General features: G+C 37.8%; 2 protein-coding genes across 2 annotated transcripts; one reads left to right on the top strand and one right to left on the bottom strand.

The window, feature by feature from the left end:
• The first annotated feature begins 14,059 nt into the window (after positions 1 to 14,059).
• On the top strand, positions 14,060 to 28,940 carry LOC114297177 (uncharacterized). The gene is made up of 9 exons (XM_028241558.2): positions 14,060 to 14,698; positions 15,816 to 15,965; positions 16,092 to 16,229; positions 16,440 to 16,598; positions 23,143 to 23,235; positions 23,825 to 23,941; positions 25,392 to 25,466; positions 25,676 to 25,887; positions 27,459 to 28,940. The coding sequence occupies exons 1-9, from the start codon at positions 14,321 to 14,323 to the stop codon at positions 28,663 to 28,665; spliced, it is 2,529 nt and encodes an 842-aa protein (XP_028097359.2). The 5' UTR covers positions 14,060 to 14,320; the 3' UTR covers positions 28,666 to 28,940.
• A 1,282-nt stretch (positions 28,941 to 30,222) lies between these two features.
• LOC114297159 (homeobox protein) lies at positions 30,223 to 30,696 on the bottom strand. Its single transcript, XM_028241537.2, has one exon. It carries the CDS (start codon positions 30,694 to 30,696, stop codon positions 30,223 to 30,225), a length of 474 nt encoding a protein of 157 aa, XP_028097338.2.
• Between the last annotated feature and the right edge of the window lie 36,056 nt (positions 30,697 to 66,752).

Below are 66,752 nucleotides of genomic sequence, written 5' to 3'. Positions count from 1 at the left end.
AACACAATCTTTAATCAACTTTACCCCTTTTTAGTTTATTAGGTCAAATTATCAAAAGTAGGGCTTTTCCTCTCTTTTCAACAGAAACAAGTTAAACTACCCTCCAATTAACCCAACAACAATCAATTTCACAATTTATACTTGAAATATTTAAACCCTAGATCCCCTTTTATGTTTTTCAAAAGATCCACAATAGATGTGATTTTTATGCAGTAAAATATATCACATGTCTATCTATAGACGAAGTATTGAAAAGGAGCAAAAGAATCCCTAACTCAAGCAATTAAGAGAAGAAAGCCCGAAAATCCAACTTCAACGAAAACATGATCCACTCAGATTAAATGGAAGCCCTCGCTAAACTCTACATTTTGGTATAAGGAATTAGGGATCAAAGATGTATAAAAGTAGATGAAAACCAAGGAGAAAGAGCTTGAAAGCTCAACAATGGCGGAACAAGAGAGAAGGGCGAGAGAAAAGTGACCTAGATATGACCAAAAGTGACTTTTATAGTTGTTAAATTCGGACAGATCGCTCGAGCGCAAGAAATGTCGCTCGAGTGACCAGACACAACAAAGTGTGACCGCTCGACCGCAGAAATCACCGCTCAAGCGAAGAATGCATCCTTCCAGTAATTTTACAGATAATAGACCGTCGCTGCGCTCGAGGAAAGAATACGCACTCCCAGTATTTTTTGTAGACCTGCAAAAGTATTGGAGGTTCACAAAGATTGCTCGAGTGCAACAAGTGTCGCTCAAGCGAAAGAACAAAATTTTGGGCATTAACAAATTTTAAAACGAGTAACCAACCCGCTCCAAATATAACCAACATACCCCAATAACCAAATTCAATGAAGGATGATGGAAACACAAGACATGAATAACCAAATAGGAGAATGAAACCCGGATCTAAAACATCAACGGGGCGGATCTAAACCAAATCCGCCATAACTTACTCACAATCTATAAATGCATGAGACAAAAAATCATCAAATTAACAGAGACATGCATGGGGACTATAATGGAATAAAAAAATACAGGGTTTGGTTTTGGAAGAATAGTTTTTAAAAATTGTTTTGGGGAGAGAGTTTAGAAATTTTTTTGGTTTGTTTGGTTGTGTATTTTGAAAGTAGTTTGGGAGTTTGGAATGATTTGATATTTTGTTATAATTGAGTAGATATGTGTGAGAGAAAAATTGATTGATTGATAGGTAAGAGAGATAAAGTGATTTTAGAAATTGTTTTGGGAAATTTACAAACCAAACAAATTTTTTAGAAATTTTTTCTCAAAATCACTCTACAAATCCAAACCAAACATACCCACAATGTTTTTTTTGTATTTTTTTTAATATAAAACTACAACACTTTTTTGTTAAGTATTTGATAGAAACAAACAAAAAAAAAATTCTTAAAAGCATCACTTTCAAGACTTTGATACAATAGAACACTATTTTATATAAAACATACAACACTTTCTTAATTTTTGTCCCAAAAACAAACAAAAAATAATGTTTAAAAAAATATAGAATGCCTAAATAATAATTTTACTTATAGTTACAGAAACACCGAATATGCAAGCTGAAAAAAAAACAATGCACAATCAACCATACAAACGTAAACTCACAAGAGAGAGAGAGAGAGAGAAGTATACTTACAGGTTTGGAGTTCACCATGTCCGTGTTCATCTTCATCGTATTGATCCATCCGAAATGAAACTCAATAAATACAAACACTGGTGCAAAACCCTTCCAATGTTGTTGATTCACACAAATCCAAACCTAAATCGAGTCGATTTAGGTAAAATTTTGAAACCCTAGATAAATCCCAATTGTTCTCTCATAATTATATCAGATACAAATGACGTATAAGTTTCCTCCTATTGATATATATACATATTTTAATAGAGATATAGGTGAAAAGTCTGTTTTACCCTTTTATTAGTTTTGAATTTCGCGTACAGGTCACGTTTTCACCTTTGCCATTACCAATTTGGATGCCATCTACTATTTAGACTAAACAAAACCAAAATGTGATAGTTTAGGGATCAACCAGACAAAATTAAATTGTTTAAGGATTACATCAACAAAATGGGATAGTTTAGCAGGTAAAAGTGTAATTAACCCTAAGATATTTACTAACAAAACTAGCATGTAGAAATGGCAACAGGGCGGGGCGGGGCCGGGGATCACATTCCCCGTCCCCGTCCCCGATCCCCGATTGTGAAAATCTCCCCGGCCTCGATCTCTGACAGGGAACCTACCACCATCCCCATCCCCGCCTTCCAATGAGGATCGGGTTTTCCCAACCCCGAAAATTTTCCGCCCCCAAAATCTGTTTCAACAGCAACACAATCAACAACAACAACAACATTATCATCATCCTCAACCAACAACATCCCCAATCATCAACATATCATAAAATTAAAAAAAAAAGGACAAATACACAGACATACATGTATACATACAAACAGATCTAAGATTTGTGTCACAGAGAGAGAGAGAGACAGAGAGAGAGGGAAAGAGAGTGGATGATCGGCGGCGATGGACGATGGAGGAGATCGGAGGAGGCGATGGTGGTCGAAGGAGAATGATCGGCGTCGCGGATAGTAGCGATGGACGACGGAGGAGGACGATCGAAGATTCGGAGATGATGGGTGGCTGTGAGTGCGATGATGGAGGCGATGGACGACGGAGGACGATCGGAAGGGGAGGAGGCTGAGGCGGCGATGGCCTGGAGGAGGAGAATGCGGCAGTGGAAGAGGTGGCGAGAGGCGGAGAAGCCACCTGTGGAGATAATAAAGAGACGGAGAGAAACAGATCAGAGAGTCAGGGTGAGAGTAATGAGAGACCCAGATCAGATTAGATTGTATAGAGGGGAGTTATACGTATAAATGGATAGAGGGGTATTTTGGTAATTTTATTTCGGGGAAAAACGGGGCTAGGGGCTTCTATATACACACACCTAATCCCCTCTTTGCACATCCTTCTCACTACACACACCAAAAAAATTAATTCCTCATTAGTTTCCTCAGTACACACACGGTGAGTTCCAAATGTACCCTCATACACACACACACACGCACCCGACCCCAAATACACACACCTATTGAATCTGAAGCACATCTTCAACCTTGAAGCATTCCATCACATACAAGCTGAAGCACCTATTCAAACTGAAGCACATCTTCAACCGTGTGCAAATACATTGAAGCATTCCATCTCATTACCGTGTGCAACCCAGGTGTACAAATACATTGAAGCATTTCATCCACAAAGCTGCATCCCATTGAAGCATTCCATCAGATTTTCAATCCTCATTAGGTGAGTTTACTTTTGAATCATCATTCCTATTCAATCCTCATTTTCATCTGTAATGTAGAGTTTTTCACTTGGAATGTAGAGTTTTTGATTTGGAATCGTCGTTCGAAACTGGTTAACCGAAATATAACAATGTGTTCAGACGTAGGAATCCGAAAATAATCAATAATTTCATCAGTAGATTTCCGAAAATGTTACATTGTTTCGATAGTCAACTTCTGAAAAAATTGAATTTGGACAACACTCAACCTCCGAAATTATGTTTTGTTTCGGATTTCAACTTCCGAACAAAATATGTATTTTCTGTTGTGAACTTCCGAACAGGTTTTTTTTTTTTTTTTCCCGTTCTTAATTAAAACACTTAATTATAACACTTAATTAAAACACTTATTATAATTTAAAACACTTATTATAATTTACACACACTTATTATAATTTTACACACACTCTCATTAATTTTACACACACTCTCTTTATTTACACACACACTCATTACACACACTTATTATTTTTTGCAGATAATATGGATTCTGAATATCAACAACGTGTCCCACCTACTGCTTCAAATAGACGACATCGTGAATTGGATGTAGACCATGAACGGGGACGAGGGCGTGGGCGAGGACGAGGTCAAGGTCGTGGTCGAGGTCGTGATCTAGTTTCGGTAGAATATGATATTCCCAGTGCCAGTCAAAGTCGGAGCCGAAGCCAAAGACGAGTTGAAGGTTATGATATGCCTGACATTGCTGTGGAGGATACCTCTTTACCTGATTCTCCTCCTGTCCAGGAAGAGTACCTTACTCATGCTTTTCCAGGTGGACCGACTGATCCATCAATACCACGGAGTTTCAATAGTCATGTGGCTGCAGCTATTTGGCATGGAGAGGTAAACATTCCTCAGTAAAAGTGAAATTCATTTGTATATGAGTTTTTTTTTTTGTGTGTGTGTGTTGTATGGGAGTTTGTAATGACATATCATTTGTGTTGTAGGAACGAGGGCCCCTAAAGTGTCATAATCACTCTTCCAAGATCCTTGCATGGCCATGGTGGTTAGTAGAGAACAACACCAGATTCAAAGCCATTATTGAGCAGTCTGGACTGTCACAGTTAGCTCGTTGCACTTATCGGTTTGTTAACAAGCTTCTAATCTCCAGTTTTGTTGAGAGATGGCAACCTGAGACGAACGCATTTCACACGACAATTGGTGAGATGACCTTGACCCTGGATAATGTTAGCACTATTCTTGGCCTTCCTATTGTAGGCAAATCAGTCAGCATACCAGATGTGACAGATCATCATGGAGTTACATTACTCGTTTATGGCTTGGGGATTACTGAACGTGCAGCACATGAAGAGGTTTTTTTTGCTGGTGGCAATTCAGTCAAGCTTGAATGGTTGCGAAGTCAGTTTGCTAGTGTCACAGATTCAGACCCCGATGAGGCTATATAGTGCGCTGCTAGAGCTTATTTGTTGTTTCTGTTGGGATGTACACTCTTCAGTGACAAGAGTGGCGACAGGGTTCCCGTTGTTTACCTTGGCTTATTGATGGATTTGGGATCCATACATACTTACGCCTGAGGTGTTGCTGCATTAGCATTTTTATACAGACAGTTGAGGTATGCTAGCCGGTCTGGGGTTAAGCAGATTGGTGGCTATATGACTCTTTTGGAGGCGTGGATTTATGAACACTTCCGAGTATTCCGACCTCATCAGAACATGGGCTACAATGAAGACATGCCACACGTGTACCATTGGGCATCTAGGAGAGAGACGGGTTCCTCCATTGAGCATTTGAAATCTTTTCGAGCCGAGCTTGACAGTTTGGTAGCTACTGATGTAAGTTTACTCATCCTATGATAATTTTAACACTTCCATTTATCTTACCCTTTATGTACTTTAATTCAAAAACACTTTACGTTTACAGGTTATTTGGGATCCATACCACAGTTGCAGAGACCGGCATCCATGTAACCCTGTTACGTTCTACCATGGATGCTTAAAGTGCTTAGACGTTGTTGAACCCTATCATCCAGATAGAGTTTTGAGGCAGTTTGGCAGGGTTCAAACCATCCCAGATGACCGCTAGCTCCCAGTCGTGGTGCGCGAGGCAACATATCTGCACGATATATAGTCATGTACAGATACTTGGATAGGATCTGGGAGGCTTGGGATAACCACGTGTTATCTGAGCAACGGAGGAGCACACCAGTTTGTTAGCCTTGGCAATGTGTACCGGGTTACATGGATTGGTATAAGAATATCACGCACCTATATGTCGAGCACATTGATGAACCGCGTGTCCATGACCATCAGGATTTCAGCGAACATGCGAATGTAATATATTATCCTCTCTTATGCATACATATGTAACTTACTTTTTTTTTCCTGATATGTTCCCTAAAATGTGATATTCTTTTCAAATGCAGCGTATTGCACATGCACTGCAGATTTCACATCCTATTATTGACGCTGGTTATTAGGAGGGGATTCAACATCCTTATCGACTTTACCAGGCTATCGAGAGTATGACGCATGTCCTTGAAGGTCAGCACATTGACGAAGCTGGACCTAGTTCTGCTGGAGGTCGCTTTCCATCTTCAACATTGACATACAGTCGTAGGCCTAGGCGTAGGCATACAGCTGATTCGTGACATGTTATTTTGTTAGTTGATGAATTTTTTTTGGTGTTTTTTGTAAGATGACATTGTTGTAATGGTAACAGTGGTTAATATTTTCTTATTGCAATGGAATGGCAACAATGGTATTGTAATGACATTGTAATGACATTTTATTATTAGAATGGAATGGTAACAATGGTCGTTGATTTTGTAAATGATATTTTCTTATTTTAATGGAATGGTAACAATGGTCGACAACATTCAATCCACATTGCAAAAATAACACATCAACATCAAAAACACATCAATTAATTTCTTCCATAATTCTAACATTGTCAAATGCATACATGTGTCATGCGACATCAACAACATCAAAAGTCTCTTGAGTAGCTACATTATCATGAATAATGTCCTTGAAATGTTGAATGCGACGCACATATACATCATCCCAGTCGACAGCGCAAGGGCGACGGTATTTTCTCGAATTAGTGGCAATAGGAGGAACTGGATGGCCTGGCTGCAACAAAACCTGCACCAAATATCAATTGACTTAGTGGTAATACCCCATAACTTCTTGTACATATACAAACCCAATTGATAAGTTTCTGTTATACCTGGACAAAATGATTTCCGTTGACAAACCCAATGGCAATCTCACGTCTATCAAGTTGAGGTACTGGCACTGTTCTAAAAGGTAAAAATGTGAGACATTACTGTAAAGACAAGTGGTATAACACAAGATTGTAGCACGATGCAACAAGATGCCCCATGTCTGGCATAGTCATCCAATGTGAGTATCCAGGACTGTCTTCAAAGTATGACAATATGCTTGTCAATTCTTCAAACCTTTAATAGGACCCATAAAGTGTAATGTATTCCTCTTTGTGCGTGTGCAGCTCACCCAATAGATCACGCCTAACCTGAGCCCAATCATCTTCTGTATGACCAATTGAAGCAGCCCCTGAAACCACAATTCCCATCTGCAGCTACATCATTCACAAACTTAATGTATGGTTTCAACCCAGCAGGGAAAGCATCAACATATGCACCAGGTTTCACTGTTCTAGTAATGTATGCTTTCCCTTTCGGATTCACCTTTTCTTTTCCCTTAACAGGTCACTTCTTTTTGGTTTGCAAAGTAGAAGCTAATGTAGTGATTTGAGTGTCCCTAGGTGAGAATGAATCATGTCCAGATTGCACTAACTCAAATGCACACAGGTCACGAGGGGTAGAAACATTGATCTTCTTATGATCTTGATGACGTGTTTTGGGCTTCACCTCCGGCTCAACAAGAAAAGTGCTTCCCGGATATACAATCTCTTTCAACTTCTTCAAAAGCTCCAACCGCATGGTTCTATCATTTTCATTAAACTTGTTCACAAACAACTCTACTTCTGCATGACAAGTCACCTCCGTTTCCTCTTCTTTCTTGCATATGGAGATATGAAGTTGCCTCCACTGTGAGTGTATGGTAGCAAGTGGTATAGGACGATCTTGTCTGATGTAGTCAACAATCTCATGGGCGCAAGGTAAACCATTAGTGTGGCGAAGGACGCATCCACAAGCTTCAACATCAATACCAATGGAATTGGCTCTCTTACTCTCTACAAGCAAATACTCCAATGTAGAGATAGACACATTACCCCGTAGCTCCCTGAATTGAGAAGGTTTAAATTGATGTTGCACAACAATTAGACTTTTCTCAAATGAAGCCTTGATATCAGTGTGTTGCAACTCAAGCAGACTGTGTATTTTCTCAAATGATGCCTGAAATGAGACTTGACATGAACCCAATTGTCTTTTAAGTTTTGCATGTGCACTATCAGCCCTGTTCAATTCAATGTAAGTCAAGTTAAAATCAAGTACATGGCACTTATTAATAACATATTGAAGAAAAGCAATCTTACCGGTTTGTTGTAACATTGCCACAATGCATACACGTGTCTGACCATGCCGCCACAAATTTGTCCTTGTAAGGAACCAACCAAGTATCCATGACGTATTTGACTGCATTAGGATAACTACTGAATTCCTTAAGTAACGATTTAAGACGCTCATCGTATTGAATTTCAGAAGATGAATACACTATAGAGTTCCACTAATGGTTGAACTTCTCCCATTTCTGTTGTGTCTCAAACATTTTCTTACATTTGGTCAACACATTCTTACTGATATGCCAACGACATAATAAATGTCTGCACTCGGGAATATCTTCTGTATGGCATTCATCAAGGCTAGCTCTCTATCAGTAACAATAATTGTTGGCACAACAAACCCATCCATGACATCACGCAATGTAGCTAACACCCACGCATAGTTATCGACCCTCCCATACTGTAAGTATGCGAAAGTTACAGAGAATGTCATTTTAATTGATGTCACTCCCACAATTTCAAGAAGAGGAAGCCGATATCTGTTGATTTTATATGTGCAATCCATAATTAATATACGTGGGAAAGACCGAAATAAGTCCAAACTGGTAGGATGTGCCCAAAACAAGTCTGTCACAGTCATCGTGGACTCTTCAGACCGATGGCGCTCAATGTAATTATACTTGGCCAATTCACCCAATAAGTGTTGCATCTGTGATCTTCCAGCTCTCTGTACCACCCTGTTTCGATGGCGTACATTGTAAATGGTTTTAAGTGTGCTTACATTGAGGACATCTCGTTGTTTCAAGGTTACTAGGATTTCTTTTGGATGAACCATGCTCTTTGACATATCCATTAACAATGCTTTCTCATCCTTTGATAGCCTCCCCGCATATGAATGTCCCTCGAGGTGCTCCGCAGGTGGATGATTATGCAATCCGCATACTACGGTCAATGTCCATTCATCATGTGTGGTAAACCTGTGAGCCCTCGTATCAAAAAGACAACCATACTTCTTCGTACCAGTTATTCTTGATGTATTGTTGCCATCATGTTTTAACTTCTTTGTTGCTCTATATTGGCCACTCATCTCACAAGCAAGATACATCCTGGGTCTTTTTTTCCCTCCACCATAGTCTGATGTTTTGATTACAATGACCAAACCATTTATCTTTCCAACTTCATGTACCCAGTTAAGCAATTCATCTTTACTTTTGAATACCTACAAAGTTAAATAAATATTATCAAACATTTACATTTGGTGAGCAATTCCAAACATAATCGTTATAATTTCGTAGAGTGAACCTGTTCAGTTGTGAATTGAGTGGTGTAATCTAACACAAAATCCGCGCAAATCTGACTTCCATGAGTTGACACATATTCCTGCATGTTTTGTATAACATTACAAATTTTTAATGGCATTATAAAGATTAATTTGCAATTTGAAACTGTAAATTTGGTATGTGTAGACACCCCATTTTTGATCGTCCTCAAGACTTGGACGTCACCATTGGAACACTTGGTGATTACCCTTGTTTGTGTTCGTTTGGAGTTCCCGGAGGTCTCGGCTCGCGCGCCTTGCCTCAGGATCTCCGAACTCGACTGTTTAGTGTCTGGTTTTGCACCAAACACTTGTGTTTTGCCTTGAAGGGGCAGGGAATGCCTTGTGAGGCATCCCCACACACCACCGGCAGTGGCTAGAGGTCACCGGCTGGTTTTTGCTGCCATCGGCAATATATTTTGCCGGTCGGCATTATTTGTTGCCGGTCGGCACTCCTTTTTGCCAAAATGGCATCTTTGGCCGGCCGACTACTGTGCATCTGCTTTTTCAGATATTTTATCACAGCTGTCTTGCTTTTGGCTCCCCTCCATACACGTGTATGGAGGGATCTCTCTCTTTAGAAGCTTGTCTTGTAAGCTTTACAAGACAAAAGGCTCTATAAGAGAAAGCCTTCTCTCTTGGCTTGGGTTAGACACTTGAGACACTTTAGATACTTTTAGACAGCCATTTTTAGGGTTTTGAGTTCTAGGGTTAGAATCCATACACTTTCTATCTCTATATCTCCCTCTTGTGTGTGTTAAATTGTGTTTGTGTCTTACTATTGCACACAAACACATAGTGTTTCACCTTCACTTAGCTACTGAGGTTCTAAGAGGTTGATTTTGAAGTTTTGGAGTTGTTTTCAACCTAAAAGGGGCTGTTGGAGCATCATTGTTGAAGAAAGTCAACAAGGGTAACAATCTTGCCTTTATATTCCCTATTTTTACATTGTATTTTTACCTATCTTAAAATCGTTTTTGAGCTTGGTGTATAATACAAAAAAGTTCTGTTTTTTAACCCTCTTGATTGTTTATTAAGAGTGTTTTGTGGTTTGGAGGTGTTTGACCTCTCTTAGGCCTTGAAAGGCCCCATTTTGAGCCATTTTGAGTGAGTTTCGAGACTTTGGTGTTTGGACCTCTTCACCACTGAAATCTTGAGGGATTTCAGTGGTGTAGATGGTGCCTTGAAGTCTCCAAAATGGGAGGGCCACCCCCTCTCCTTGTTGTCCTTGAAAGGGATCCTTTTTGGCCTTTTGAGAGAGCATCATGTTAGAGTGTGTATTGATCATGTCTTGGTTGTTTTCCATACTTATTATACCATGATATAACTTTGTTGTGTGTTGGTTTTGGTACACCATGCATGCTTAGCATACCTACCATGTAATGCCATGTTATTGCCTTAATATGCCTTAGGTTGATAGCCTTTGTTCTAGCATGTTTTAGGCTTAGCCTTGTGAAGGTTTTGTGCTCATTTTGCCATGTTTAAGGTCTGTCCTAGGTTGTTTGGGTCGGATTTGGCATGCTTAGTATAGCTCCTTTGCATTCCGGCTTGTTGGCCTTAAGTGTATGAATGTATAGCATGACATTCTTGCATTGATTTAGTGGGTTGGGATCATTTGTTATGTAATTTCAGTCCCTTTAACATGCCTATATGCTTGCCTTGGACACCTCTTTAATGCCTTATAAGCTTGTGTAGCATGCTCCTTGTTTTGGCATTTATGCATGCCTTTGAATTTAGGTCATTTGGATGTCATCTAAGTGATCTTTAGGCCTTGTCTTAATGTGCTAAAACTCTGTTTTTCGTCAATAAGTTCATGCCATGTTTGGTCTTGTTAAGTGTAGTTCAATACTCCATTGGTTTACTTTGAATGCTTGGACCATTTGTTGCATGCATAGCTTGCATTGGTAGGTTAGTTTGGCACCATGTTTTAACATGATTTTCAATGCTTACCTTGCATGCCATATGTCCATGATTACCTTCTTTCAAATGTGTTTGAGAGTTGTCCCATTTGTGCCTAAGTTTTGGCTCCTTTAACATGTGCTTGTGTGTATGTGTTTAGTCGTTTATTTTGGTCACTTTGGCCACTGTTTTAGGCCTATTTAGAGTTGCCTAAATCATGTATAAATCCACATTTCCATCAATTTGCATTGCCTCACGTTTGCTTGTATGCTTGCATAAGTGTCTTGCCATGCCATGTTGCATCCTTAGCTCGCATGCCTAGGTTGCATTGCATCTTGCATGCATGCCTTATTCCTTGACTTGGTGATAGGAATTGGGCCTTGGTTTGTTTGTTTGGTTTGCATTTCATTTGACATGAAAGTTGTACACTTGATTCTTTGGGCCGTCATGCATGGAAATACGTGATTGGCAGTCCGAGAATCGAGACATATGTCCTTTTGAGTCACAAACATGATAGGGGACATGATTGGTGCATACATTGCTTGAATTGTATTGCCATGCAAGTTCTGTCCTCTGCTGCTGTGAGTTGCTGGTTCTGCAGGCATTCTTTGCCGACCGGCATTATAAATTGCCGACCGGCAGTAAATCATCAGCCGATGGATTCATTTTGTGCCAGTGGCCACATACCCCTGCCGGTGGTGATTCTACTCAGCCGGTGGTGATTCCCAGTATCCAGAAAGGCATCCTTGAGACTTTGGCAGTCTTCAGACAGGCAGAGCAGGGAAAACAGAGGCAGACTATGTACGGCCGTGCACTTTCGAGCGAGACCTGAGCGTGCGCTGCATCTGGCTCTCCTCCCAAGGCGGTTTACTGCTTTTTCTAGCTTAGTTAGTTTGTTAGCTGATTAGGCAATTTGTAATATTTAATTAGCTTGCGTAGTTAATTAATTTGTATTATTTATTTGGTCCCTCCGGGCGAGGGCAAATCTGTAATAAGTGTGTGTGAGTGGTGTGTATGTCTTCCAATCCCCACTTCTTTCTTCCCTTTTATTTACCTGCTTATGATGGTAGACTAGGGCATATTTAATTAGCATACCCTATGCAATGCATGCGTGCATTCATTCATTTGTCCTGCATGCACCGGGCTCGGTACATCATGCTAACTGTATTTGTATTTCAATTCCAAATTGAATACGTGCATCAATTGATTGCATTTCACATGTCATCGTAGATTAGCCGAGCCTACTCTAATTGCATCTTGCATGTGTTGCATTAGTCAACTTGACATGAACTAGGATCATGCATGTTTGCTAACTAGTTTATTGTTTTGGCACGGAGTACGATGTAAGTATTTATGTTTTAGCATCTCGCATGCGTGTGAATGTTAACATGACAGTATACTTACCATGTGGCTAGATACTTATGTGATAAACTGTTTGAATGCCTGCGGGTGAAGGTTGGATTGTTTGAGTTGGAAAAACTCGTTGAAATCCGTATTTTAGCCTATTTTCGAATAGCAAATTCCAAAACGTTTTTCAAAACAAACGGATATGCAATGCTTGTTTCCAAATTAGGCAATCTAGTCTGTACTTGTTTGTTGTACGCATAACATAGTAATTCTAGGCTAATAACCGGAATAAGAACACATAACGTTTTCAAAATCGGATATCATGGTTAGTAGAGGCCGATCTTTGGATCGGGCGAGAGGGGGTGCTCATAGCTGACATTCCCCAATCGTACCCTAGCTCCCGAGCCGAGACAACTCCGGTGATGACGGACATGTGGCCTTCGGCACCGAATCAGGGTTTCCTAAATTCCTCCATAAAAAATTTTTAGATGGCGACTCTGTATCTGGCAAAGCAGTCCATGTTTGGCACTTCTTTTCTAAAATCTGTTTTCTCAAAACGATTTGCCAGATTTGGACTCTTTGGTTCAGATTAAGAACCACGACACAAATCGAGTCCGAACTGTAGCAAGGGCCCCACGCAGGCACGTCTACAGTATGCAATTTGCAAATTTGGAATATAAAATGGGAATTTTTTTTTTTTACTTCATTCGGAAGTAGTTGTCCAAATTTATTTTCAAATTTCAAAAGTTGAATGTTGTAAAAGTTAACTTTGTTTGGACAACAACTTCCGAATTTAAATACCTTGTTCGGACAACAACTTTCGAAATTTATTACTTTGTTCGGACAACAACTTTCGAAAATAAATAATTATTTCGGTAGTAGATTTCTGAACCAAATAACACAATTCGGCCCTGGTTATCTAAACAACGCTGGAAAAAAAAAATTAAACTCATATTTCCTTCGCTCTGTTTCACATAAACACTTATTTGCTGATTTTCAAAAGGCAAATCCTCTATAACAATGATGTTTTCCCTACGAATGACGAAGGTTGATGAATGAGTGCATTGAGAAGCTGTAGTGCATGTGTAATACGGAAATGCCAAAGCCTTTTGGTTTCACTTCTAGCTCAATGAACTTGGAAGAAGCTATGAATGACTCCGCTTTCACTTCTAGCTCAATGAAGCTACAAACACGATGCAACAGATGTAAACTCTAGAGGGAGGTATGCATTGAGATATTTTGAATTAACAATGGTGTCTAAAATAATAATTTCACTTAGAAATATAATTATAATAAAATTAAATATCATTAAGTATGTACAAAAAAGATATTTGATGTGTGTAGATAGAAGCTCTTGATGGGACTGGGTCCGGGACTGTGAAAGTAATTCCCGTCCCGATCCGAAACTGATCAGGAATTTAGGCCAAGTTTGGGAAGACTAAAAAAGTGCACTTTTTGTCTTTTTGGACTAAAAATTTGAGGTTGAAAATATGGATATTTGGGTTAACTTTTTGACTTTTTATTGAAAAATGTGTAATAAAAAATTGTAAAAATTGATTTGTAAGGAAAAATTTGAATTGAGAGTTGTGCAGCCGTAATTGTTGACTTTTGGTGAATAGTGTTAACTTTTTAACTTTTTGAATAACTTTTTGACTTTTTTAAAAGTACCCATGCCTTAATTTCAAATACCATCTCCAACGTGTCAGAGGTATTTTTCAAGAAAATATCGCTCTTATCGGGTATGGGGTTGGCTTCCGCCGGTCGGATTCAAATTGCCATCCCCGCTGCCATGACTCTATTCATTAATGTTTTTCAGAGTACCTTCGAAGGTGTTCTTGAGATTCCGATGATTTTATCTTATGAATGATCCAATTGATACTCAAAACCCTAAAAACATTTCAGTTATAGTAGATATATAGATACACTCGCTTGTGTGTATAGGCGATGATATTATGGCGGAGCAAATAGCAGGCGGCGGATCATCGGGATGCGTGCAAGAAGCCCAGCCGCCGTTGGCGGCGGCGGAGAATGTTGCGGCGGGTCGAAAGGAGAGGAGGAAGGCAGCGAAGAGGGAGAAGAGGAAGCAGAAGAGGAAGGAGCTGGCGGCGAAGGAGCGAGAAGAAGAAGAAGCCCTGCTGAACGATTCGGAGGAGCAGCGGAGGATTCAGATGGAGGAGGAGAGAGAAAACGAGAGGCTAGAGAGAGAGAGGAAGGAGTTTGAGGAGCATGAGAGGGTGTTTCTTGAGGCCTTGGCTGCGAAGAAGAAGAAGGCCGAAGAGGAGGAAGAAGAGCGGAGAAAAGCCCTAGAAGAAGAATCCAAACAAAATCAGGTTCAGTCTTTGTTTGTTAATTTACAAATTATGCGTACAGAGCTTTATAGTGTGTAATTGTTAAACAAAATTACCAGCAACACTTTTAGAAAATTATACTATGATTGAGTTGGGCTAAATCCATTGTTTGTGATGGGCATTTCTGTTTAGTGCTTACTGTATTCAACTGGATCAGCTGGTGATGTATGTATATCTATCTCTGCAACTAGTGGTTTATTTTAATCTATTTTGTTATACTTTGGATTTGGGAGAATATTTATGGGTTTCTTGGTGATAGTTGTGTGGGAATTTCAAGTTACTCTGTCTTATTTTTACTTTAGCTTTTGGATATTAGAATTAGGTATTTTGCTGTCAGATGCTTGAAAGTTTAATTTCATGGTTTTTAGAATCTTATCGTTCATGGTTCGATTAATACAATTCAATATGAGTTTCAAGCAAAACGATTCGATTCATGGTGTTGAGTCTTTAATTGAGTGAATCTTATGATTCAATTGTGACTCACATCAATTCATCGTGATTTGTTGCGATTCAATGCAATTCGGTTTTGTTTGCACAATACATGAAATGGTGTCATTTTTGCGAAATTGAAAAGGTGCTCAACTAATTATATTGATATTTACGTGGTTTTATAGTTATAAATATATACAATTTAGTTATGTTGATATTTATTTCATTTTAAACACTATATGTGTATTTTTATATGTATATACATATATAAAATTATGTTTTATTATAAATAAAGTGAATCTTACAATTCACGATTCACAATTTGACGACAATGGTTAACATCACGTGGAACATTAGAACTATATTGTGCCCATAACACCTAGTTTAGTTTCAAATTTCTACCTCCAGTGCATGGCATCAATATGTGGTTTTAAAATCTTTGGAAATATGTGATGATTTTGCGGTTAAATACTTGAAATGTCTCTCATGTTTTCTTGTTTTTGGATATATTTTATGGTTGAGTTCAAAGTAGCTTCTTTTGATTTTGTGACAACTATATTATGCCATGTCTTAGGGTTTTGGTAGTATGTATGGACCTCAAGAGGGCATGTATATTTGTATTTTTGTAATCTGAAAGCTTACCCTTATATAATTGTGAAAATTTTGAAAGGTTGGAAACGAGGATGAAAATGACAATGATGATTGGGAATATGTAGAGGAGGGGCCTCCTGAGATTATTTGGCAAGCAAATGAGATAATTGTCAAGAAGAAAAAGGTCAGGGTGAAGAAGAAAGATGTGGATCAACAGATAAAAAAAGAGGTATGTCTACTACTTGACTTTGCATATGACATTTGGCTACTGTATAGATTACTGTATGGTGTTTTCTCCTCCCGCTGTTGGTTGTGGCAAGGACTTGAACGGTTAAGATATTTATGCAATTTTCAGGATCCTAATAGACCTACATCAAATCCTCTTCCTCCACAATCTGAATCCTTTGCCGATTACAAGAATGGATCTGTGGTTTCTGCACAACAGTTGTTGGAGAATGCTGCTCAACAAATTCCGAACTTTGGAACAGAACAGGTATGCCTTTTGTGTCCTCTTGAATATCTCATTTTCTGTTTGTGTAATCTTGTTACAATATCTTCGTAAATGTGTTGACGGTTGTTGTCTTGTTGCACTTTCTTGTCTTGAACAAGAGCTTTTCATTTGCTCTATGGATGGAGTGCATTTGTACTTGTACAAAAAAACCTCTATGGAGAGCATTTGTAACTTATATTATATGTGTGACAGGATAAAGCTCATTGTCCTTTCCACCTTAAAACCGGTGCTTGTCGATTTGGGTCACGTTGCAGCAGAGTTCATTTTTACCCTGATAAAGCTTGCACGTTGCTTATCAAGAACATGTACAATGGACCTGGCCTTGCTTGGGAGCAGGATGAAGGGCTTGAGGTCTGTAAATGAAGTCTTCATGTGATTCGAGTATCCTGATGATTAATTTGGAAATTTTCTTCCCTTTTTCATTGAATCAATAAAATTATTATTATTGTTTTTGTTGTTGTTTTTGTTGTTATTAACTTTTCTATAATACACAAGGCATTCTTTGTAGATGAAAGAAACTAATATACGGGTTTGTGTTCGATGTACTTTGAAATAGGTGATATTTAACTTCCATGTGGGGTGCTATGTCCGAGTTTTTGTTTTCTTTTTAATTTTTTTTCTTCCTTTTTTCCCTTTCAACCAAGTTAGCATAACAGTTCTACATGTTAATATATATTTATCTGCACCCACCCAGATACTGAAACAGTGAAAACTGCATCTTTACTGCAATTGGTGTTTTATAGAGTAGGATTTATTAACTGAATTAACTATGTTACAAGTATCTCTTTTATATTTATATTTCTAATCAAATGTATATGCACACAATGTAACAAGATGATATTGGCTAAGGATTTTTTTATGCCATCTCAACTCATGCTACCACTCCTATAATTCCAACAATTAGCTAGTCTTAATTACAGATTGTTCTCTTTTTTTTTTTTTTTTTTTCTTTTTGTCTTTATGGGGGATTGTTTGTTTGACATCTGGTTTCGCTTTTAGGGTGCTTCTTTGAGTTGGTATGTTGTAGTATTTTGTGTGTGGAAGATTTATTTAGGTGTTGTTTGGTAACGGTTACAGTTTTTTGTTTTTGTTTACAAAAACATTAAACACATTTATGTTTATTTTTTGTTGACATGAAAACACAAAAACATATTGATACAGTCTTGTTTTAAATTTTGTTTTGAAAACAAGTGAAGGGGGTGGCTAGTGGGAGGTGGTGACCAAAGGTGGTTGTTAATGGTCGTAGATGGTGGCCGGATGTGGTTGTTGGTCATGAGGAGGTGGTGATTGGAGGTTGCCAGCAGCCGGAGGTTGTTGTTTGAAAATTTATAAATTTTTAATTTTTTTTTTGCGTTATTGAGATGTGGCAAATGTCTTCTTTTCAGCTGGGCCCTTGATGGTCCTCGCTTTAGAGGCTTAATTTGAGTTCACTTTGTATGAGTCTTTTTTTGGGTAAGTAACTTTCTATGAGTTGGAACCATATACATTATATATATTTATGGCTTTAATCTCTAGCTCTTTCCTCTGCATATTTCCGTTTTCCCTGTGATTTTCTTGCATACCTTTCTTCTGCATGAGTTTTTTGGCTTGTTAGTTTTTCCTTGATAAGACTTCTACTAATCAAAACAAGATATATATTTTTTGTCAAGTTGTTCATAAAGGTTCTATTTTTATACACCTTTCTATTTATTTCCCTGATATTTAAAAAATAAATAAATTGAAACTAAAGAACAAAGCTTGGAATGGTGAGTTCTCCTTTGTCCACCATGTCTTATTTTTTGTTTTTGTTTTTGTTTTAGTGAATATATTGTTATGTGGAAGTGTTTATTGCACTGTATGCTGCATAGTGCATGCCTCCAAATGATTTTACTTGTACTTGTCTTGCTGATTGATCATAGGATTCTTGAACTGATGCCCATTGCAGAAATATATTATACATCCTTACCTACGACTTATGTGGAGTAAATCCTAAATTTTTACGTTGTGTTTTCCTAATTGCCAATGCAGAAGGGTTGCAATTTATTTATCTGTAAAAGTCTTCACACATTATGTGCATGTTGTTCGTCCTTCTCATTTGCTGTGTGGTTGATTTCCTGTAATGCACACTTATTTGTGAAGTCTAAAATTTGATTTGACAAGCTTATGATAAAATTGTTATTGCTGTTCTTTGACTCAATTTAAATCAGACATTCATCTCAAGATTCACATCAATGGAGATTCATGGTTTTGGCCTTGGTTGGATGTTAGCAATTTTGTATCCTACATGCTTCAACTTCAGAGTGTTTATTGTAGACATTCTTTAGTAATTGTTTATCTAACTCATAAAAGTAACTGTGTTTTTTAAATTTGTAATTATCTTTTTTAAAGTTCTCAATTTTATTTTCTTAAATTGACAGTGCAATCTATAATAAAGTATCACAACTTTACGTAAACCTGCTATGCTTTTTGGTATAAAAGAAAGATGTAAATATTTATTCTGATGATACATCGTTTAGTTATGCATTGCATCACTTCATTTGCAAATGAATTTTAGTTCCTTAACATCTAATAGTTTGTTGGACAATATCTGATCTTGTCGCTGTGGAGATCTCCTCCTGATAACTATTGTTACTCCACAAGGTTTGGGTTTGCAAGCAACAGTGGGTACTTCGTATGTGGATGCAGTAACCAGCCTATTTACTAAGAACATGCACATCGCATTATGGTTGAAAAAGGAATGAAGCTAAATATACTGTGTATGTACTACATAATGATAATGTAATAGAGTTATTGTAACAGTTAGTAGCCATTTTACTAGTCAGCATTGATTATATGGGTTTTAGGCTTGACAAACTTCCCAACTAAAAACATGGTAGTGGTAGTCTGCAAAACATTTCATTTGCCTGTTACCTATATTGCCTTAAAGCGTTGTTGTTGATTTTGGAGTTTCTGGAACAAATGAGTCAACCATTGGGAGTTAAAAATGCTAACAATGCATTGCTACTATGGACATTGAACGTCTCCGTTGGCATTTTTTTTATGAAATATGCCATAAGTATCAAAATGGTCATTGACTCATTAACTTCTACCTCTTTGCTTTTTGATCTTACTATTTATCATGCTAGTTATTTATGCTAACAACAATGCTTAAATAGTAGCCTCCTAGGATGTGATAATTTATGTGGATTGCCGTGTGAAATACTCACCTTCTTCACGTGAGGAGCTTTTTTCTAATATCTTAGTGCAGTTATGTCTTCTACAGACATCAAGCCTAAATAATGCTTGAAAGACTTAGTCGTGCTGTAAAGTGCATCCACCTTGTTGTGCACCTTTAGTTAGTTTAGCTATCTACCACTATATTGTATCCCAGTAATCCTTTTATAGCTTGCTTGCTCCTGGCAATGAATCCTTGACTCTTATCCAAAGAAATGACACTTTTCCTCTCAATACGGCATTATTTATTCCCTGTTTAATCTCAACTCTTCAAGTGACTTATTAGGACTAAGCACAAAACTTTCTCTGATGCTGCCTTAGCAGCCGTGTACTTCTATTACTGGATAAAAACTGTGGTGTAAAGCATAAACTTTCAATCAATATGCTTGCTTCCTAACATGATGAATAAGCTGTGGCAGATCTCCTTACTTTTGCTTGGTGTCAAATGTGTGCTGGTCAGTATGAGAGGGAACCAGTTCTAAGTAATTTGAAGTTTGGGCCCTGACAAGCATTTTTTGTTTACCATCACATAATACTCGTGACTCGATGTTTTTGTGGTTTTGTCAGCTTACCTTCCTGCCACATTATTTTCTCATCGTTGTTTTAATTTTAATGATCTCCATCAGTGCCTCAGCAGACATCAAGTCGTTTTTCAGGGTTTTTGTTTTTAAGTGTGTGGACTGTTTCAAACACGTCCTGAGTGCTGCAACTTCTTTGCTACCATCTGACAATTGACGTGTCCTCATGTCCTCCACATTCAGCTGGACTGGCTTTCTTAATAATCTTGGCTCCTTCTTCAGTGGTGACATGCCTATTAAGTGCCCCTTCGAATGCCCTTCTGGGAAATGCTAATGCTAGGGGAACAATTTCATTACTAGGACCTTGGGGCTGCATTTGGTTCTAATTTGCATAATTAGTAGTACTGTTGTCCTTTAATAAGTTGATAATACTCTTGCTCTTCACTATTTCTATTTTTTCAATTCTTATGAAAGAATGTCATCTTTACATATAGCTGATCTCCCTGAAGATTACATGTAGTTAATACGGATAACATACAGCAAATCATGTATCTAAACCTGTGGAGAGACGGATCGTCCTGCCTGCATCCTCTATTAAAAAGTTTTATGTTTCTGCGTTTTCTGATATTGCTTCCTTCTTCTTGATCACCCATTTCTATTCAGTAGTTTTCTGTCCCTTTAGTTTTCCATGGGTCTTTTTTGGTTTTCTTCAACCATGGCATGGTATCCTGGTAAGGATTACTACTATTGCAAGGGCTAAAATAACCATCTTCTCTTTTTAAGTAGAAATGTGCTCTCTTAGTTTGCTTTTCTCTGCCTCTGGCTAAACTTATGGCCTCCTCATATTGTGTGCCATTGTTTCCTCAGGTTGCACACTTAAACTTGTATTGTTCCAAATGACTACACTTATTCATATCACGACTCTGGATGTTGATTGTCGCGATTTTTGGTTTGGCTTGGGTGCAGCTGGGTTCTTTATGGGTTTTGTTCTTTTTGTATTCTTTGCTACTTCTCATTGTTTGCTTTGGTTAGTGTGGTTGGAGCATAATAGAAGTGTTTTTCAAGGTGTTGCCCATTCAGTTCCGTGGTTAGAGAATCGTCTTCCTGTGGTGCTTCATAGTTGGGTTACGGTTTCGGTGGATCTTGATGTTTTGACATTTGTTGATTTTTTGGAGGCCTTAATTAGTTAGTTTTGTTTTGGGTCCTTTATGGGTTTTGTTCTTTTTGTATTCTTTGCTTCGCCTTGATACTCCTCTAATAAAGTTTCCAAAAAAAAAAAAAAAAAAAACTGCTGCTCTCTTCTCTCCTTCATGGCTACCATGCTTCTGGATTCCCTCTTTGCCATTTATCTCTGCCATATGTTGCTCAAGCAATATGAAAACATCCTTGTTAATGACGACCTAGTGATCATTTGAATCTCAGAATTTTTTTTTCTCTGTATGAGGACTTCTTGTCCTCCTATCTCTCTTTTTATATAAATTTTGTTGTTGATTTTCAAAAATTTGAATCTCAGAATTTATAACCTTTATTCATTTATCATGCTTAGGAAATGCATCTCTTGGGCTCAGGGCATTACATTTTTTTCTTCTTCTCATGTACAGACCATGTTTATCCGTTATTCTTGTTTTCCTTCACCATGTACTTATTAGATGCTACAAAGCTTGCTAATAACAATCTTGTTAAAAAAACATCCGAGTCCTTTTTTTTGCTTGAGAAGTTATATTCCCTCGACATTGATGTGCTTTGCCAATTCTGCACATTTACACAAGGAGTAGATCTAATAAATATAACTTTTTTCCTTTCTAGGCCTCTCTCTTTTGTGACTTAGTTGCATATGCTGTAGAAGTACCACTGTTATGTGTCCACTGGAGTATCAAACACTTGTTCCAGTTGCTGCTATATGCTATATCATACCTTGCAAAAGAGGAAGTCCTGGGATATGGCCTGTTGGTTTGAGGAATGCCTGGGATGTGTCTCTGTTGGGTTTGATGTGTTCTATTTGGAGGGGAAGGGGTGGCAGAACTTCTGAAAGAGTGAAACCATAGGATGAAAAAAGCTATTTTTGCATGTTTTTGGCTTACTGATGATATTCCTTCTCCTTCAATTTTTTTTGGCTCAATTTCGTAGACTAATTCCTTTTTTTTTTTTTTAAGTATATCTTATTCCTTCCTTTTAGATAGCTAGGTGCTAAACATATGTATATATTGCATATCTGGGGTTTTAAGTCCCATTTTCTATGGCGTCCTTTACTGAATACTTTACGTATTCCCAGGAGGACTATAGGGGGCTTGGGCAGTGGGCCCAGGGGCATGTCAGCTGTTTGATGTAGAGATCCATAATGCATCTACTTCAATTTTTAGACCCTCGTCTGCCACACTTCCCTATTCCAAAGTCTTTTCTTAATCCTAACTCCATAAAGCCTTTTCCCAACTAACGAGTTGGTCACTAATTTTTCTGTATTTTGCCCCCTTGTATGGTTATGGCCACACGTCATATTTTGCAAAGGCTAACATTTGTATTTGTTGCATTCTTTCCTTGACTTGATTAGATTCAATTCAATACATCTGGTTTAGGCTTCTTTTTCTTTCTACAAGCCATACAATACCTTTTTGAAAACAAGTTGTTTGTACGAGGTCCGTCATCTAATTTCTCCATTTTCCTCCAAAGTCATGGATATGTTATTCATAGACCATGCATAGGTTAGATAGCTGGGAAGTCAGTGTACTGAGTGTCTCTGAGGTGAATAAACCCCATTTTCTCTGTAATTTTTTTAATCATGCTGGCTAGTTGCTAATTGTGTTACGAAAAGATAGGTGTTTATTTTTGGTTGTGGACTGTTCTTTTCCCTTGGAGATCTAATCAGACATCATGAATAGAAACTGATAGATTTGAATCATAGTTGAGAACTTTAGTTCATCTGAATGATTGTTTGAGAAAGAATTTTTTTTTTTGGTGTTTACATGGGTCCTTGTGTTGAGCAATACTAAATGCATGCATATGCATACAATTGTTTGGGTTGGAGTGCTGTGCATCTGTTTGTTAGCATTAGCCTATCAAGATGAAGGGCTTGTCTATTTTTTTGTTGTAGCAATCTGTGCTACTTATTCTGGTCCCTCAGTTTGCTTGTTATGTGCACATATTTACTTTTATAATTCAAATGATTTTGCCTTGTCTTTTCTTTTCAGCATACGGACGAAGAGGTTGATCGCTGTTATGAAGAGTTCTATGAGGATGTGCATACAGAGTTCTTGAAGTTTGGGGAAATTGTAAATTTTAAGGTGGTTGAGTGTCTCCTAGGCTTCAATAATATCTATTTCTGTTTAAAATATGTCTGTTCACTTCATTTGGAACACAACGCCCATTTAATGACCAAAAACTTCAGCAAACTTTATTTTTTTGATGATGCTACTTTACAATAATTGGAAATTTTGTCTCCCAGACTTCAGTAATATCTATTTCTGTTTGTAACATGCCTTTTCACTTCATTTGCACATAGTTCCATTTAATGACCAAAAAACTTCAACATTTTTTTTCCCCCCTTGATGATGTTCGTTTACAATAATTTGAAATTTCTTGGTCTTGAATTATGAAATAAGTTGCTGTTTCTTCGCTAATAAAATACATGAAATTATTCCCTTTCATGCCTCTCAAGTACTAACAGAAGGAAAGTCTCTGCTTGATATTATGTGCACTTGGTATCGTGGGAAACTCTAATCATTCCCCCATTTTCCAAGTTATGTGATTGAAACCATGAGATTTGAATTTTGGCAAAAGAGAATATATTGAAGTTGTCTGCAATGAAATATTGGAGCTTTCTTTAATCTAGTTGGAATCTTGAAGCATGAAAAATATTATCTTTATTTTCAGGTTTGCAAAAATGGTTCATCTCATTTGCGGGGGAACGTGTACGTACATTATATGTCATTGGATTCAGCTGTGCTTGCTTATCAATCTATAAATGGTCGCTATTTTGCAGGCAAACTGGTATTACATTTTCTTTTCATTCAAGTTAACGCTCTTCCAGATGTTAAGAATGAATTTTGACAAATTTTCTGCATTCTGCTAATTTAGCTAATGAATTTGGCGCATGAGAACTTCACTGCTATACTGTTTTGGATCCTTCCATGTTTTGTTAAATAATTTTTGGTCCTAGAACAGTAGGTATCCCATCAAGTTCATTCCTTCGGCTTGTTACTCATGTTAACTACAAAATTTGGTGACCTGCTATGAAGAGGTTAGCTTGATGTTGTGTGTTAGAATATGATCATGCATTCAAGCGCTAACATGGCCTTAATCTAGTGGCAAGATTATTGCTAGGGTCATTTAGATTGAAGGGCACCAAAAATGCTTGTTTGTAGTGGTATTATGGATAAAAAGGGTGATATATATATATATATATATATATTTGTTGATAAACCTAACTACCTTAATATTGACACATCATTAACTACAAAATTTGGTGACCTGCTATGATGAGGTTAGCTTGATGTTGTGTGTTAGAATATGATCATGCATTCAAGCGCTAACATGGCCTTAATCTAGTGGCAAGATTATTGCTAGGGTCATGTAGATTGAAGGGCACCAAAAATGCTTGTTTGTAGTGGTATTATGGATAAAAAGGGTGATGTATATATGTATTTTTTTTGTTGATAAACTTAACTACCTTATTGACACATCATGCTTACTACTTAAATGTTAACACAAATCATGCAATTATTGCTTTTCGTTCTAGGGGTTCATTCCCATGATGGATTGGAGTTGTCTCCTATGGTTGTTTAAACACAATTTCTTCTGTGCTGACTATTGCTTATGCAGATACTTGGGTCTTATTCACTTCCTCTGCTCTCTTATGTTGTTTTGGTTTGGGAGTGCTGTCTGTTGTGCTACATGTTGAATTATTTACTGGAAATCTTGTGTGCATGCCATACATCCCACAATTGTTACAGCTGCAAGATTGCTATTCTTCTACTTATATTGATGCTGTAAATTAAGGATATGATGATATGTACTATATTTTAGAAGTTACTCAAAAAACCTACCAACAGAAATTGAATTCTTGGACCTCAGCAAAATGTATTTATGTGCATGAAACTATTTATAGATATCCATGTAACAAATACAATATGAATTACAAGCTCTGCTGGCAACTTGGCATTGTAGTTACATGCTTTCACAATTTTTACAGGTTATTGCTTCTTTGTCCAGTCACACCAATAATGCACAGTTGGATTTTAAATTTTTGTTTTCTTGGTTCATTTTCTTGCTGTGTTGACATGTATTTGATTTTAATACATGTCAGATAAGCATAGGGATTGGGGATAGGACACCATTTAATGTTCACATACTGATATTTCCAAATTTGTTTGCATATATGCCTTTGGTTTTCTTACTGTTACTGCTGGATCGTAATGTCATGTTTTGGGCTTCTTGATAGTTAACATGCGAGTTTGTCGGTGTGACCAAATGGAAAGTTGCCATATGCGGAGAGTACATGAAGTCAAGGCTTAAGGTACAGTACATCCCTCAACTGAGCCATATAAATATAAAATCAATCATCTTCTGTTGATTTCAGTTCTGCTTCTCTATTGAATTGAGATATCCCAAAATTTTGTTTGAAGTCATAACAGAACAATCGGTGTGTATTTTCTTTGATGTTGATTTTGGGATTATGGTCCTCTTGCCTGTTGACAATAATACATATTTAATCCTTCTTGTCAGACATGTTCTCGTGGGACAGCATGCAATTTTATCCACTGTTTCCGCAACCCTGGTGGAGACTATGAATGGGCTGATTGGGATAAACAACCTCCAAAGTATTGGGTGAAGAAGATGGCTGCTTTGTTTGGTTATTCAGAGGAATCTGGGTATGACTACCAGATGGAACAAGAAAGGAGGAACTCCAGCAGGATGATGGCAACAGATCCAGACAGGTGTGCCTGTACTTTTAGCAGTAGTTAATACAATTCATTTACTCTAGGAGGCTGGAATTCTTACCTCTCCATGTTATGATAAACTTCTTGGCAATTAGTTTTGGTTTAATTCTAACAATCCCGGTTGGTAGCTCGAAAAAGGGAAGGCTCAAATGGCCCGAGTCCAAACGACGACGTTTGGTTTTTTTTTTTTTCTTTTCTTTCTCGTTTTTCTGATTTTCTGAAGATGAAGAAGATGAAGGTGAAGAAGAAGAAGAAAAAGAAGAAGAAGAAGAAGAAAGAGAGAGAATCAACACATCATCATCTTCAACAACATCAACAGAGAGAGAGAATCAACATCTTCATCAACACATCATCATCATCAACAAAATCTTCATCATCATCATCAACATCAACAACACCTTCATCATCAACACATCATCATCATCAACAATTTTTTTTTTTCCCCCTTCATCCTCAGATCCAGATCTACTGGAAAGGGGGGGGGGGAAGTAGAGAAAACAGAGGGGCGATACTCACTGGCAGAGAGTGACCACCATCACCGTCGATCTTCCTTCTCTTCCGCCTCCGCCATTGCCTCTTCTCTCTTCCACTTCTCTCATCTCTCTCTCTCTCTCCCCTCTGTTTGTATTTGAAGCAAGAGAAAGAAAAGAAAAAAAAAAAAAAAAAACCCAAAACGTCGTTTTGGGTATTCGGGCCAATTTCGAGCCAACAATTCCGAGCAACAAAGCATTATTCTAATTTTAATCTTCCGCCTCGAACAAACCATAAGAGGTCAAAACCCTTTAACCAAATTAAGACAATGTCAGCTCCCTCCGAAGATGCCGCCCATCGTGCGTCTGTTCTGTCTGTTGTACTCTTTGATGACACAGTTCATAGTGTAGAACCAATGCAACAGTCACGGATATATCGGTGTCAAAAGAAATTATTTGAACTGGGATACTGCTATCTCGATTTGGTGTAATTATAACTCGTGTGATAGCCAAAATGCAATTCTTGTTCTAGAGATGTTCCACAATTTGTGTTATTGTGAGAAGGAAAAGAAAATTGGAATAGCAGAATTTGCTGTTTGCCTTTACACTCTTTCAGAAAAGTATAAGTCAAACCGGGTAATAATTATTGTCCTTTATACAAATTTCCAATTTGATATCTTTCTAGTCTTAGAAATTAAATTGCCAAGTTTGTAAATATCCAAGTTTGTCAAGTTTGTGCTATATGGTTGCTGCATTTGCTGTTTGATGAACAAAATCAAACTGAATGATTTTTACTAGGGTTCCCATTTCCCTGGTTTCATTTGGGTGGTTATGTTTGCTCAAGTTGTCCTATACTTCTGTTTTTGGAAGAATTCCTCGTTCTAGTGATCTGCCTTCTGTTTTCGGAAGCAGTTTCTCATTAAGAATATTCTTAGGGCAAGTTTCTCTTGCTAGGACTTTGCCTACAGTCAACACAGCCTCTTCATGTGGGGAATAATTAGTTTATTTTCATTTATATGGTATGGTCTTTTTGAATCTTTTCTTCATTGTTAGGGTTTTTTTTTGCAAACTTGTCATGGTCCTCTTCATTTTCTGCAGGAAACACTACAGAAGATCTCGCTCGAGAGAGAGGGATTCTTCTAGAAGCCGATATGAGGAATATGATGCTCGAAGGAGCAGGCACTGGGAAAGGCACACAAGTGGCAGTAGAAATGCAATAGAAGTTATTGATGAAAAAAATCATGGAGAAGAAATGAATTCTAAAAACAAACTTGAAAGCAAGAACAGAATGCATGACTCTGATTCTGATGGAGATTGGTCGAATAAGGACAGAGGTGGAGGGAAAGCAAGAACAGACCATGTTAGCACAAGGGAAAGCTCCAGTCACCGGAAGAAAGTGTATGGAAACCCAGATGATTATGAGAGCAAGACCAGAACTGATTCTGGTGGACACTTGTCTGATGAGGACAGAGAGAGAGACGCATACCACAGGCAGAGGAGGAAAAGCTCAAGACATCAGAACACTGTGCCAGGGTCTCCTGATAATAGGGACAGAACCCGTGATAGTGATTCCAGGGAAGAGGACAGAGATAGACACCACAGGCACAAGAGAAAACGGTCAAGGCATTCAAATGAAGGATTAGGGTTCATTGATGATCATGGTAACTCAGTGAAGAAGTTGAAAGATAAACATAACCAAAGGGAATCTGACTCGGAGAAACTTGAGACACAAAGAGTAAAGAAATCAAGTCAGTCAAGCAGATGGGATTGTTCAAGCATAGAGCCAAGTGAATCTAATTTTTCTGCCAAGGTTCTAAAATCACATGATATGGATTCAAGATACAACTCCAACGAAAACATTGATAAGATGGGTCATCCAAAATCTAGAGACAAATTTTCCTTAAAGCACCAGAAATCTTTTAGAGACACTTCTAGTGATGAGAGTTATGAGTCCAACAGCGTACGTTGGTATAGTCCGAGAAGTAAGTCACATGATTCTGGGTGTTATTCTGATGAAGACATTGACGAACGAGGTCGGTGGGAATCTGAAAAAATTGGTCCTGAAAAGCACCACACGTCTAGAAGAAAATTCAGTGGTGATGATTTTGACCAAGATGGCAGGACTTCTAATTGTCATGACCTGAATTCTGACGAGTGTTACAGGGAAAGCAGATCGAGAGACGGGAAAAGCTCAGATGGCTTGGAGGAGGGTGGTTCTGCTGAAGAGTGCCAAGAATTTAGGGAGAGAGAGAAGAAGCATAGCAGAAAGTATCGGACTCGTGGTCATAAGAAAAACAGTTCTTAATGCAGGTTCAAAGAATCCAAGTACAGGATTAGTTGAAACTATATATCCATGCTGTTTTTAGTTGGGTAGATTTGGTTGCTGGAAAGGTAAAACGAGTACATCATTGGCGAGTGACATTCTAAGTATGTGGAAGAGAATGCTATATATTTCTGAAAAACTGATCATGAAGTAGCTAGTCATGGTTTCAACCTTTGTACATATAAATTGAGTCAACGAGCATCAGTTTCTACTCACTAATTTGAGCCTTGCTTGCCAATATATATACATTTTTTCAATTGCAGGGAATTTGATGGTTTACTTTTAGAATGACCCAGCAATGATTCAATGAACTCCAATATTGGAATCAAGTGTAATTTAGCACTCTGGAAAAAATTTAACAATCGAATAATTGAAGTAGGACCGTGGTGGGTTCATGGGTCCAAACTGGACTGTCCAGTCTTTTTAGAGGACTGGACAGAAATTAAGTTCTTCAAAAATCAAATAGAAGGGTAACTCATTACACGAGGCTTCTGTTAAAGTTGGGTTTAGGGAACAAGATGTACAGAGTCAGTTGGATGTACTAATGGGGACTGGGAATAAAAGCACAGTAGATGGCTTACTGGCCACAAGTGTGGATGTTGGTATGCAATGCATTAAGCAAAATATGAGGATGATACTGTTTCCAACATCGGTGTGTTTTTTTTTGTAGGACGTTTCCAACATTGTTAAGAGGGATGTTATTATTGTCTCTGCTTATAATTCGGGCAGAAAGAATTTGGAGTACTTACGTGTAGATTAGGTTCTATGAAAAAAAATTGTCATAAAAAAAATCACTAATTGTAAGATTTAGTGACAATTTATAAAAATCATGACAAAAAAAAGTCACTAATTGTCAATTTTTAGTGACATATATAAAAAATTATTACAAAAAAATTATTTTTAGCGACAATTTTAGCAAGATTTATTTTCAATAGGACTTGATGAGAATAAAATTAATTATTAAGACCTATTGATAGTTTATCCAAAGAAATTTTCATTTGCTATATATGACAATCAGGGCAATTCAAAAGATCTGCAAATAGTTGCTTCTGGGAAGAGTTATAAGTGGAGAGAGAGAGAGAGAGAACCCATAGGTAAATGATACACCTCATATAATTGACACAGTTTACCATTAGAAATTCAACATTAAAATCCAAGACTACTTTTGCTAGAAAAACATTTCATATGTAGATATGGGTTTCTCATATGAATTCTATGATTATTGTTGGATTTCTGGATGTCCCCAAAGGACCTAAGAAACCACATTATATTTACAAAATGTACACAATAAAATCAATTTGTGTTTCAGATTAATTTTAAGATAATCTAAACCATTCATTGATATTTTTGTGCACATTTTTGCATTTTTCTACGCACACAGAAAAGTGCAAAGAAATATCCCATGGGCACTGTAAAAAAACACATAAATACCCACAGAAAAATTAATGCGTGGCGCATTTTTTTCTGTGCACATATTTCTGTATGCTTTCCTATGCACGTTGCATTATTGAACATACGATGAAAATGCTCCATCTTGCTCTAATCCACTTCCCGGATGTTGAAACACGGACAAAAGCATCGGATCAAATGTCTACCGATGTTAAAAACACACCCGAAAAATCCGGTGGCTTTCTCTTTCCTAGCAGCAGGCAGAACAGGGACCCCATACACCGGATTCGGAACCATATATTGTTGATAAGATATGTTGCCATTGCCAACAGGCACTACAGTTGAGGTTGAATACATTGAATTCAGCTCAGGAACAATTTCTTGTTGGGTGAATTCAGATTGACTAGAACCAATTGCTGATGCTGAGAAGGTGTTGAGGGTCTGATCGTACTCGAACCATGGTGGCAATGGCGGGGCCGAGGGCTGGACCGGGGCAGGGAGCCATGAGTGGCAGTGGTGGCATGGTGGTGGTAGTGGTGGAGGGGGGTGGTGGTGATTGGTGATGTGCGTGGTGGTTTTCTTCTTTTTCTTGTTCTTTCTTGACCAGAACTTGAGCTTTTTCATGGCTTTTGCAAATTTCATGGCCGAGAGAGAGAGAGAGAAAGAGAGAGAGAGAGAGAGATTGGAGTAAAAGATTGTTGTGGGTTTGAGACATGAATGAGATTGGTTTCTTTCAAATGATTAAAGTGAATGAGATTTGTTGCTTTCTGAATTTAATTAGAGGATGATGTGATGGAAAGTCATAGAGAGAGCGTTGGAATTGGGATCCTAGAAGAGAAAAAGTGAGCTGGTTTGTCCCGTCAAACGGCATTTATTTTATTTGAACATACTGAATTTTCAAATCTCATGACCGTTACCTTTCTATTAGATAGAGTGTTTTTTCTTAAAGTTTTTTAAAGTGGTCTATTGTTTGGTTAAAATTTAATGTTAAAAAATTGATGTGACTTGTTATTAAATCTCAACTACACAATACACCACTCTAGAAAATTTAAAAAAAAAAAAAAAACTCTAGAGGATCCTTGCTCTTCTATTAATCCCATCTGACTCTTCACTAAAGTTGGTGGGAAAATTTCTGACTAATAAAATATATTTATATTTAATTTAATTATATATATATATATATATATATATTTCTAAATTTCTTTTTAAATCTCACAATCAAACACAATGTAAAAGAAAAAAGAAGGAACTGTGTTTGCTTTTAATTTTCTGAATTCAATTTTTTTAAGATTGAATTTTTTATTTTTTTTATTATTTTGTTTTTAGTGAATATTTTTAAAATTTTAATCAATTTTTTTTAATGTTTTTTAGATGCACTTTATTTAAATGTATCTAAAAAGTAAAATATTTGTAAAAAAATATTTTAAAAAATTAATAAATACATAAGAATATAAAAAATGGACAAAATTCTCATTTTTTAAAAATATTTTTTGTATTTAGTGAATTTTCAAAAGATTTTTTTTTTACAAATATTATACTTTTTAAGTGTATTTATGTTAATATATCTAAAAATTAAAAGAAATTGCTTAGAATATTAAAAAAAATTAGTGAAAACAAAAAATTTCAACTTTTTGAAAAATTAATCCCGAAAATAGGAACCAAATAATGGTTTTTTTGTATGAAACTGTGTAGTTTCATATGGAATATGATTCACATGGGGCTTTTTCCATATTAAGCCTATTTTGCATTTTAATTCCCAAACTAGGTCTAGTTTGGACGGAATTCCAAAACTAAGTTAAAACGCTATTACAAATCGCGCTTTTACTGTTTGGAGCTCAAAATGTGATAAATAGTGAAAGCGCTATTTCAAATCGCGCTTTTAATTAAGAAAACGCTATTTAAAATCGCGATTTTAACATAAATTTTTTTTCCTGAAGAAAACGCTATTTGAAATAGCATTTTCACTGTGCATTCGTTTTTGTGAATAAAACGCTATTTGAAATGGCGATTTTCTTAAGAAAATGTTTAAAATATATTAAAATGTGAGCAAAATAAAACTTCAGTCTTTTGTAGCACAAATGGTAATGCAATTGTTTTGCCATCACATTGGCGTGGGTTCAATCCGCGGGAGGTGCACCTTTTAATTAAGTTCAATTCTTTTCTTTTTTTTTTTTTTTTTTTCACTAACACTATACTTTATATATTTATTATGTAATTTTTTTATCAAAAAAAGTAAAATGTTTGTTTGGTTAACTAAATTTTTTTTCTATAAAATACAATTTTTTTCAAAATGTCAACATGATTGTTTAAAAAGTATTAAGTGTATTTGGTTTGAATTTTTTGGATTTGGTTATTTGAAAATTGAGTTTTTTTATATTTTCGTATTTTTTTTTTGTTTTTAGTAAATATTTTTAAAATTTTAAACATTTTTTTTTCTTTTTTAGATGCATCTTAGTTAGATGTATCTAAAAAGTAAAAAAATTGTGAAAAAATATTAAAACAAATTAATAAATACATAAAAATACAAAAAATATACTGAAAAAATATTTTTGTATTTTTAGTATCTTTTCAGCAAATTATCATTTTTTTCAGCAAAATGTACTCAAAAAAATATGCACAGTGAAAGCGTACTCAAAAAATATTTTTTCAGCAAAATGTACGCTTTTAAAATGTACTAAAATATTTTAAAAGCGTACATTTTTTTTATTTTTTCATAAATATATAAAGTATAGAGTGAGTGAAAAAATACAAAAATACAAAAAATATACTTAAAAAATTAATACAAAATATTAATTTTTTCAGCAAAATGTACTCAAAAAATGTACGTAAAATATTTTAAAAGCGTACATTTTTTTATTTTTTCATAAATATATAAAGTATAGAGTGAGTGAAAAAATACAAACATACAAAAAATATACTGAAAAAATTAATACAAAATATTAATTTTAAATATTAATACATTTTTTGAGTACATTTTGCTGAAAAAATTAATATTTTGTATTAATTTTTTCAGTATATTTTTTGTATTTTTGTATTTTTTCACACACTCTATACTTTATATATTTATGAAAAAATAAAAAAATGTACGCTTTTAAAATATTTTAGTACATTTTAAAAGCGTACATTTTGCTGAAAAAATATTTTTTGAGTACGCTTTCACTGTGCATATTTTTTTGAGTACATTTTGCTGAAAAAATTAATATTTTGTATTAATTTTTTAAGTATATTTTTTGTATTTTTGTATTTTTTCACTCACTCTATACTTTATATATTTATGAAAAAATAAAAAAAATGTACGCTTTTAAAATATTTTAGTACATTTTAAAAGCGTACATTTTGCTGAAAAAATATTTTTTGAGTACGCTTTCACTGTGCATATTTTTTTGAGTACATTTTGCTGAAAAAAATGATAATTTGCTGAAAAGATACTAAAAATACAAAAATATTTTTTCAGTATATTTTTTGTATTTTTATGTATTTATTAATTTTTTTTAATATTTTTTCACAATTTTTTTACTTTTTAGATACATCTAACTAAGGTGCATCTAAAAAAGAAAAAAAAAATGTTTAAAATTTTAAAAATATTTACTAAAAACAAAAAAAAAATACGAAAATATAAAAAAACTCAATTTTCAAATAACCAAATCCAAAAAATTCAAACCAAATACACTTAATACTTTTTAAACAATCATGTTGACATTTTGAAAAAAATTGTATTTTATAGAAAAAAAATTTAGTTAACCAAACAAACATTTTACTTTTTTTGATGGCAAAACAATTGCATTACCATTTGTGCTACAAAGCACTTAAGTTTTATTTTGCTCACATTTTAATATATTTTAAACATTTTCTTAAGAAAATCGCCATTTCAAATAGCGTTTTATTCACAAAAACGAATGCACAGTGAAAACGCTATTTCAAATAGCGTTTTCTTCAGGAAAAAAAATTTATGTTAAAATCGCGATTTTAAATAGCGTTTTCTTAATTAAAAGCGCGATTTGAAATAGCGCTTTCACTATTTATCACATTTTGAGCTCCAAACAGTAAAAGCGCGATTTGTAATAGCGTTTTAGCTTAGTTTTGGAATTCCGTCCAAACTAGACCTAGTTTGGGAATTAAAATGCAGAATAGGCTTAATATGGGAAAAGCCCCCTGCATGGTATGGCCCTACACATGAGACCTACCTCATGTGAAATATATGTGTCTCATTCTATATTTGATGGTTTGTATTCCTAGACTTATTAATAAATAAGCTTCTCTAAGAAACATGGAAAAAATTAAAAATAAAAAAATTCTACATTTTTAAATTCATTTTTTTTTTTTAAAAAAATTATAAATATTTTCAAGACACATCTTACGCTCGTAACTGGTTAACCAAACCAATTTTAAATTTGGTTTGTCAATGATCCCAATCATTGATGCATATTTTCAGTGAGGAAAATGTTTGAAGGTCACAATTTTTGTGGCCACAATGATTCAAAACTGTTAAAACGACGTCGTTTTAGGTGCAAAACATGCCAAAACGATATCGTTTTGACAGTTTTGAGCCATTGTGGCCACAAAAATTGTGGCCCTCTAGCATTATTGTTTCAGTGAAGGAATGGAGAGATTAATTGGATGTAATTCGAACGGGATCACAGTGGTTTGAGAGATTGTTCAGGCTTAGTTTAAATTGTATCAAAAGTTATTTAGATTCGTTTAAATCCAAATTTGTAACTCGAGGTGGTTTGTCCAACCCTAATCCGAATTGTACACGAACTTGAGTAGGTTTTTTTTTTTTTTTTTGTGCGCAACTAAATTAATTAATTTATTAAAATTACATTCTATTTACATTTAAAAAAAAAAACCTTAATAAAATCAAAATAAATAATTATTATAATGTGATAGGGATAAGAATTGAATAACTAATGTGCCACTATTAGGGGTGTGCGTGGTGCGGGTCGGTGCGGTTTGAGAGAAAAATAGAAACCGTATGGCGGGTGGCGGATTGATAAAAGTGTCACTAGAATTTGCCATTTTCCTTATAAAAAACCGACGGTTCGGTTGGCAAATAATGACGGATTTGCCTTGGCGGTTCGGACGGATTGGAGGTTTATAAAAAATATTATTCAAATTACAAAACTTAAATCAAAGAGTAAAAAAAAGACGAGAGATACCGTGATGTTAATCATCTTGCGAAGCTTTCTTCTGATGCAGCAAGTGTAGCAACAACATGATAATATCAACGACTATACCATCAGTTCATTACAAGCATCTGTGGAAGCTACAATGATCAAATACAATACATAAAATTAATATCATTCACGGTTTACAATATATTGAAAATGTTTACTGTTGAAAAGTATTTAGATTGAGAAGTGAGTTGATGCAAGTTTGCAACATGGCCAGAAAAAAAAAAAAAGATTGGAAAGTGAATTGGAATCTAACTTTATTTTGGATTACTGACATTTTGAATTCCCCTCAAGCAGTAATGTAATACTATATTCTAAGGTATAGAACAACAAGCAAACTCAAGTAAGAATTTTTAGAATCTTATAAAACATGATTTAATAGCGGTGCGGGTCGGTGCGGTTTGAAAGAAAAATAGAAACCGGCGGATTGATAAAAGTGTCACTAGAATTTGCCATTTTTCTTACCAAAAACCGATAGTTCGATTGTCAAATAATAACGAATTTGCCTTGGCGGTGCAGTTCGGTGCGATTTTGGCGGTATTATGCACACCTCTAGCCGCTACGGTGGTCTTTGCAATTTATGAAAGAGAAAAAAAAAGGGGTAAGGATTTGTATTGTGCTATTTATATATATAATATATATTTAATATGTTTTAACGATCTAAATTAATTTAACATCATCCAATAACTAATAACTTATATGCATATATTTTTATATTTCTATATATAATTTGGGTTTGGAGTTGCTTTGGTTATTTGGTGTTTTTATCCAAATTTGTCCAAATTTGTCCAAATTTAATTAAGATTTTTGAATTTTTACCCAAGCCTGCGCCAAATTCAAAAATATTTTACTCAAACTCTAAAAAATTCTGACAGGGCTTGGGTTGAGTTTGTCCAAGTTGCACCCCTACTTACTAATTGCAATTTACTATGAAAATATTTATATAAAAAAAAATCACCTACATTTTTCTGGATGAGTGATTATGTGGTGGAGATTAAATTTGTATAGTGTAAAGTCCATATGTAGAATAAATCTAAACCACAAGATGATCATTCTGAATAATTTTTAGGTAGTTAAATCTGGATTCGTAGTATTGCTGATTATAAAAACCTAAAGGTCTCGTTTGTTTAGCTCCGTAGGATGGAGGGGATTGGAAGTACGGTACGATTAAGTGAGGAGATTTTTAGTGTGGTGGTATTAGATTAGATAGTGTTTGTTTTTATACCACCAGATTTGTAATACTATAGATAATATTAATATATAAATTTAATATTTTTTATTTTTGAGTATTTTTTTAATATTACAATAATTATTATTTTTATACTTTTTAAGTCCACATAATCTAGACACTTAAAAAAATATAAATTTTGCATAAAAATTATTTAAAAATTCACTAAATATAAAATAAATAAATAAAATCATATTTTTATAGTATTTATTAAAAATTTTAAATATTTCTTTCACAAATAAATTATTTGAAAAAAATAATATTAAAAATATTTTAATCTATTTTAATTAATATTTTAATCCATTAATCATATCACTAGATTTCTAATCCCATGTGTTTTTCTTCCATGCTTGTCCAACTAAGAAAGGGGATTGCTAGTCCATTTGGAGTGTTAATCCCATCACAACCTTCCACAATTAAACACTCTTTATATGACCCTCCCTCACTATTAGTCCAATTCTCTCATTCATGGAACCAAACAAACATGACCAAAAGACTCTCATACATTCCTTGGTCCAAATGAGTTTCCAGTTGCATTCAAAAGTCAATTATTAGTCGTTAGATTAGTTCTTAAGGGAGAGCTTAACCTCTCGTAAGCCACATCCCATAGAGAACGCTCATCATGTATTGTCACTGTACAAACTATTTTGAAAGTTTGTTTGGGAAGTGACTTTTTTGATATTTTTTGAGTTAAATATGATGCAAAAGAGTTGATTAATTGATATTATAGGACTTTTTAACTATTTTGATGACTTCTTAACATTTTAACTAAAATATTGACATGCCAGATGAACCCTGAATGCAGGCATCATTTTCATTAACCTCTTCTCCAATTTTAACATGCCCATTGTCTGATCATTCACCTTCTGTTAACTTTGAAGACAAAAAAAAATTCAAATTGGTGGGGCTATCCAAGTCAATAATACCACCTATGCATAATGCAGCCACCCTTCAAATCATGCTTTTGACCTAAAAAAACTCACTTCTTTGTCTCCCTTGTTATTTGTTGTTCTCATCTCCAAACTCAAATTCATGCTCTCACTCAAAAGATCTATATTTACCCATATGGGACTTCATACAGGACTGCTTAGCAATCTTTCCCCCCCATTCTGTTATTTTCGTGGTGAGCCTAAGAGGGGGGAATTAATCAGGTTATTAAATAAATTGCATAATATTAAAAATAATAATCAAAATATTCGAATTTCAACAAATAAAATAATAGAGCAATAATAATCAATATAAAAGTAAAAGAGATTGGAAAAGAAAATCAAACACAGTGATTTATAGTGGTTCAGCACGCCGGGCCTATGTCCACTCCCCAAGTATCCTCCTCGAGAATTTCTCCACTATTCTTCAAATAGTAATTACACCACTAGCTTCACGGGTGCTAGTGAACCTTTACAACAAGCGATCAATCCCGATCACTCCGACTAGTTTAGAATCTGGTGCCTAGTCACACCTAACCCAAGTGATTTTTTTTCAAAAAAAAAAGCACTCACAAAAACTCTTTTTTTTTACAAGAATAATATAAATAAGAGATAAAAAATCCTTTTACAATTTTGCTCAAACTCTCAACAAATTTTCTCACAAAAAATATAACTCAATGAAGCACAATACAATATTTGAGAATATTTCAATATAACAAATTTTTCTTTTTCTATAATCAAAACATTTCTATATATACCAAAAAATATGCTTGTTTGAGATACACTCGGAGAGGCAGATGCTCCTCATCTGGCTTTGTAGCACAATAATCACGTGGGCATGCGGCGCGGAGCAAGCACAATTTTTTTTTTCTTTTCTGATTCAACAAATGTTGCAAGTTTTGAAAATATAGATCAAAGTTGCTTTCAATAAATAGTAACACCAAAATTTTCAAACTTCTCCCCTAAAAAACAAAAATGTACAGTGACCGTATAGTAATTTTTATATTAAAATATTTGACTACACAGTAATTTTTCTATTAAAATATTTGTATACATAGTAAAATCTCTTTAAAAAACATATATATCAGATATAAAAATATATATTCCTTTTAAAATCTTTGTAGTTATTGTAAAGATTTTAAATACAGTCTAATAAAAATAACTAACCACCCCAGGTGGGTATATTAAATTTTATCAAAAGACAACTCACCAAAATCAAATTTGTCAAAAAAAATAACTCATCAATATCAAATTTATCAAAAGATGAATAGTAATTAGCCAGATTTTTCAAGATTATGAATAGTAAAATCTACTATTTGAGCACAATAATTTATCCAAAATTCAAACCTGAATAGTATTATCTATTTAAATAATATTTATAATAAATATATCATACAACATATATTTTAAACAGATAATATTTTGTGTCAAATAATATGAAATATATATATTAAAAAATTATAATTTATCACATAATATTTTTAAGATATCATCAAAATTAGATGCCATGATTAACAATTTCTCCTCACTAAACATATTTTTTGTGGAGTTCCACATGATTGGTGATATAATTTGACCTATGGCTAAAACAAACATGACCTAAAAAATTGTCAAGTTCAACATTCAAGTTTGAGTCTTGGAATTTTCTACCACTATCTTTGTCACCCCTCTCTAACCAAATAATCTCTAACCAAATAATAAAAAGATATGAATATTTAAAGGGTTATTTTTTGATAAATTCTCTTTCTAAATATTTTATTCCATCTAACTTATATTCTTTTTTAATTTTTCATTAAGTCTTATTTAATATAATAGGACCAAATCATCCTTTCTAATTTTTTGCACATGTTTTTATTTTGAAACTAATACATAACAATAGTTCTTCATTTTATGAAGAAAATCCATCCCTCATTCAAAAGAGAAAATCTTTCTCTTATTCCATGAAGAAAATCTCCTCCTTATTCCATAGAGAAAATCTCTCAATTATTCTAAGGAGAAAATCTCTTCTGCATTCTATGGAGAAAATATCAAATTATGAACTTTGAACCTTTTTATAATTTGAAAATTTTAAAAATAATACAACAAAAAATCTGAATGAAAATCAAAGTACAATTTGAATGTTCATAGTAAACAAAAAACACATAACTAACTTCTGAAAAAATAAAGCACATACTAAAGTACAATGTAAATGTTCACAATAAATAACAAATATACAATTAACCTTTGAAAAAATAAAATTCATATCAAAATACAATGTGAATGTTTACAATTATAATTAACGTATAACTAACCTTAAAAAAATAACTCATACCAATATAAATATTTACACTGTTACGTGAAAACATAAAACAAAATTGAAAAAAGTGAATCGACGATTTCAATTGTTCAATGGTAACTGAGAGGGTAATTTTTGGGAAAAATTGGGCCGAGCTTCGAGTTGGGTTTCGAGGCCCAAAACGTAGAGGACTAGGTAAAAAGGCCGTACTGAATACTCCGGCCTAGAAGGCAAGGTTACTCCGGCCTTGGGGAGACAATGTTACTTCGGCCCAAGGAGGTGAGTGTATTCCGGCACAAGAAAAGATAGTTGCTTCGGCCTAAGGAGGAGTAAAGCTACTCCGGTCCAGAGGCAACTCGGAGTTAGGCCGGTCGCAGAGTTAGTCCGGTCGCAATATGTTCTGGGAAGACCGGCTTCGGAGTTAGTCCGGTCATGACATACTCTGGCTAGGTCAGTCAGAACTTGCTACTTGGAAGTTTGGTCTAAACGCACCAAGGTTGAACAAGGGCAGCCGAAGTAATGAGTTAGAAGAGAAGACCGAGCTAAGGATAGTTCGGCCTTCTCTGTGACTCAGCATAGCCAGTGTTATTTCGGTCGTGTGGTAGTTCGGCTATGGAGAAAACCATCCCACTTGGTTTAAGCAGTGGGGGAGGGTGTAAAAGGATAAGCATTATCCTTTGGAGTATGAATCCTAGAAGGACTCTGCATGGAGAAATACAAGTCCTACCAGGATTGTGCCACGGGAAACTTATAAAAGCCTACAAGCATCACCTTGGAGGAGGTAATTGAACACAATCTTTCTGAGAACTTAGAGCTTTGTCTATTTGTCAAGTTTTCTGACTTAGGCATCGGAGAGGTTTCCGGCACACACCCGCCGGCTAGCTCACGTTTGTGTTTTCAGGTGACAAAGCGACGTCGTACGGAGGAGCGTGGACTTGGTCAACAGGATTATACGAGGAGAATTATTTCCTCCCCGTACAATTGGCGCCGTCTGTGGGAAGAACAGACAAGAACAAAAACCTCTTGACTAAGCTTCTCCTTTTCTCATTCAATGGCACACATTGAAGATTTGCCGCAGTCCGCCGTCGACGGACTAACTCCAGAGGGGGGCGCAAGGCGCGAGGGATTACCTGCTGTCCCTCCCATGGCGGACTTGGAGCCCCAACAACATAATTCCAGGAGGAGCGGCAGGGGAAGGCGGAATGGCAGCCCTCGTCACTCTCAAAGTCCCGACAGGCAAAGGAGGAGGATTGATCCTCAAGCCCTAGAAGATCGCGTAAAGGAATAGGATGAACTGATTCGGAGGATGGCGGCGGACATGGAGGCCTTGAAACGCCAGATGAAGACCAAAGATGTGGCGACAGGAGAGGGGCGCAAGCACAAGACGCCCCCTCGCCACTCAGAGAGTCGTAGTAGGAATACTACACCCTCCCAAGGAGAGAGCAGAAGCCTCAGGACAGGCGACACTCACTCCTTATCTTCAAGGACTCGTCACTCCAGGTCTGAGAGGACGAGATCCGAAAGATCATACACTGAAGGAAGCACGTATTGGCCTTCACATTCACACCAAACCAGATCCAGACAAACCGAGCTACCCAGGTCATCCGACTTACGAGCCGTGCTAGAAGAAAAAGCACGATACAAGGAGGGTGCCAGGGCAAGAGATCCACACCGAGTTTCGGCCTTACAACGGTTGGCTCCTCGGACGCATGGAAGCGTCGAGGTTGGAATGCCAATACCGCGACCGGCCTACGAACCAACGGACAAGGCATTGGCAAGACTACAGACTTCGCCGTTTGTCCCAGCGATCGAAAACGCACCCCTACCATCAGGCTTCCTTCAGCCGAAATTCAATACATATGAAGGGAAGACGGACCCGTATTCACACTTGAGCCACTTTCGCCAAGTCATGGCTGTGTACAGGCGAAACGAGGCCTTAATGTGCATACTCTTCCCATCAAGTCTGGGCGACCTAGGCTTGACTTGGTTTGAAAAACTCCCAGAGGGCAGCATAGCCTCCTGGGCCCAATTGGCAGAAGCGTTCGTAACAAGGTTTCGGACAAATACTAAAACACCGGTGGAGATAGACCAGTTACTCTCCATCGACATGGGTGAAAAAGAGACCCTCAGATCTTACAACAGTCGCTACTGGGAGACATTCAACCAGATTGGAGACTGCCCCACCAATCTAGCCATTGCGCAGTATAAAAGAGGCCTACCAGTAGGGAATCGACTAAGGGACTCGATCACCATGACACCACCCCTCACCATGGAGGCCCTGATGGAAAGAGTGCATCAGCACATCAGGGTAGAAGAGGATGGCGCGCGTGCTAAAGCAAAATCAAGTACGACCGCGGCACCAGAAAAGAAAACCCCTGCCAAGGTCAACACGGTTGACCGAAATAACAAGAACGGACGTGGCAGACGAGATAACGGAGAAGACCCAGACAAAAGATGGTTGAGAATCCGCACTGCCATAACAACGGTGTTCAAAAAACCAATATATCGGATTCTGAGCGAAATCAAAGATGAGCCTTTTGTCAAGTGGCCAGCCAAGCTTGGAGAAGCTCAGAAGAATTACGACGACAGATCACGGTGCACCTTCCACAAAGAAAAGGGGCACCGAACTGAGAATTGCACGCCACTAAGACAGCACTTGGAAGAATTGGTGGCAGCAGGCCACTTGGACAAATACATTGAAGGAGGAGCGCAACCGGCCCCCCAAGACCATAATGACCATCCCAATAGAATGCCAATCGATGCACCACCCCAAGGCATTATCAATGTAATTCATGGAGTTTTTGAACCCGAGCGCGTATGTGAGCTCAGAGGTTCAATCAAGAAGGCTGAGCACTTTAGGGAAATATTGAGTGCCCAACCTGCCATCAAGAAGGGGAGGACAGAGGCAACAAACGTCATGACCTTTTCAGATAAGGACTTAGAACGAATTTACTGCCCCCATAATGATGCCCTGGTCGTCACTCTCCGAGTCAAGGATTTTGACGTCAAGCGGATTCTGATTGACCAGGGTAGTTCATGTGAGATCATGTATTACGACACATTCAAACAACTAAAGCTGCAAGACAAAGACATGGCACCTGCAGTTTCTCCCCTGATTGGATTCAACTCCATGCCAGAGTGGCCTGTCGGCAAAATAATCCTTCCAGTCAGAGCAGGAAGTGTATCAAAACAGGTGGAGTTCTGGGTATTGAAGGTCCCCTCCACCTACAACATCATCCTGGGCAGAACATGGCTGCATGCCATGCGTTCGGTGGCGTCATCATACCATCAGGTAATGCGGTTCCCCAATGACGCCGGTATAATTGAAGAAGTCTATGGCGATCAGATCATGTCAAAACAATGCTTCGCCACGGCAAACGGAAGCCGAGCTGCCAAAGGATACGTTCATTCGGTGGAAGAACCCGAGAGTAATGAACTATTCGCGGACGTCGGCAAAGAGGCTGATCAGAAAGTGGTGGAAGACTTGGTGGAGGTAAAAATAGATGAGAAGAACCCGGATAAGTTCTTCTTGCTTGGCTCATCATTGTCCAGCGCTGAGAGATTAGAGGTCTTGGAATTCTTGACCTCTAATATCGAAGTGTTTGCCTGGACACCTTACGACATGCCAAGCATTGATCCAAACTTCATCAGTCACCAACTCAATGTCCACCCATCCGCCAGACCAGTCATTCAACGCACACGCAGATCGGCACTCCACCACGCCGAAATAGTGGCAGAAGAGGTAGGTAACCTGCTGGAGGCAGGAGCGATAAGGGAAGTGCACTACCCAAAATGGATCTCCAACACCGTCGTAGTGCCAAAAAAGAATGGTAAATGGCGTGTCTGCGTCGACTACAAAACAGTCAACAAGGCGTGCCCAAAAGATAGCTTCCCTCTACCAAGGATAGATCAACTGGTGGACTTAACGGCAGGACATAACCGACTTAGCTTTTTGGATGCATACAGAGGCTACCACCAGATCGCCATGCATGAACCAGACTAGGAGGTCACATCCTTCACAACACCAAGGGGGTTATATTGCTACAAGGTCATGCCCTTTGGCCTAAAGAACGCAGGGGCAACATTCCAAAGGATGGTCACCAAGATGTTTGAACCATTGTTAGGCAGAACAATGGAGGCTTACATCGACGACATGGTGGTCAAAAGCAAGGATGAGAATGACCATCTGAAAGATTTAGGCGAGATGTTCCAGATCCTGAAGAAACACAAGTTGCGCCTTAACGCGTCCAAATGCGCATTCGGAGTTGGATCTGGCAAATTCTTGGGCTTCCTGGTGACCAACCGAGGTATAGAAGCAGACCCCTCTCAGATCAAAGCAATCCAGGAGTTGGAGAGACCAAACTCAGTCAAAGAAGTGCAGCATCTTACTGGTATGGCGGCTGCACTCAACCGGTTCATAAGCAGGTCGTCAGACAGACTACGACCATTCTTCCAAGCTTTAAAAGCCAAGTTTGAGTGGGATGAAGAATGCGACCGAGCTCTGGAAAGCTTGAAGGAGTACATGTCTTCCCCACCACTACTTGTTACTCCAGTACCTGGTGAAGAACTCTTTTTGTACCTGGCAGTTTCTCAGCACGCAGTTAGCGCAGTGTTGGTTCGTGCAGAGGGAATACAACACCTGCCCATCTTTTATGTCAGCAAGACATTATTGGGAGCCGAAACAAGGTACTTGCCCTTGGAGAAACTAGCACTAGCATTAATGATGGCGTCCAGAAAGTTGGCGCACTACTTTCACGCCCACACCATAGTCGTCCTCACGGCCTTTCCACTAAAAGCTCTATTTGAAAGGGCGAACTTCAGTGGGCGAATTTTGAAATGGGCAGTAGAGTTGGGACAATTCGACATCAAGTTCCAACCCAAGACCGCAATAAAAGCTCAATCTTTGGCAGACTTCGTCACAGAGTTTACTCCTGGAAGTCATCATATCTGCCCAGTCGACCTGACTGACTCAACCGAACTAGGGACGGAAGTTGACACCGGAATAGCGCAACCCCTAGTGGAAGGTAGTCCATCAACCGAACTAGGGACGGAAGCTGACGCCGGAATAGCGTAACCCCTAGTGGAAGGTAGTCCATCAAGCACAAAGGCAGACCATACTAAGGACAACAAGGAGAAGCCAAACAAAGGCTCACCAGCAGTTCAAACAGAGGACGAAGGGCAGACAGCCAACCTGGACTTTGAAGAAAACACCATTCTTGACCTCACGACATCGTCTGATCCTTCCACTTGCTGGAAACTATTCGTTGGAGAGATGTGGAAGCTCTTTGTGGATGGAGCATCCAACCGACATGGTGCAGGGCTTGGCATAGTCCTCATCTCTCCAGACGGCCTGGTTATAGAGCAAGCAGTCAACCTTGGCTTCCCAGCATCCAACAACGAAGCAGAGTATGAGGCGCTTCTCGCAGGACTCAAGTCGGCACACTTCATGAAAGCAACCGAACTAATGGTGTACAGTGACTCTCTGCTGGTGGTAAACCAAATTTCTGGCGAATACGAAGCAAAGGACGACAGAATGGCCAAGTACCAAGAGTTAGTCAGAACAGAGATCAAGAAGTTTGATGTGGTAAGGATAGAACAAATTGGCAGGGAGGAAAACAGCCGAGCGGACGAGCTAGCAAGCCTTGCCTCAATGGCAGATACATCAATCCCTCATCCATTACTCATCGACTTCTTACCAAGACCAAGCATAGAAGACCCCGAAGCAGAAGAAATATGTTGCGCAGAATTAGGCCCTTCTTGGATGGATCCCATCATCCTGTTCTTAAAAGACGGCATCCTACCAGAAGAGAAAAAAGAAGCCAACAGAATAAGGGCAAAGTCGCAGCGGTTTTGGCTATCTCCATCTTTGGCATTATACAAGAAGTCGTTTTCTGGGCCTTACCTCAAGTGCGTTCATCCCAGCCAAGTAGAAGCCTTCCTGTTCGAAATACATGAAGGGGTATGTGGAAGTCATCAAGGGGGAAGGTCGCTCGCCTACAGGGCTATTTCACAAGGATATTGGTGGCCATATATGCAAGCAGACTCAGAGAAATACGTGAAGAAGTGTGAAAAATGCCAGAAATTCGCGCACCAAATACATCAACCAGCAAGAGAACTCCTACCTTTAACTAGCCCATGGCCTTTCGCAATGTGGGGCTTAGACATAGTAGGACCACTTCCAACAGCACCCGGAGGCAGAAAATTCTTTCTCGCAGCAATAGACTACTTCACAAAGTGGGTAGAAGCAGAAGCATTGGCGTCAATCAAAGAAAAAGATGTGAAGAAGTTTGTTTGGCAAAATATTATCACTCGGTTTGGCATACCAAAAGCACTGATCTCAGACAATGGAACTCAGTTCGACGGCAGAATCTTCAGAAGCTTTTGTGAAGAATACAAGATAGAGTTCTACAATTCCACACCGGCTTATCCTCAAGCAAATGGGCAGGCTGAAGCATCAAATAAAGTCGTCTTGGATGGACTAAAGAAAAGGCTAGAGAAAGCAAAAGGCAAGTGGGCGGATGAACTTCCTCACGTCTTATGGGCTTACCGCACCACACCTCGGCGATCAACTGGAGAAACACCATTTTCCTTAGCCTATGGCATGGAAGCAGTGATCCCACTAGAAGTTGGCCTCCCCACAATTCGAAGCGAAAATTTTGATCCAGACTTAAATGGAGAAGCCATAGCCTTAGAACTCAACCTTGCAGAAGAAAGAAGAGAAAGAGCGTTGGTCCACATCGCCTCATACCAACGAGAGTTAATCAAAAAATACAGCAAAAAGGTTCATCCAAGACAATTCAAAATTGGCGATTGGGTATTGCGCAAAGTAATGGGAAACACCTTGGTCCCAGGAGACGGCAAGTTAGGCCCAAATTGGGAAGGTCCTTATAAGGTGGTTGGGTTAGCCGGCAAAGGGGCATACCACCTAGAAGACAAGGATGGCAAGGCAATCCCTAGGCCATGGAATACGGCCAATCTCAAGATATTTTACTTTTAGCTTTTCTTTTTCAAACATTATGTAATTTTCTCTTCCTTCAATAAAATGAGATTCTTTTTAGCACAGATTACTCTTTGTAAAAGTTAGCTTTCAAGACTTAAGTATATTGCAAGCATTCCATTCTAAGTTAGCTGGAAAAACTAACTTAGAGGTTGGCTGGATTAAACCAACACCTTTCCTAAGCCCAGGATAAGGATCCAGGCTGCAGGACATTTGGTCGGAATAACCAAATACTATAAGTTGGCTGGAAAAACTAACTTCAGTAGTTGGCTGGAATAAACCAACACTAGTTACTCTTCAGCCGAAGTAAGTGTAAGGCTGAAGAGTGGTTGGCTGGAATAAACCAACTCTAGTTACTCTTCAGCCGAAGTAAGTGCAAGGCTGAAGAGTGGTTGGCTGGAATAAACCAACACTTGTTACTCTTCAGCCGAAGTAAGTGTAAGGCTGAAGAGTGGTTGGCTGGAATAAACCAACACTTGTTGCTCTTCAGCCGAAGTAAGTGTAAGGCTGAAGAGTAGTTGGTTGGAATAAACCAACACTTGTTGCTCTTCAGCCGAAGTAAGTGCAAGGCTGAAGAGTGGTTGGCTGGAATAAACCAACACTTGTTGCTCTTCAGCCGAAGTAAGTGTAAGGCTGAAGAGTGGTTGGCTGGAATAAACCAACACTTGTTGCTCTTCAGCCGAAGTAAGTGCAAGGCTGAAGAGTGGTTGGCTGGAATAAACCAACTCTTGTTACTCTTCAGCCGAAGTAAGTGCAAGGCTGAAGAGTGGTTGGCTGGAATAAACCAACTCTTGTTACTCTTCAGCCGAAGTAAGTGTAAAGCTGAAGAGTGGTTGGCTGGAATAAACCAACTCTTGTTACTCTTCAGCCGAAGTAAGTGTAAAGCTGAAGAGTGGTTGGCTGGATTAAACCAACACTTAGTACTCCTCAGCCGAAGTAATTATGTCGGCTAAGGAGTGGTTGGCTGCTAAGTATAGTTTAACCAACCAAAAACCGAAATAACACTTGGAGTAATAGAAGACATTACAAATGCAAGCGTACACACAACAACCGGGATAAAAGTTGGCGTAAAATTTTCATTCAAAGAAAAAGTCATTACAAACGAGTGTAGTTCGGTTACAAAGAAAAAGAATACAAAGTCAAGCGAAAAGATCTTCAATCTCGGCATCAAAGGCAGCATCAGTGATAGCTGGAAGACCGGTCTCTGGCGGCAGGACTCCTTCAGTCACAATAGTAGTATCGACCGGAGCCACAGTTTCATTTGGCTGCTCAACAGTCAGATCTTCCACTCTGGACTCCGGTCGATCTATCTGATCCACGTTTTCAACCGGAGTATCCTCAGTGGCAGAGTCTTCATCTGAACCTGAGTCCTCAAGGAATTGCTGCTGCATCGTATTGGCGTATTCCAGCAGGGAGTTCGGTATAAAGTAGGCTGGAGGGTTGAAAACCTCGGTCTGAGGATCATGACCGAGCTTCTCAACGGCTCCCCTCCAGCCGCACTTAAAGAAAAGATCCTTGGCAGCATTACATTGTAGGGCGTAAGCATCCTCTGCCCTCTTGAAGCCCTGCTTGTCAGCCTCTTTTACCTTCTCCTTTATTTCGGCATCCTTCTTTCTTTCAAGTTTTAACAACTCGCGCAAGTACTTGTCCTTCAGAACTATGGCAGTCTTTTGTTTTTCAGCTTCGGCCGAACTAACCATTCCGGTCAGTCGGCCGACCTCACCTCGGAGTTCGGCCAGTTCCTTTCTGGCTTCTTTTAGTTCGGCCGATTTCGCCTCTGCCTCGGCCGCTGCTTGCCTAGTCACTTTCCTCAGCTCCAGTACTTTCCTGTGGGTGATTTGGTTTTTCTGAATAGCCTGACAAAGCAAACAACTTCCCTTTAACCGAAGAAAGAGTTAAAAAGAAAAAGAAACATAAACAGAAAAGCAACCGAAGTCACTAACCAGAATCATGGATTTAGTAGCAGACCGGATGGACTTCAGCTCGGTGGTTAACTGTTTTTGGTGATGTTCCATGTCTTTGGGCAGACACACGCTCTTGGCCAGGTTGATGGCCAACAGGTGGTCTTTCTCAGCAACGACCGAGTCTGTGTCTAGAATGTCTCGGTCGTTGAAGGTTAGTTTCGGTGCCCAGCAGCCGATGGTTCGGTCGGAAGACTCCGGTTGGGGGCTCGGTGGTAAGCTCGGCTGAATAGGAGTTTCTTCATCAATCAAAACTCGTTCGGGTTCGGAAGTTCGGGCACGTTTGGTTCGGCGGGAAGAGGATGGCTGTTGGGAAGGAAGGGCGACAACAGCAGGCTGCGGTTGGCTGGGAGGCGCCACTTCGGGCCTAGTTGTTTCGGTGAGAAGGGCCCTGACTCTGCTCCTTTTCGCCATCTCTTCTTCTGCGGTTAGAGGGACAAGTCTTATTTCGGGCAAAGTTGGGTCCGGCTCCGGTGCCTCTTCAAGAAGGAAGTCAGTCACCCTTGCTTTTCGGCGACCGCTGTAGCGGTAGGTCGGCTCAAAATTTAGAAGCTTGGCCCAATCTCTTTCTTTAATCCGAAATGTGGCTCGCAAGACTCCGAGGTTGGGATAGCTATACAAGGAATGGAGATGGGCGAAATCTGCAAAAAAGAGAGAAGTGTTAGTTCGGCTAATAGACTAAACAACCGAGATAACACACAAAGCAGAAGACCGAAGTAAAATTACCAGGCTCTCCCATTTTCCAATTTATAGGTCGGCCAGGAATTTGAGCTTGAAAATCCTCAAAGTTCCCAGAGACCCAAAAGAAATCATCATCATTAAGATCTTTATCCGGAGTGTGTTTAATTATCTTCTCTCGACGGCGGCGAATTCTAAGGTAGTAGACCCACCCAGCATTCTTTGAGCCAATAGAGTATTGATGAAAGATCTCGGCCAGACCAAGATTTAGTCCGGTTTGGTGGTTTAATGCGGCTATCCCCATTATAATACGATATGTATTGGTGGATAGTTGGGTGGGACATAACCTAGTCTGTCTAAGAAATTCGCAGATTAGCGGTTGGACAGGAAACCGTAGTCCGGTTTCTATTATGGATTGAAGGGTAAAGGGCACGAAGCCTTCATTGTTCCAGGGGGTAGCATCTTTTTTGCCAACGTCAGATGGACATCATCAGGAATCTGGTAATCTTGCCTAAATTCGGCCATGCCACCAGGGGTTTCGACTAAATATCTATACTTACCCATTCGTTGTATAATTTATGAATAAATTATTTCGGTACAAAAACTAGGCTCAGTAGCTCGGTTGAGCACACGCAGGAGTGCCTGGGCAACCTAAGTCTGCAAAGTAGAAAACAAAGGGGTTAAGCACAGATCGTTGGACCGCGCTACAAATCATAAGCAAGATATACAAATCCTACTTCGGCTTAGTGGGCTGGTTCTACCTCGGTTCATCAGAAGGTTTGTTAGCTCGGTGTTGAGCAGATTAGACCGGTTTATCGTCTAGGGGCAGCTTTCCGAGTTCGGTCTAAAAAACTAAGAAAGCTGGTTTAGCCCCAAGGCCTAAATCGGTTGTAGTGTGAATAAGAGTTACTTCGGTTAAGCCTCTAGGGGCGGCTTTTCGAGTTCGGTTTAAGAACGAAGAAAACCGGCTGGGCCCCAAAAGCTTAGCTCGGTTGGAGACCGAAGTACCTAGTTCGGTAAGTGCAAGCTTGTTCGGTGAACTTATCTTGGCTAGAGTGGGTCAGAAGAAACTACTGACATTCCTACAAGTTCTAGTCCGGTTATTTCCTAAATCTATATACATAACACAAACAGTATCCTAGTTCGGTTACTATGTGATTTTGGATCCAAGATTGGTTTCTCTACATAACAGTTCATACACGTACAAGTTCTATGATTTTTTCATGAAAGTGCAGAAGCAAAAACAAGAAATACACAAGCATGCTTCACCCAGATAGAGAAAACAGAAATGAAGAAAGCAAAAAAACAACAAGTTTTCTCAGAGCTTACCAGTGGGAAACAAAGGCAAAGAAGGAAGAATGGTAGCAAAACCACAGCTTCTTCGAGAACAATGGAAGAACAGTTAGAGCACACAGAGAGAAGACGAAGGATTTGAAGAATGTAAGTGAATGATTCAAAAGTAGAATGGTTCTTTTGTGAAAAAGGAGAGAGAAAGAAGCGGCAAAAAGGGGCGGGAACTGTACGAAATTTTTGTAGGGCGGCGTGACAGTTGGCCACAGCTTATCAGAGTTTGCCACGTGTCACTGGAATGGGAAGCGTTACAGTCGCTGTGATTGAAGAGACGTTTTGACCGGATATAGTGATACCCGAGGTAAACTTAGCTCGGCTGGAAAGGCTAAAGGATTTTTAGCTCGGCTGAAAAAGGGTAACAAACTCTAGCTCGGCCAGAAGGCTGGTAATCCCAATCATGTTGCACAGATGGAATTAAGGGGCAATTGAGAGGGTAATTTTTGGGAAAAATTGGGCCGAGCTTCGAGTTGGGTTTCGAGGCCCAAAACGTAGAGGACTAGGTAAAAAGGCCGTACTGAATACTCCGGCCTAGAAGGCAAGGTTACTCCGGCCTTGGGGAGACAATGTTACTTCGGCCCAAGGAGGTGAGTGTATTCCGGCTCAAGAAAAGATAGTTGCTTCGGCCCAAGGAGGAGTAAAGCTACTCCGGTCCAGAGGCAACTCGGAGTTAGGCCGGTCGCAGAGTTAGTCCGGTCGCAATATGTTCTGGGAAGACCGGCTTCGGAGTTAGTCCGGTCATGACATACTCTGGCTAGGTCAGTCAGAACTTGCTACTTGGAAGTTTGGTCTAAACGCACCAAGGTTGAACAAGGGCAGCCGAAGTAATGAGTTAGAAGAGAAGACCGAGCTAAGGATAGTTCGGCCTTCTCTGTGACTCAGCATAGCCAGTGTTATTTCGGTCGTGTGGTAGTTCGGCTATGGAGAAAACCATCCCACTTGGTTTAAGCAGTGGGGGAGGGTGTAAAAGGATAAGCATTATCCTTTGGAGTATGAATCCTAGAAGGACTCTGCATGGAGAAATACAAGTCCTACCAGGATTGTGCCACGGGAAACTTATAAAAGCCTACAAGCATCACCTTGGAGGAGGTAATTGAACACAATCTTTCTGAGAACTTAGAGCTTTGTCTATTTGTCAAGTTTTCTGACTTAGGCATCGGAGAGGTTTCCGGCACACACCCGCCGGCTAGCTCACGTTTGTGTTTTCAGGTGACAAAGCGACGTCGTACGGAGGAGCGTGGACTTGGTCAACAGGATTATACGAGGAGAATTATTTCCTCCCCGTATAGTAACAAAAATGATTGTTCAACTAACAAGCATAGTAGCAAAAACAACAAACATACAATTAACTTTCAAAAAAACAAAACTTATATCCAAATACAATGTGAATGTTCACAATTTACAATTAACATACAACTAGTTTTAAATAAAAAATAAACTCATACCAATGTGAATATTCACACTGCAACGTGAAAACATAAAATAAAATTAAAAAAAATGAAAATCGATGGTTCAATGGTAACAAAAATGATTGTTCAGCCAACAAGCATAGTAAAAAAAATAACAAAATACAACGAACTTTGGAAAAAACTTGAAAAAAAAAAAAAACTCATACCAAAATACAATGTGAATGTTCACAATTTACAATTAACATAAAACTAACCTTAGAAAAACTAAATTCATACCAATGTAAATATTCACTGCAACATGAAACAAAATTGAAAGAAAAAAAAAGAGACTATTTCAATTGTTTAATGGTAACAAAAAAATGATTGTTCAAATAACAAGTATAGTAACAAATAAGCAATGATATATGAACATTCATATCTTACAAAATATATAATTATGTCCATATCTATATTCTAACACTTATTTCTCAAACTTTCAAATAATGTGAACTGTGAACATTCACACTGATTGACAAAAAAATAAAAACAATTGCAGCAATAAAATTAGAAATCTAAAAAAACTCAATCACTCTAAAAAAAATAAAAAAATAAATAATATTACCGACATCCTCATCTTCATTATCATCTTTATCATTATCACTATTATTAACAATCTACATAATTTCATCATTCCACAAATCCAAATCAAACCAAATTCACCTTTGAAGAATATGTTTGTACCAAAATTGACTGGATATAAACAGAGCTTTAACTTACAACAATGGAGAAACATAGAGTTTCGAACACAGAGCAACAATGGACGAATACAAAACTTCGAATACAAAATGACAATGGAGGAACACAAAGTTTTACCGCAACAATGGAGGAGCATAATATTATGTCACCACCATATGTAAACTATAGTTTCTAAACCCTACCAAATAGAGAATTTTAAAACCCTAACGCAATGAAACAATATCACAAATGTGAATGAAATTGATTAAAAAGAAAAATGTGAATAATGGTAACTACCAAAATAGAGATAGCAACAAAAAAGAAATGTGTATATCCATTTTCTATGTAATACATATCAACAACAGACATAAGGGTGTAATAGTCCAACAAAACAATATAAATCAGGAAAAAAAAGGATCTCATGAAATAAAAATATAAATACATGAGACTAATTAAGTTGTAATTTTCTTTGGTGAATTTATTGGGTTAAAACACCTCTAAATGAGATTTATCAATAAAAAAACTCATTTAAATAATGATACAATTAATTTACTACATGAATTCTCAATATTGCATTGATAAATCAAATGCGATATAAAAATATGATCATTGTTAGCCCCAAGGTTTTCGAAAGATTATATAATTGATTTTGATGATAACAAAGCAGATATGATTGTACTTATGATAAGTTATTGTTAAATTTAAAACTGATTAAACTTTGTTTGATTTGTAGAATTGATTGGAACAATATTATCAAATTTCTTGATTCAAGAAAGCTCATGAAGAAAAATGAGCAAGCTCAAAATGAAGGAGTCAACTCAATCTAGAATGAGCCAACTCAGAGCTTACTAGATTGCAAAGGAAATTCCCATAATTTTGGCAGTCAGCTCAATACAGACGCTCAAAGTATTCTGTAGAGAGAATTATTCAAACATAAATCAAGTGTGGAGAGTTTGAATTCAACGTACATTAAAGGATTTGAAATTAAGATTTTGATTAGATTTGATACACAAGGAGGATTTTCTCTACAAGGAAAGATTGCATAATCAAAAAGATTTATTCAAAAAGATTTGAAGACAAATTAAAATGTGCTAATATTCAAGAAAGAAAGTTTAGAGTCAGAATTTGAGTTTGAGATTCCTCTGATCTGCTATTTTAAACTGAAGATATGCATGAGAAAGGAAAGTATGGAGTATGGGATCAATTGAAAAATACTGAAATTCAAAATTCAAAATTCAAAATGCTCTCATATAGAAAGGTTTAATATAAAAGATACAGCAAAATGAATTGATTTTGAAATGTCTTATTCAAAGGAAATCAATTCTAACTAGCTTTTTGAAACTCCAACAGTAATTTTTTTTAGGCTATAAAATGAGCATTCTAGCCTCAATTGAAAAACACAGAAAAAGCAATATACATTTGTTAGCAATGGGCGCCCATGTGGCATGACCATTTGAATTTGAATTTGAATCTTATCCAAATAGGTTTTGAAATTGAATTCAAACCTATTTAGGATAACCACTCTGGAAACAGATATTATCTCCATTAACTAATATGGATAGATAATAATGTATGGATAGATAATAATAACACATTATTATGGGTGATAAAGAGAGAAACAACGTATGATCTGAGTTTTACCCATATACTGACTCTCTCCCAAAAACAACGATCAAGTCATTTGCACTGTGTTTTGTGTGGGTGATATTCATTCTGTAATATCACTTCACTGCTGGGTTGGTTTATCTGATTCTGGAAGCACGTGATTTACCCACGAGGTTCTATCATCTAAAGGTATGATCTAAATATCTTATCTGCTGCATTTTTTATACTTTGATTTACATTAGTATCAGAGCCATAAATATGGGTATTTTCGTGCTTATTTTTCTGCATTAAAATATGTATATATTTTTTATATAAATATATATACATGTATATGCATGAATATTAATGGAGGAGGAAGATGAAGTGCACGGTTTTTTGCATTTTAACTCCATTAGATTGAGAGAGTGATATACCTTTTTTTTATGTTATTTAAATGCCATTTTTAATGCCATAAATGTTTTTATTGTGAAAAATAGAGTCCGACAGTACAAAAATCGGACCAGAAAACACCCGGGAAGGCGGCGCGTGTGATTCACGCGCTGTATGACGCCGCCCAGCAGTGCCACGTGCCACCACGCGCTTTCACGCGCTGAGACGCGCTTCCCACTCGCCCCCACGCGCGAGCTGTCCCCTCTCTTCCACGCGCGCGTTAGCCGTGCCGTTTCGAGCCGCGCCACGTGTGTAGCCACGTGCGCGCCATGCGCCGCGCCGCATTGAGCCGACTCGCGCCGAGTTGCGCTGAGCGGCGGCGAGCCGAGCCGAGCCATTTTTTCCGCGCTGGCTTGGCTCTAAGGCTCTGTTTGTTTGTTTTTAATTCTGAATTGCGTTAGTTGGCCATAATTTATTCGTTATAGCTTTGTTTTAAACATGGTTGGTACCGTTAGACTCAGAATTAAATTTTATATCTTTTGTAAAATTGTGAAAATTTTATGAAAATAAAAAATATTTTTCCTGAAATAATAATGCATTATTTTTGCTTTAAAATGCTTCTGGTGTTGCATGATTAAGTTTCTGGGACTGAATTTTTTATTGTAGACTATTGATGTAGTTTACTATTTACTGGTATAGTTATAGCATTTTTATCAGATTCTGGAATATTTATTTCTGATTTTGTGTGTATTTATTAGTTATTTAAAATTTCAGAAAATACCAGAAAATTCCAGAAAATTTCAGGATGATGTACTTTCTGTTATGGCATAATTTGAATATTTAATACAACATATTATTTTTTTTAGAGTTTCTAATATGTTGTAATTAGAAAAGCATGATTAGTTATTTACTTATTTAATTTAATTCCATTATTAAATGAATATAGCATGAGTTATTCGTAAATTTACATTAAGATGCTATTGTATGGAATTTATCATGCTTTGACATGCCATAGTCAGTGGGAGGTTGTTCGGTTGAGAGAAATCTTTGTAGATTTACTCCCGAAAACCAATATTTTGCGCATAAATTAAATTAAATTTTGGATAATTGTCACCTGTGGCGCAAGAGATTATTACGAGCATAGCGGATTTTCGATCTTGCGACTTGTGTAATATTGTCACTATTTAATTTAGATTTTTGTGGCAAAATTGTATTATGCTAATCAAATTAATCCCAATGCGAATTTCTCTCTAAATTGACTTAGCTTATGGAAGTTAATTGGTTGACCTAGACTTAGTAAAGATGTTCAAATGTGAACAATGTAATCCCATTCTTTAGATGAGTAAAAGTCTTGGAGACTTTAGGTCAAGTCTTAATTGAGCCAAAGTAAGGAAACATGATTCAAAAGTCGCCGTGGTTTTTGTTGCCTTGTTTGGCATAATAAAAACTAATGTGTGCGCTATGATTAGCGGCACGCTACGTAGTTTTGGTTGGCGAGTTTTGGAGTTATGAAATTAGTAAGTCCTCAATAGATCTGTGTATGATCTTGACTATTGAGCTACGCGGATTGACTTTGTAATTTGACTTGTAAATAATGTTACATCATTAGATAAAGTAACATTTAAGAGTCACATCATCCAAGAAATGCGAGCTTAAATAAATTAGTCATTAAGTGTAAGACGAGTAGACAGTATGAGCAGTATTTTGCTCTCTACCCAATTATTGGGAATGGATGGAGCAAAATTTCATGCACTATAATAGTGTGCATTGAAATATCACGTGAAGTTAAAAGATTAGCGCTTAGAAGCTGCAAAATCTATTAACACTAAGTGAAAAGATTAGCGCTTAGTGGCTGTAAAATCTATTAGCATTGTCGACTTGTCTTAGTCTGGACACTTACTGTTTCCACACTTGAGTGTGAGACATGAGGAGGGGCTTCTTTGTATGATTTCTTAACTAGGCTAACGTTTCGAATAACGTTTACCACTAAGCGCAAACGTTGCAGCATAGTAATGAAAGGTCAAGGCTGACAAGGTTGTTGTAACTCTAAGAATTTGACGCATCGCTTGTAAGAGCAGTGTGTTGAATTAGACTCTTTTGCCTAATTCGCGCTTAAGTTACTTCAGGGGCTGTCATAGTTGATAGCTTATTCTCTCCTTCTTGTGGATAGTAGAATTAATTGCAAGTAACTATGAAGCGAGAAACAGAGATGGCAAGAGGAGTGTCGTCATCTTTCAACTAGATGCAGTAAAGTGTATGGAGAATAAAATTGACTTGAAGGTGCAGGGGATTAGCACTTACTAGTTAAATTTGCGACTTAGGCGCACTTGATATCTCCATGACATTCTTTTTATGATATAGTGAATATGACTTAGTCGTGAGTCATTACCTAGTTGGGCCTAAACCTTTAAAACTTGTCTGCGAGAACTCACACATTAAGATAATTGGAATTAGTTTATGACATTGGTCATGAACCAGTGGCTTATTATACTTAATCACATTAATGAGATGATGACACGATGGTTTGAGTAGGCCTTCTCGGGCCCACTCGCTTATGACATCTTGCTCTCATGTGAATGTGTAACTTTGTTCACAATGGGTGCGCACAAGTAAGTAGGAAAGCTGTAGAAGGTCATTTGTTTCGGCGCATTTAGTCCACTATGATATTTGTGACTAGATATGTGTAAGGGTATGATAGCTAAGCCTCAATCTCGACACATTTATAGATTACGATACGCATCTGAGTCAAGACTATTTGACCTCCCATAAGTCAAAAGTTTTGAGATGATTTTTGACATTGCACATATGAGGTTGAGATCAATTAGATAACAGCTTTCATGCTTTTAGTTTTGACCAAGGTGGCGAGTATCTATTTGAGTTATTTTTAGAAAACTCTGTGAAGAGAGATGGATGCTTAGAAAATTGATTATTCCTAGTACTCAACAACACAATGGTGTAGTAGAGATAAGGAATTAAATATTGTTAATGTTAGGTGGATAATGGCGTAAGATGTTTCCCAATTGGAAATTGCACTAGTTTGTTGCCTATATCCCTAACTAAGAGCCCTCCATATCAGATTTTACGCTCCAATTTTGAGTAATAGGTTAGTGGAGAGCCATCTATGGGCGATCTGTAACCGTTAAGCAGCTTATCTTTATTTTACTTCTCATAAGATTGTGAAGTTAAGACCTAGGGTTCTATAGCGCATTATTGTATGCTGTCTTGTAAACACAAAAGGTCGTGTGGCGCATTATTGTATGCGGTCATGCAAACCTTCCAGGTCATGTGCATATAGGTAAGCAGCTTTGTGGTAGTGCAACTAAGTCACATAAAGTTTTATTAGTAAATGTGATGTGAATAGAGTTTTTGGAACTCTATAAGATAGAGAATTCTAAGCATAGCGCTCTATGTAGCCTAGTTGAGAATGGAAAGAAATTTCCAATATCCTAGGGACAATGGGAGCGATGTGCCTACTAATGGATTACTCCATTAGAGAAGAATACTCTACATTCTTAGTTGCGTGGTAGCAAATGTGAAAATTTTTCACGTCATCACTGGGTGATTGAGAGGGAAACATTCATGATTGCTCCGCAAGATGATAAAGAGCCTAGGATAATGCCTAAGGCTCTAGTCCTCTATTTTTAGAAAGTGGATCAATGTTGCGCAGTTTAAGACAAAGTCTTTGAGGATTAACTTTTTTATAATTTGGTTGACTTTCCATTATGACGCAAAACTGTTATAAAGTTATGCGTAATTTGGATAGTCATTGTTGAGGCATAAGGCTCACTAGATACCGAAAAGTCGCACCATTGAGGAAAGTGTAGACCATGAGAAGACTTCCTCCTGGGGAGTGAGGTTATTTTGACTTCCTCCTTGACTTCCTCCTGGGGAGTGAGGTTATTTTGACTTAGGCTATGATTGACATAAGTTCAGAACATTGATTTGTGGACATTGTGACCCAACTTCTTGTTGGAGAATTGGATAAGTAGATCCGTAGGGATTTACCTTATGTTTTTATGGTGAAAAGTTAGGAGCGCAAAAAGGTTGCTAGTTCCAATAAATCTTTTACAACCTAAAACAGTTATCCAAATAGTGGTTCTTAGATTTCGTCAAGCCATGATAGGCCAACGATGATCGATGAAGACCACTGAGGCATGATCAATGGTCCAAAAGAAGTTTTTCCTTACTTAGTCATTATGAGCCAGGAATTTATAAGGTTGTCACCACCTAGGGTGGGCAGTCCTTTATTTTAGATATGATGGACATGAGTGATGTAATTTATATGCTCGGATGTACGATCCTTAGGGATTGCTTTGGGAGAATTCATGTTTTGTCTTCGATGACTTACATAAGGAATATCCTAGAACGATTCTAGATGCAAAATTACAAACCCATTGACTTACCTATCGGTAAAAGCCAGAGCCTTAGCTATTAAGTGAATCCTCGGATTGTCTTTGGGAGAAACAGATGACCTATATTCCTCGATCTTTTCTTTGTTGTGGGAGCCTAAAGTACGCTATGTGGGCGTATTCGGCATGATAAGTGTTATCTTTGGTAAATGGTCAACTGAGTTGTTTAGACATTGACCTTGCTCATTAAACTGTGGATAAAATGCTTTATTAGAAGCATATTAATTTGCTCCTTGTAAGATTCAATGCGCTAGTTGCGCGCATCTGTGCTATTTGGGCGCATTAAGAATGAACGCAAATTGGTCACCAAAAATATCTTTAGAGAGGTTATTGCGCAAGAGGTAGTGATCTTAAATCATTTCATGTGAGGCGCACATGGTGGATTCCGTTGTATATACTTATCGCAAGAGGTGCTGATAAGGCTTATGTTTGGAATCTATAATTGCGCAAGCTTTGGTCAATTTTTTTTTAAATCGATCACTTATTTTGAGATGATGGGATGTTGACACTATTATGGTTTGTGTCATAATGATTAGCAGATGATGATGTCAGCAGGTAAGATTGGCTCACTCACACGAGCAATCACCCTTGGCGCTTGGGAGCAAGCAAGGATGAGACTGGTGGTTTATTTTTATTTGGAGCCAATAGAGGCTTAAATCATCCACTATGTATGTCGCCTTGGTTACAACCAAGATGAGGTCGTGTTAAGGACCAAACATGGATACTAGTACCCACTTTCCATGTTGTGCCTGTTATGATTAGCCAGATGCGAGATCTCATTTGGCGCTTGGAAGACGAGCAAATAGAGAATTCGGGTTAGGCGCTAGAAAGCGACTAGACTAATATCTGTACGGTGTATCGAGTATGACGTCACTCTTTATGGAAGAGTTACTCCACCGTAACATGTATTCATGCTACATGTGCTTGGCGATCGAGTAATGAGGTGAGAGAATGGATCCCTGTTTCCTCACCGTGTGAGTCTTACATGTCATTATTGATATGACTTTCATTTATGTACCCTTTTGTGACTTTTGACTATGTCATAAGGTAAGGGGTTGATGTTTTGCTACTTTGATATGTTGCCTGCGGTCATGTATGATTCGGCCTTAAGGGACATCACTGGAAAAGCGGTCAATCCTAAACTAAATGGCATGAGGGCAAAGAGAAGATCATCTAGTATTACACCACCGTTGTATATTCACTGCCGGCAACTCACATCGCTCTGTATGAAAAGCGAATTGAGTGTGAATATATTGCAAGAATTGAGAGGGTCAAACATGCTCTTTTTGAGGGATTAGAGATGTTTTTTGGACCGGTGTAATTAGATGAGTCTGGGGTATATGAGGCACAATCTCTGTTCTTTTTGGGTTGATGTCTCTATACTGACTCATATTGAGTTTCTAGTATAGAGCTCCCACATGCAGGTGTTCTCAGCAGTCGCACGGTGCATTGGCTAGTATGAGATTGTTCTTTTTTTGGGAGATTGAGATAGAGATATGGCAGTGTCATGCCAACTCATGTGCGAGTGAGAGATGTTAGTAATGAGCGCCCATGTGGCATGACCATTTGAATTTGAATTTGAATTTGAATCTTATCCAAATAGGTTTTGAAATTGAATTCAAACCTATTTAGGATAACCACTCTGGAAACAGATATTATCTCCATTAACTAATATGGATAGATAATAATAAAACATTATATATCTGGTATATGGGTTATGGGTGATAAAGAGAGAAACGACGTATGATCTGAGTTTTACCCATATACTGACTCTCTCCCAAAAACAACGATCAAGTCATTTGCACTGTGATTTGTGTGGGTGATATTCATTCTGTAATATCACTTTACTGCTGGGTTGGTTTATCTGATTCTGGAAGCACGTGATTTACCTACAAGGTTCTATCATCTAAAGGTATGATCTAAATATTTTATCCGCTGCATTTTTTATACTTTGATTTACAACATTGATGATATTTAAGAAAAACTCTTTGTTATACTGAGAAAGCTCTCCACCGTATTGTTTGTTAGGATATACACTTTTGAGTGAGAATTTTGTTGAGAGTTGAACTTTTATTGTAAAAGGGTTTGCACCCCCCTTCTTCTTACTCTTGCGAGAGTAATTTTTGAGATAAAATCACTTAGGTTAGGTATGAGTAAGCACCGAATTGAAAACTAGTTAGTTTGAGTGATTGGAGGTTGATCACTAGTTGTAAAAGTTCATTAGAACTTGTGAAGTTAGGGATTGTATTGCTATTTGAAGATAAGGGAGAAATTCCCAAAGAAGATACTTGGGGAGTTAATATAGGCTTGGGTTAAATCGAACCACCATAAATCGTGGTATTGATGTCTTTTCTCCTTTCTCTTATCTTTGCTTATATTTTCCCGTGTGATTGTTTGCATTGCTTATTTATTAGTTATAGCTTGATTTCTTAGTTTTATATCTCTGCTTTATTTCTGAGTTAGCTCAAACTACATTATTGTTTTTATTATTGCTTAAATATTTGAAAAACCCTATTCACTCCCTCTTGGATTGTCATTACTAGAATAACAATTATTATAATATTATTGCTAATATTTAATCCAAACAAGTGGTTTTGAGACCTTGATATTTAACCCAAAACGAGAGGTTTAGAGACTCAATGGGATTAGAATTATTAAACGAACCAAACTAATTGAGTTTAACTTATGTTCGGTTCATTAAAAATTCGTTCAAGATCAATTTATTATGTAAATAAGTCAAACTTAAACACATTGTGAAGTTTGTTAAGTTATCAAACTAAGTTTGAATAACCTATTATTCAGTTCGATAAGTTTATATGCACGATAAAAAAAAATAAAAGAAACTATTTAAACTCGAATTGTGTTCAGCTCATTATATAAATAAATTAAATTTAAACAATCTAATACTTGACTTGACTCATTTACCGCCCTAAGCAGGGTTAACTAGGAGCATGCAAAGGTCCCTTTGGTTGCTTCATCGAAAGAATCTCAAAGACAAAAGTCAAAATCTTTCAAAAAATGAATTCCTATTCGAAGAATGTGAGAGGGGAGATTCGCGCCGTTAGTACAACCGAGCAGAGATTGGACGGGTCTGTTTTGCTTGGTCTAAAGGATCGGCTGACCGGGCGTGAACTAAGCCTGACCGAGCTGCGACTAGCAAACATTCGGCGGTGCACACAGCTAGGTGGCGAGACCGGGCTACGGATAGCTCGGGCTAAACTGTGGACAAGGGAGGGATGGCGCGTCTCTGACTGGTGAGCCGAGATGGGAATATTCAAGATAACCTCGGATGAAGGTAGAACGGACGGAGGCCGGCATGCCTCGCGACCGGTATGCCACGATAAACTGGTCAATACCTGCCCGACCCATGAGCATCACCCCGCCGCCCCTTTGCCAAGGGGCAGTCCGGTGGGGCATACAGCGGTTGAGCGCCTGTAGTGATAGTTCTTCGTGGGAGATAGGCCGGTCGTGGTACTGCAGTCAGGTGTGCCACCTGGGCCAATGGCACGAGGGAAGGGACATCTGCTCCACACATGCCTCAATACCGTTAGACAGTTCCGCGTGTACTGATGGAAGGACTAAGCCTTTACACGCGTAAGGTGGTGAGAGGCGAGCACTGCCACCTGTCTTGGGAAGGACGGCAGAGGTAGTGTGCGCATAATCTTGAGGCTGCATGGCCAGCCTTGAAATAGGGAGGAGGACGAACGTTAGAGGTATGCAACTTCTTCCCCTAAGAGAATACTCCCTCTCCCAGTCTTCTTTTTCTTCCTCAAGTGGACTGACTTGATCGTCGGAGGGTCTATCTGGCACACCACCGCCGGGCAGCCCATCGTTTCTATGTTGCCAGGTAGACGCCGTCAAGAGAAGCTTAGAGTACAAGGAGTACGGAAAGCAGAGGATATTTCACCCCCGTACAGCATGCATAACCGCATAAATAAGCTCATGCTAACCCCTCAATTTGGGATCGAAAAGCTTTGCCCTCCCTCTCTATCTATCCAAGGAATGGAAGTGGAGAGGCCTTTCGTGTTAACCCAGAGACAACCCTGAAATTCATAGCACAAATACTGAATTCTAGGGGTGAGCATGGTCCGGATTGAACCGGATTAGGGTAAAACCAGGCCCAATCTGTTATTTACGGTTCTTGAAAAATTGGAACCAATCCAATCCGTTTAAATCCTGGAACCAATCCGAACCAATCCATTTAAATACGGATTGGATCAGTTTAGGACCACGGATTCACATAATTAAATAACAAAATATATATATATATATATATAACACTTCAATTTCATAAAAATATAAACATAGCGCTATATTAGTTCCACAATAGCAACATGTCTTTCTATAATAGCGACATACTATTCTAGAATTTAAACATCCATAAGAAAATCGGTTTCACCATAAGTATTTAGGCCATTACAAATTAAAATTAAAAACTAACAAACAAAAGTAATAAAGGAGATATTATGCAGGTTTAGGTTTGAGTTTATGTTTTATATGGAATAAGAGAAGATACTATGGGGGAGGATGTATAATAAAAAAATATAGACTATTTGTATACGGTCTGGATCGGTTCCAATCCGGAACTGTGGGTTTCAATCCGGCACCAATCCGTGGACTATGGATTTTTAATTCTTCAATCCGAAACCGAACCACGGATTCAAAAAACTAATCCAAACCTATCAGATTGGACTGGACTGGATCGAATTACGGATTTCACGAATTCCTTGCTCAACCTTACTGAATTCTATGTTTGTGATTGATTGATTAGCCTCTTGTTTTTTTAAAGCTCCAATCATCTCTTAATTTCTAGAAACTACAAGGCTGAAAATCCTCTGATCTTGGCAATGGCATTGCACTGCACATGCATCGATTCCTCTAAAATTGTATTTTTTTTTTTTGAGCAACTTTAAAATTATGTTTGAATTTTTTATTTAAGTAAAAATTTATGAGAAAAAAAAGAGAAGAATAAATAAATTGTCCAATACTTATTTTTATAGATGTCTTTCCACAATAATTGTAATGGAGAAAATTCTGATTTAAATTAAATGAATTTAAAATAATATTATCGCATGGATTGAGATGATAAAATTTTCCATTTTTATTCATTAAATAATTGCTTGAAAAGTTTATTTTAAAAGTTGTAAATAATTTGTTACCAGTATATGTTTATAGGTATCAAATAGTCACAAAAAACAAAAAATCATAATTTTAAAATCTATTCACAGTGAAAAAATAAAATAACAAAAACAAAATATTTTTGGTACTTTATTTTACCTTAGCCTTAAATTCATATTCAAATTTAAAATTCAAACATAACCAATATTTTTTTTTTAAATTTGTGAAATCCATCATAAACCTCATTGAATAATTACTCTTAATTTATTTTATATTTTAAAGGTCACACAAGCACGAGGTACATTATTAAAATTAGGTAAAATCGGTCTAGGGTCCCTCTCCCACTTTTCGTAATGGAAGAGATCCACAAAATTATTTTTTGATGTCTAAGGTCCCTAAATATATATCAGAGAAATTTCAGTCCTTTATACTATCTTCATCATCTGATCCACGGCCAACCCAACAACCCGACTCTGAGTCCTCCTCATCTTCCAACACTTCCCAAAGCTTTACCCGGTGGAGATTCCCACTCCCAAACTCACGCATCTCACATCACTCTCACCCACCACCACCGTCGCTGGAATCTGACCCATCACCACCCCAAGCCCACCGCCATTCTTACCCATAACCACCGCCTCCAGAACTCTTCCACCTTGCCGAGCTCCAACTCACTTCAGACTCCGATTCTGACCGACTCAATGCCCTCTACATGCTTCTTCTCTCGCAGAAGCCATTAACCTACGAATCGTGGCCTGGAACCGAAAAATTGCAGTACAAAGTCAAATGGCTTTTAAGAGGCAGCACCTTTGGACTCCTGAATGTCCAACTCATGCTCTGCTACCATGATACATGAATCTGCTTCCAAAGGTGAGGCCATGCTCTTACCCTTTGTGGTGAGTTGAGCATTTCGGTTGTGCACTGTACATCAGGCGTTATGCCAACCTGATCTATGTCATGAAGTGTTGGTGATAAATACTTCGCAATGGTGACAAATAGAGCTGATCCATCATGCAGCTCTGTAATACTCTGTGACACACAAAAAAAAAAAAAAAAAAAACCTAGAGAAAATTGAATGAACACCCACAAAAAATTTCAATTTAGAGAAATTTGAACACCCAGAGAAAATCTCAATCCAGAGAAAATTGAATTTCTCTGGATTTTTGTGATTTTCTCTGGGAATTGATCAGTGAATTTCTTTGAGTTTTTGTGATTTTCTCTGGGAATTTATCAGTGAATTTCTCTGAGTTTTTGTGATTTTCTCTGGGGTTTGGAATTTAGAATCTTGTGTTTGAATTTCTCTGGTTTCAATCCATAGAATTTCTCTGGTTTGTCTGGTTTGGAGAGAATTTCTCTTGTTTTGGACTAGAGAAATTTGTGGGTTTGTAGGTTTGTTAGACATGGGTTTAATTGTAGTTAATAGAGCCAGAGAAATTTGCGAAGTCAGAGAAATTTTATGGTCCTGAGCTCTGCTCTTCTTTGACAATGGCTCCGGTAAGGAACAGACCAGCACCGAAGCCGATGCTGATGATGTCATGGCCCATGAGTCGTTCAGGCTGTCGGAGCTGAAACAAACATCTGTGACACAATTTGGGCTGCCGGACATTGTTCGGAACTTTTGTTTGTTGGATCGGTGAATCCCTGATGTTGATTCTAGCATTAACTTATGGAAATCCTCTACTTTGTCTTGTTTTCAACATACAGGTATAGACGCGCCCGCGTGGGGCCTTCGCTACAGTTCGGACTCGATTTTGTGTCATGGTTCTTAATCTTGAACCAAAGAGTCCAAATCTGGCAAATCGTTTTGAGAAACAGATTTTTTGAAAAGAGAAGTGCCAAACATGGACTGCTTCGCCAGATACAGAGTCGCCACCTAAATATTTTTTAATGGGGAAATTTAGGAAACCCTGACTCGGTGCCGAAGGCCACATGTCCGTCATCACCGGAGTTGTCTCGGCTCGGGAGCTTGGGTACGATCGGGGAAGGTCAGCTATGAGCACCCCCTTTCGCCCGGTCCGAAGACCGGCCTCTACTAACCATGATATCCGATTTTGAAAACGTTATGTGTTCTTATTCCATTTATTAGCCTAGAATTACTATGTTATGCGCATGACAAACAAGTATAGACTAGATTGCCTAATTTGGAAACAAGCATTGCATATCCGTTTGTTTTGAAAAGCGCTTCGGAATTTGCTACTCGCAAGTAGGCTAAAACACGGATTTCAACGAGTTTCCCAACTCAAACAATCCAACCTTCACCCTCAGGCATTCAAACAGCAATATCACGTAAGCATTTAGCCACATGGTAAGCATACTGTCATGGCAACATTCACACGCATGCGAGATGCTAAAGCGAAAATACTTACATCGTACTCCGTGCCAAAACAATAAACTAGTTAGTAAACATGCATGTCCTAGTTCATGTTAAATGCCTAATGCGTCGCATACAAAATGTCACTAGAGTAGGCTCGGCTAG

The sequence above is a fragment of the Camellia sinensis genome, chromosome 5, assembly GCF_055761805.1.
Source record: "Camellia sinensis isolate YWXY chromosome 5, ASM5576180v1, whole genome shotgun sequence".
Lineage (NCBI taxonomy): Eukaryota > Viridiplantae > Streptophyta > Magnoliopsida > Ericales > Theaceae > Camellia > Camellia sinensis.
This window is presented reverse-complemented; position numbering and strand designations above follow the sequence as displayed.

What these genes read in the sequence shown, in the direction of transcription:
- LOC114297177 (XM_028241558.2), top strand. Translation starts at nt 14,321, where the DNA reads ATGGCGGAGCAAATAGCAGGCGGCGGATCATCGGGATGCGTGCAAGAA. An exon ending in GGGAAATTGTAAATTTTAAG is followed by an intron (nt 23,236 to 23,824) that starts GTGGTTGAGTGT and finishes CTTTATTTTCAG; the next exon opens with GTTTGCAAAAATGGTTCATC. An exon ending in GCTATTTTGCAGGCAAACTG is followed by an intron (nt 23,942 to 25,391) that starts GTATTACATTTT and finishes GCTTCTTGATAG; the next exon opens with TTAACATGCGAGTTTGTCGG.
- LOC114297159 (XM_028241537.2), bottom strand. Translation starts at nt 30,696, where the DNA reads ATGAAAAAGCTCAAGTTCTGGTCAAGAAAGAACAAGAAAAAGAAGAAA.